This window comes from Crocuta crocuta, unplaced genomic scaffold (assembly GCF_008692635.1).
Source record: "Crocuta crocuta isolate KB4526 unplaced genomic scaffold, BGI_CrCroc_1.0 scaffold433, whole genome shotgun sequence".
Lineage (NCBI taxonomy): Eukaryota > Metazoa > Chordata > Mammalia > Carnivora > Hyaenidae > Crocuta > Crocuta crocuta.
The window spans coordinates 1,138,529-1,210,617 of NW_027530001.1; the positions used below are offsets into that span (position 1 = coordinate 1,138,529).

Genomic DNA, 72,089 nt, shown 5'->3' on the forward strand with positions numbered 1-72,089 from the left:
ATTTGTTTAAAATGCTCATTGCTGGGCCCACCTTAGAATTCTGTTGGGTCTTTGGGCCTTATTTTGCGAAACACTTCCTTTGACTTATTCTTTTATTTTGGCAGTAGTTATATATTAGAATATTCATGATAAGTTTTGAGAAAAGGGTAGGCAATGAGTTGCTATCTTATCTACAATTTTAAATAAATTTTGAATGACCTCTTCAAGTTAGATCTCTCTTTCCCAAAAATTACCATCCATTTTCTATCAATAATATTACAAACGATGAACACTTTTCTGTGATGAGGTTTTAACCATTATTCAGGGTGGTCTTTTGTGTTTAAAATTTTTTTTTTAACTAATAACATTTACTGTGTATATTTTATACAGAATTGCATTACAAATATGTTTTTAACTGTGTTCTGTTTTTTGTAGTTTTTAAGTGCCATGCCAATTCTTTTTATATTATAGAGAAGTTCTCTCAAAATACTCAGCGGGAATAAGGCAGTTGGCAGAATGGTTGGAATTTTGGTGTTCTAAGAAAAAATTTATTTTGCATAAGCATGTATGTGGTCAGATCATTTTATGTGAATGCAGCCTGAATTGGATATCAGGTATTATACTTGTTCAGTACCTGTACATTTACTTTTTAAACTCTGTTTTGTTTTGCTTTTTGTCATACAGAATACTGCCTTGGTCATCATAACATAATCTGTATTTGTGTACCCTTTTTTTACTTTAAAATCTTTAAATAAAATGTTTAATACTCATCAAGATTGGAACATGTTTAATATGTAGCATATCAAATTTGTGTAAGAACAGGGTGTATCAAAATTGGTTCAAGGAGAAAAGTAAAAATTTTAGAGTGTGGAATTTTGCTGTACTTACAGCAGCATTCTAGTAGTACTAATGCTGTATTACAGACATGTGTGCATAAAATATTGTTCAGTGTGTTTTCAAGCTTGCCCTTCTATGCATCCCTTCTATTAGAAGACAAAGTGGTAAAAACTCAGCCAAACAGAGCATTTTAACTAGTTTTAAGATGGAAGCAAATTTAAACAGGTTCAGAGCAGATTATTCCCAAATTATATTGTACAGTGATCTAAAGTTCCAGGACTTCTTTCTGCATTGTAGCTGGTGTCCATATATAACATGCATGAGCCTGGCACTCCACACTTACAAACCTCTTTACCGTAACTTCATGTCTTCTTACCTTCATGAGAAGAATGAAATTTTAAGAGCCTTGACTTTTTTCTCAGTACACTTGTCAAAGAGCTAGGGCCTGTATATGAAAACCACCAAAGACTGACCTCTGTCTTATCATTATATTTTATTAAAGATTTTTAAATGTTTATTTATTTTGAGAGAGAGAGAGAGAGAATCCCAAACAGACTCTGTGCTGTCAGTGCAGAGCCCCACATGGGGCTTGATCTCAAGAACCATGAGGTCACAACCTGAGCCGAAATCAAGAGTCAGATGCTTAACAGACTGAGTTACCCAGGTGCCCCTTAAAGATTTTAAGGAAAACCAAAACTGGAGGCATCACAGTCCCAGACTTCAAGATGTATTACAAAGTTGTAATCATCAAGACAGTATGGTACTGGCACAAAAACAGACACTCAGATCAAGGGAGCAAAATAGAAAACCCAGAAACGGACCCACAAATGCATGGCCAACTAATCTTTGACAAAGCAGAAAAGAATATTCAATGGAATAAAGACAGTCTCTTCAGCAAATGGTGCTGGGAAAACTGGCAGCGACATGCATAAAAATGAACCGGGACCACTTTCTTACACCATACACAAAAATAAACTCCAAATGGATGAAAGATCTAAATGTAAGACGGGAAGCTATCAAAATCCTAGAGGAGAAAGCAGGCAAAAACCTCTTTGACCTCAGCCTCAGCAACTTCTTACTCAACACGACTCTGGAGGCAAGGGAAACAAAAGCAAAAATGAACTATTGGGACCTCATCAAAATAAAAAGCTTCTGCACAGGAAAGGAAACAATCAGCAAAACTAAAAGGCAACCGATGGAATGGGAGAAGATATTTGTAAATGACATAGATAAAAGATTAATACCCAAAATTTATAAAGAACTCATCAAACTCAACACCCAAAAAGCAAATAATCCAGTGAAGAAATGGGCAAAAGACATGAATAGACACTTCTCCAAAGAAGACATTCAGATGGCCAACAGACACATGAAAAAATGCCCAACATCACTCATCATCAGGGAAATACAAACCAAAACCACAATCAGATACCACCTTACGTGTGTCACAATGGCTAACAGTAACAACTCAGGTAACGACAGAAATAGAGAACTATCCTATGACCCAGCAATTGCACTACTAGGTATTTATCCAAGGGATACAGGTGTGCTGTTTTGAAGGGACACCTGCACCCCAATGTTGATAGCGGTGCTATTGACAATCACTCACCAAAGTATGGAAAGAGCCCAAGTGTCCATCAACAGATGAATGGATAAAGAAGGTGTGGTATATATATACAATGGAGTATTACTCAGCAATCAAAAAGAATGAAGTCTTGCCATTTTCAACTATGTGGATGGAACTAGGCAGTATGATGCTAAGCAAAATTAGAGAAAGACAAATATCGTATGACTTCACTCCTATGAGGAATTTAAATACAAAACTGATGAACATGAAGGGAAGCAAAAATAATACAAAAACGGGGGGGAGGGGGGACAAAACATGGGAGACTCTTAAATACAGAGAACAAACAGAGGGTTGCTGGAGAGATTGTGGAATGGGGGGATGGGCTAAATGGGTAAGAGGCATTAAGCAATCTACTGAAATCATTGTTGCACTATATGCTAACTAACTTGGATATAAAATTTAAAAATAATTAAAAACAAAACCCAAATTAAAAAATTTTACTTTAATCTCTACACCCAACATGGGGCTCAAATTTACAATCCTGAAATAAAAGAGTTGCATGCTCTACCAGCTGTGCTAGACTGGCTCCCCCTAGTCTTATTATTTTATCCTAATTTCAATTGCTTAAAATGGAGTTATAGACAATATCAACAAAGGTCCATTCGAGGTAACCCCTGTACCAAATCACACATTTGGTTGTTTTCTTTGAGTTAGCAAAATCCTGAAACAGAGTCCAAAGAGGAGCTTGAAGCTTTAGGGAAATGCAGTAAGGCAGTCACGAGGGCAACCAGTTTCTTCCTGAAAGGCAAAGCCAATCTCCAATCGGTAAAAATTCAGCAACTTGGTTTCTGAACACCCAATACTGAGTCATTTGGTCTATCAATGGCCTAGCTCCCTTCGTAGATTAGTCCTCCTCTGCCTTAGCCCTTAAGGGATCAGTTAAGGCAGATAGTCTGAGTAGTTTGTATCCATAGTTTAACGTTCCAGAATATACTGAATTTGTTATGCATGGTGCTAAATAGGACAATCTCTGCCCTTGACCTTCAAGACACAGAATGAACATACTGAGAAAGATGTTCATATGTAGAGCAAATAGTCCAGTTATAGGACCCAAATAAATGCAGTAAAATATACATTATGTAGTCATGATAGTTTATCAGCTTCATCAATGAAACTTGTATGAGTTTTACTTGACATTCATATGTAATTTATGCTAGATATTTTTCAGATTTATGGTAGGTAGAGCTTTCAGAATTCATATATACACAGTAAGAATTCATACATACACATACATTCTTTTGTATATTTATATTTGATTGTTTTTGGCTTTTGTGCCCAGAAATATGAATGGGAATGGGAGAGAAAATTGTTAGATGCTTCTGCTTAGATTAGATTTTGTACAATTCATCTCTGAAATTTATGGTTAAAATGAATCCAGCTCAGAATTTGAGAGTGATTTTTGCAGTACGGTTTACCTTCACGTAGCAATATGTGCCTTACTGGCATTAACACTATTTTCACTGTAATTACTATTCCTGATGTATTTATTGAATACAATTAAATTATAATTTTTCCAAGAGTTAAGTGTTTGGTGTGATCTTTTATAGGATGTCTGAAAGTTAAAACCCATGCCAGATGGGTTTGAGAATTTGAGAGAGCTTTATCTTGTCATTGACAATTTAGCTTATCAGAAGCAAATTCTGATTGTGTAGGAAAACCCATTAGAAAAGAGAGAAGAAAGAGCCAGTTGAAAAGCTCTAGCAAAATCCTTGAAAAATTAGATGCTTTGTTTTTCCCATAAAAGGTAAGCTCTGGGTTTCTAGAGGTAGTGCTGCGTAACAAGATTTAAAACTTACATGATATAAACTATCTGCTATGTGGGTGGTTTTACTTGGTGACTTTTTACATTATTCATAATATATTTAGGGGAAAATCAGGTAAAGGTAGAGTTAAGTACAAGAACCTATTTTAACTCACATTTTATGGCCTTTTACAGAACATTTTCTTTTCTAAGTAAAATTTGTTTCTAGGCTCTCTAGATTTTTAATTAAAAGTCAGGTTTTAAAATTTAAGGATCATGAAAGGATGTGCATTTGTGAACAATTTGAAAGTTTAGCCAGTTTGAAACAATATTTTAGTGAGGAAATCTAAATCTCTGTGGCAAATACCTGACGCTTTGCTAAATTATTCTACTTTCTTGACGTTTAAATTTTTAATTCTATTTATTGGAGGCATTACAACGTGTCGAGCACTCTACCAATTCTTCAGGATTTAGAAACATTTTATTATAAGGAATTTGTGACATAAAGAATAAATTCATTCCAGAAAAGCTGGCTTAAACTGAAAAGAAAATTCTGTGTGTATGTTATCCCTTTAGGTTGGGGATATCTCCTATGATTAAAATAAAAATTAATATTCTTCCCCAGGTAGTGAGGTCTGAAGCATGGAAATGGGAGACGGCGCTATATCCCTTCTCTGAATGGTGATCCTATCCACTTTACCACCACCAGGGGCCAGTCTCTTGCTGTAATGAAGGTCAGAGTTACCAGCACCTTAGCCCTCTGAAAGAGGCAGTCTATTCACTACAGGCTAGTTAACAACAGATTCCAGGATTTCATCAGCGCTAAATACGTGTAGTTCAATTTTACAGAACTATCAGAAATCAACATTTGAATTGCCTTTCTGGAGGAAATCTCAAATATGTTATATGTGGGAGTCTGGCAAGTTTTCATAGAACTGCTCTGCCTTCTGGGTGTTAGAACTTTTATACTTATTAAACACAAATGAGGACCTACTATGTGCCAGGCACTGGAGATATATCAAGAAAGAATTTAGTCATATATTTATTGCTATCTGCACATTTTTCCATCTATGGAGGATACCTTTAGCTGAAAAGAAAATCAAGACTGTTTTTGGTCATTTAAATGCTGAGAAATTCAGTGAAAACAAATTGCAAGAAATTGTTCACTTTCTTTCATTTGTGGAACTCTAAATCAAGTATTGCATGGCATCACAGATTTAACCCATGAATATTGGTAGACGTTCAGATTGTCCATCAAAATCATGATTTCAGAAGAATTTTGACTATGTTGCTATTTCACAAATACTGAATACTCTTGTACTGGAGGTAAATAGCTGAAAGCATCAATTTGCCAAGAAAAGAGATATTCCTGTTAATCCTGCTGAAAATTTCCACCGTGCCTCAATTCCAGGCAGTTATTTACTTCAATGCCCAAAATAACCAATTGTACAAGATGCCTTAAGTTGCATTCAACAACTTCACACCTTCTCCTTCACGGGTTTTTCATCAACAACTTTTTTAGATTGTTGTTGACACCACTTTATAGCCTGCACATTGTAACGTGGTAGCAAGAGTAACTAGGAAGCATGATGGTTGTCCACTTGCAAAGTATTCTTGAAAGGGTAAGAGTTCCTCTCTTTCTTTCTTTCTTTCTTTCTTTTTTTTTAATAGAGGGGAGGTGCGACCTGGCTGGCTCAGTCAGTTAAGCCACTGACTCTTGATTTCTCTTTAGGTCACAATCTCAAGATTCGTTAAGTTCAAGCCTTGCATCGGTGCTTGGGATTCTCTGTCTCTCCCTCTGCACCACCACCCCCCCCCCCCCCCCCCCCCCAAAAGACAAAAACGGAAGAGAANTTGTACTTTATAACGAGGCTTGGTATTTTGTTTTGGTTTGGTTTGGTTTGGTTTTTACTTCTGTTCGATTTTCAATGATGCCAGAGGAATTTCAGTTTCCCAAAGAAAGTTGCTCCTCGATGTTGGGTCCACCAAAAAAGGAATATTATTTATAGGTTTTAATAACTGACGTGAGCCAGGCATATGCTAAACCTTTAGCAGTAAATCTAAGTAGGAGTGTCTCCACAGATTCAGGATCCCACATCCAACCACACACCACCCCCATCCCTTCTTTCTCATCAGTCTTTTTTCTACCACACCCATTGCCACCTTAGGACCTTAACATGTGCTGTTCCCATGCCTGTAATACACCCCCACACCCTGCGGGTGGGCGCCTTACATCCTTCAGGCATGTGTCTCTTGTACAGAGAGGACAACCTCGGCTACGCCAGCTGGCGGCCCCTCCCCTATTCTTTATTGCACTTCATGCGTTTTTGATGCATTTGCTGGCTTCTTTTATTATCATCTGTCACTTCCACCACTCTGGGAGATGCATGAGGACAGGGGCCATGTCATTTTCACTTACCACTGTAGTCCCTGCACCAAGAGCAATGCTTGGCACATAGACCCTCCAGCAAGAGTTATTAAATGAATGCATAAATGAGCAAATGAACAAACATGAGCTCTGTACTTTGGAAAAAGAAAGCTCCCAGTGGCATCTGATTTCCCCATGAGTAGAGATTGGCAGAGAAACTCTCATAGCTATAGCAGAGTTGGGGCTAAGGAACCAGTACTTGTAACAGACCGTGCAGATGTTTCTTTTGCTTTAATAAAGACTGGAAAACTGAGCTAGGAGAAGGCCTTCACCCACACGCTAAATGCTGACCTAAGCCAAAGAAACTTTTCGCTACAGTTGGGCAGGTGAATCATTCTGGGGTTTTGTGGGATTCCCCAGCACTGATGTAAACGGAACCTTTTAGAGAAGGCCCCAAATTTCTCAGGTAATAAATGGAAATTTGGGGAAAAGCGGGGGCCTTCCAAAATATTGAAGATACTGCAAAGCATAGACTAATTTAGTTGATTGTTACTTTTCTGTTTTGTAGGAAGAATTTAGGAGAGAAGAATTTCAGTTTATAGATTGCCTCTATCGCCTTAACCAAGCAAATCCTAATGAAAATGCATAGTGGAAGCACTTTTCATACTTTGAAGGTGGATTTGATTCTCAGAAATACTCAAAAGCTATTTGGAGTCAAGTCTTATTTGGGCAGCAAACCTGGGAAGTACTGTTCTGGAAATGAGGACCTTAATTCCCCCGCCCCCCCTTCCTACCAGCTGATGGAAGAGCCTCTGCTGGAATGACTTTGAGGTAAATGGGACATTTTGCTCCCTCTCTTTGTCCCTCAGAGAAGGACTTAAATTCTCAGGGAAGAAGAAATGATGACCTAGAGAACATATTTTTTCTCCAGCACAATGATTCCCCAACTCTGTGCCCTTTGTCTCTGCGTCTAGCGCATTGAAAGTACCATAGCTGCTTGCTATGCACCTGAGGGTAGAGAGGGGACACTTCCAAAGGCTCTTCCAAGCCTATATTTGCAGAACCCAGAAGAGTATTTTATTAGTTCCGCACTCCAGGTTACTCATAGTGGGATTTCATAGGGTTGGGGTGTGCAGAGGTAATGAGAGGCCTTGCACCTCTAGTTTAGAATCCTTGTCCCTAGAAGCTCACCCAGGGTTTTAGCCACAGGCCTGTGGGTGTCCTCACATGGGTGCTCTCTATGATCCTAGAGAATGTCCCAACCAGAGCTCCCTTTTCTCTCCCCCCGACTCTCCATCCTAAATCTATCTCCTTTACCACATGAGTAACTGCAATTCTTACCCTACATCCCATCTCTGCTGCAAACAGAGGTAGGGGAAATAGGCATTTCTGGGGTTGGCAGAGGGCAGAAGAGAATTGCATCTGCCTCGCTTTCATTTTCTGTGTTTTTTTCTTTCCTTTGTTTTGTTTTGATATTTGGTCACTTCTAAATTCCTTTTTTTGAAAAATCGGACATCTTGCACTGTGAGGATTAATATCCTGTGGCTACGTTTCCAGGTCTTACAATTAAGATTCATACTCTCTCTGCTAGCATGATTCTTGGGCCTTTGGGAATTAAAAGAGCATCTGTCTCCTTTTAAAACCTGGAGTAACATTACAAAGTCCCTTTCTATTAATGTGAGCTTAACAGAAACCATGTCTGATTTCCTCTTCTCAATTTCCTGTTTTCTTCACCCTCTGACATCAGAGAGAGATGTTATAAATGATGGTGGACTGTATTGAATTATTGCTTTTTGTATTGTAGGTTAAGCAATTGTCGGTAGGTGTTAGGACTCAACTGCCATTTCTAACACCGTCTACATGGGGACGTCTTCTATGTTCCAAATACGAACAGACAAGCAAACTAGTACACCTACTGTTACCGTGGAAACAGTCTCTATGTGTATGCATGGGTGGTCATACACGTAACACACATAAGGGCAATGCTCTGGGACATTCTCTCTGTGACAATCCTTTTGGGGCCTTGGTCAGTCTGTGGCCTGACTATTACTTTAAGATAGGTGGCTGCTCTAACAAATAGACTTGTAAGGTGGTGGAAGTTTATTTCTTCCTCTCTTAACAGTCCAGGATGGATACTCTGGGTCTGTAGCTGGAAGGATGGGGTTCTGTTTCCCATTGACATTCCGGGGCCCAGGCTGCTGATGGCTCTGCCGTCCTCAAACCACAAGAATAGGTAAGGCCTGAAGGTACATACAGGACAGACTATGGCCCAGGCCCCGACATAGCTTGCCTCACTTAGGCTCACATTACTTCTTCTAGGACTCAGTCCTTTGCCCTTTCCTACTGCAAAGGAGGCTGAAGAACGCCAGCCTGCAGTGAGCCCAGGAAGAAGAGGTAACTAGCTATTGGTGGCCTGCCAGGTGCCTCGACGCTCCTGCAGCAGAATTTCTTTCAGACTGAGACACATCAGATGAGAGGCCCTGAACTGATGCTTGGAGGGACATCAGCCTATGTTTCAGACTGAGACAGATCAGGTGGGAAGTCCTAAACTGTGATCAGAGGGTCGCCACCACAACCTCCTCTTGGTACCTGCTGCTATCACCTGCTTCGACTTCCTTCTTCAGTCCCTGGCTCAGCTGGACTTGCAGCCTCTTCCTTTGCCCTCCTCTGGTGCCCTGCTCCCAGTCAGTGTGGCCTCAGGCTCACAGTCTCTCCTTGCTATGCAGGATGTGCCCACTGAGTCTCCAGGTCTCTTAGTCAGCTGTCTGCTGAACTCCTCTGCTTTTGGCTCAAGGGTCTTGTGAGTCCCATTGTATTCCTCCTAATGACAGCAGCTCCCGGGCTCTGAGCCCTGGTCCTGATGCCCCAATGCCCAGGTGGCAGCCCTTTATGGCCTCCCATTGGCTTTGACACTTTGGTCTCTTCCTTTGTTCTCCTCACCTCCATCTGACCTTCCCCCCAAGGCTAGTTGCTGGTTTGGCCTTTTTGAAGTTGTCAATTTCACACCCAAGCACACTCAGCTTGTTTTGCTCTCCCAAGCTGCAGACCGCATCTATGTTGGGGCCTAGGGGCCAAGGCCCAGCTTCTTCCTGTGAGGAGCTCCCTAGCTAGGAAGTCTTCTGTGTCCCAGGCAGTAAGGAAGACATGTTTGACACAAAATAGACTCAGTAAGAATCCTTCATTTGGCACTTCAACAGCCTTGTAACGGTGGGATTATTTTTAAGTAGGTGACCTGCTACCCCTTGCCTATCTAAGTTGGAAACTCTTGATCTATATTTAATGAGTATTTTATAACCTAAATACTGTGGCACATATGTGCTTCTTTGTTTACTCCATGACACCTGGCACACACTAAATGTAATCAATACTAGCTCTTGCCTCATCCATTTACTATTTTAATGGAAATCCCTTTTACTTTTTTTTTTAAGTTTATTCATTTATTTTGAGAGAGACAGAGAAACTGTGAGTGGGGGAGGGGCAGAGAGAGAAGGAGACAGAGAATCCCAAGCAGGCTCCATGCTGTCAGCACAGAGCCCAGCGCGGAGTTTGAACTCGTGAAACCATGGAATCATGACCTGAGCTGAAACCGAAAGTCGGATGCTTAGCCAACTGAGCCACCCAGGTGCCCCAAGAGAAACCCTATTTAAAGTGAAGGTTTAGATGACTTAAGCATTGGCTACTCAGCCCCTAAAATATTACCAAACAAGCAATGACAGAATAGACAACAGAAAAGACTAAATATATAGCCCTCCCGAGGAAAAGTTTATCAAAAACTAAAGAGAAAGGCTGCTTAAAGACTATCTATCCTAGAAAGAAAGATATCCTAAATATCTAGGATCCATAAATATCCTAGATATTTATGTACCATTTGGAAGCTTGCTTTGTCATTGTACCTATAATGTGGTATGGCTGTGCTTTTAACAGCATTATAACTACATTTTGAAATGAGGATCTGTCTTCATAAAAATATGGCAGCTATAAAGAGAAATAACATCTATGCAGGCTACAAGTTGACCTAATCAAGAAATTCTTCAGACCTTCATTTATATCTTTGGACTAGGTGAACCTGGAGAAGGAATTGTAAATTATGAAATCATATTCAAAATTTGAAAAGGGGAATCAGCCAGGTAGGAAATACATTCTCTTTTAAAGAACCCCATTTATTTGGAATGAAGGAAAAAACTGATGGATGGTTTAAAAGGAAATGTTTGACTGCTGTACCCATAGCTACCTGCCCACAAGAATGTGGCTCCCTGGTGACAGCTGCACTAATTATAGAAAAACAAGTTGAGTGGAAGAAGATGAATTATGTAAATTTACATTGACTGAGGATCCTGTTTGAGCATTTAGGAATTTTGATTATTAAAAATAAATCTAAAATGTTCTTACATTGCAAAGGAATTGAACTGAAGGACAATTTGCTAGAGTCTTAGCATGAAATCTGGATCAGCAAAAATAACCTTTATTAACATTACTGTAAATTACTTGCAGGAAACAGCCATTTTGTGGATTTGAGAGGGACTCTAAAGTGGGTTTTAGGCTGTAGGTTTACGTTCTGTTTTTTGTTGGTAAAAAAATGATAGGTACCCCCAAAATCAGTTTTCACAAACTCTTGCCATTAAAATATAAGCCTGAAACTTTCTGTGTTCCGTTTCAAGCAGTTTTCTTATTCTGAAATATAAATCTAGCTTAAAAGCTGGGGATTAGAAAACAATAAAGAATAAAGCCACTCAATCTTCTAAAAGAAAACATTTTTTATTTGTGTTCAAAGTTGGGCCACTGAAATCAATACCTTAATAAGAATGCTGAACAGGATTCTTTACACATTCAGAAATTTGATGAAGTCATGTTTAGTGATGGTGTTCATAAAAGCAAGTGAAACTGGTATTTAAAATTTTTTCTTAGTGAAATATTACTCAACACTTAATTTAATACGCTGTAATTTAAAAAATTTTTAATGTTTATTCATTTTTGAGAGACACAGAGAGAGAGAGAGAGAGAGAGAGAGAGACAGAGCACGAGCAGAGGAGGGGCAGAGAGAGAGAGACACACACAGAATCTGAAGCAGGCTCCTGGCTCCAAGCTGTCAGCACAGAGGCCGACGCAGGGCTAGAATCCACGAACTGTGAGATCATGACCTGAGCCGAAGTCAGACACTTAACCGACCCAGCCACCCAGGTGCCCCTAGTATGCTATAATTTTAAATGACTCTTTTTTCCTACTCAGACACCTTGGAGATGCAGCTAGACTGTTTCAGCCACTCACTCACTGAACCGAAAAAATGACTTATTGCTGGCTACATATCGGGAAGGTGAAGGGTCTGCCACGAAGGCAGCACGGTTCACAAGGAAGGTTCTGTTTTCGTTCACTCCCCACCATCATAGCACTTTGACCAAGTGAGGAAAGCACTGTTACACTGGGGTCAGAAAACTGTCTGAATGCAAATAGCCCTGTGTTTATTGCCACTCTTAGTCCCCAAGTTTATGTGTATTTTAGTAATCTACGCTTCAGAGGAGAATTACCCAAGCCTTTTCCCCATGCAGAGCTTTCACGATTTGTCTTCTACTGAAAACCCCGTGCAGACGGACAAAGGACAGCTTGAGGATACCCGAGTGTTCATATTTAGCACTGACACAGCACTTTCATCTGTAACGTGCCTTACAAACATTCACTAATTAAGAGGAACAACACCCCTGCAAGGTATTTAGCAAGATGCAAAAATGAAAATCTACAAGCAAGACAGACAGGATGCATAAATCATGAAGTGTTAAATCAACAAGACCTGAAAACCAGCAGGGCTCCCTCCCCCTTTTCTTGCCACAACCGTCTTTTGGGGGAAGGCAAGAAGTTAGATTTTATGCCAAACGATAGGGGTGGGGGTGATGTCTGGGTAGGGGCGGCTGTGACTGAGTTCCAAGTATCACATTTCCAAAAGGGAAATGTTCTACTAACCCAGAGGAGGGGCTGCAAGAATATAGCCCTTTTAGAAATACCCCCAGAGAACAGAAAATCAATACAGTGTTTAATTAATCTACTGCAGATTGACTTCACATAAAGGAGCCCCAACCAGAAGAGCACTGCACTAGGAACTCTGACAGTGCACAGTTGTAGAGTCTAAGAGGGCGGGAGAATGGCCTGTGGCATAATTTGCATTTTTTGTTAAGGGGTGGGGGAGGGCATCGCGGCCACGCTCTGGCCCTACTGCAGATTTTGCTCGCTGGCTCTGTGAAAGCGTCTCAACAGCCCACAGCATTACACAACGCTGAGTGGAATCAGTTCAGCAGCTTTTAGGGGGAGGAATGGAGTGTCATTCAGAAGAATCGGCAGTTCCGGGCTTTGGATGAAGAAGGCTGGGATCCTAACGAGTTCGGTGATCCAAGTCTCTGTTTCTTCATTTCACGGGTTTAATAACCTCTATCTCCAACAGGATTCTAGAAAATGAAATGAAATGGGTGGAAAACATGCTTCGGTGCAGAGTAGATACTCCATGAACTGTCGTTCTGCCTCGGGTGAGCTGCCGGCATGAGGCAGGTACACTCCTGTCTTAACCACAGGGGGCCCCCATCTGAGAAGCGGTTCTACAGTCTCCTTGCTTCTCAGATGCCCTTGAATAGCTCTGAGTTGCACTGTCTAATGCGCTGGCCATGAGCCACATGTACTATTGAGCATTAGGCTAGCTCAGATTCAGATGACCTGGCAGTGTGGACTACACACCAGATTTTGAAGACTTAGTAAGAAAAAAAAGTAAACATTGTTATTAATAATTTGTATATTTATGATATGTTGAAATAAGAATACTTTAGACACACCGTGTGTTTGTTTTTAAATGTTTATTTCTTTTTGAGAGAGAGCACAAGCGGGGGAGGGGCAGAGAGAGGGGGACAGCAGTAAGTGCTCCGCACTGACAGCAGTAAGCCTGATGTGGGGCTCTCCAACTCACAAACTGCAAGATCATGACCTGAGCCGAAGTTGGACGCTCAACTGACTGAGTCACCGGGGTGTCCTTGGACATACCGTGCTAAATAAAATATATTACAATTAATTTCACCTCCTTTTACTTTTTTTTTAATGTTTTATTTATTTCTGAGAGAGAGAGAGAGACAGCATGAGCAGGGGAGGGTCAGAGAGAGACACAAGCACAGAATCCGAAACAGCCTCCAGGCTCTGAGCTGGCTGTCAGCCTAGAACCCAACGCGAGGCCCGAACCCAAGAACCGTGAGATCATGACCTAAGCCAGTCAGACGTTTAACCGACTGAGCCACCCAGGCGCCCCTGGGTTAGTTTACTTTTTAAAACTGTGGCTATGGAATACCTAAAGTCACACATGGGACTCACATTTTTGGCTCACGTTATGTTTCTATTGGACGGTGTTGTCCTAGAACATAACTCTGAAATATCTCAGCTCACACAATTCATCAATGAGAAAAAAGTTTGAGAATGCACCCCCCAAAATGTATTATTTTTTTGTTAGAAGTTTACTTTATATACATTAGAAAACACAGAAATAGAAAGCAAACACCTGAATGGAAGTCTTCCCACACCCCAATGATCACCAAGTGTACCCCTGGGATGTAATACAATGCCCCTTTGGACATTGCTACCTTAGTCCTGGCTGGCTCTCGAATGAGGCAAAGGACCTATTTCTTCACACTCCTTTGGGGAGTAGGGGAACCGGGTGCTTATAATCAGAGAGAAACAACATTACAATAAAAATTGTTAACAATACACAGATTACACAAGTACAATCAAAGTCAAGTATAACAAATATTGCACCTTGAGTAAGAAACAAGGCTCTCAAGGGGCTCTCTTCTGTTGGAACTGTAGAAGTTGGTTCAGAGGGGGGCAAATGGAGGAGGGGCCAGAGTCAGTGAGATCCAGACCCCCGAAGCTATCTGTACACAGAGCCTTACCTAGGGACTCCTGGCTGGCTCAGTTGGTAGAGCACAGAGCATGTGACTCATCTCAGGGTTATGAGTTCAATCCCACATTGTGTGTGGCGCTTACTTAAAACAAAACTGAAAAGACAAAAACAGAACGTTACCTCGGATTACAAAATTGTCACAGGTTTGAATCACAGATTAGGGGGTAAGACTAAGGTTCACCCTAGGTTCTGATTGGTATCTTGTCTCCCCTCCTCTGCACCTCACCCCTTGGGTTCTGAGTTTCTAACGCTCATTCAGAAGAGAAAGGATAGAAGAAAGTAGGGAAGGAGCCAGTACTTAACGTTATTAGGTTCTATGAGCAGGGGCCATGGAGTTCTGCTCCACGTAGGGCCCCCAGAGGCGACAAGACCTTTCTGATGAAAAGTGTAGGGAGACACTAAGATTTGAAGGCAGCAGTGAAAGAAAGACTCCTCTGTCCAAGTTTGGACCAAGAACTGAAGAGGTTGTGGGCTTTGACACGGCATGAGAACCTATGTATGCTAGAGACCCGAGGACCTGCCCCCATCCATTCCAGAATACACGAGATCTTCTGGGACTCTTGAATGACCTTAGGGAGAGGAGGATTCCAAATCATGACTGAGATTAATTTTGTGGCGGTAGAATTATTTGAAATAGAAATGTGACAAGTTTTTCATGAAAAATATCTTAATTTATAAATGTACATAGTTACATAATTTGAAACGTCAAATAGAAATGCAAATAAAAGTCCCTCATCCCACCTCCACACTGTAGATTCCTCCTTCCCAGGAACAGCCACCTTCAGCTTTTTTAGCTGTTTCTTCCCACATTTACCTCCATAATTCTAAATAAGGTATTCATACTACTTCTGAAGTTCTTGAGTTTTAGATATTATTTACACTTCTTACTATGGAGGTGAAAGTTCAACTCCTTTACACATACAAACACGTACACACTCGTACACACACACACTTTACCCTCCTTCCTTCCTCTCGATATAGGTATATCACAACTGCACAATTTTGGTTACTTATAGAGGATTTACATTTCTAGGACTAGGCCAGTTTTATTCACATAAATTATGAAATCCTTTCGTGAGTGATTTTTTTTCTCTAGAGTTACCTAAAAAAAACCCCAAAAGTTTGTTTAGTTTTCTCTTTACCCATTTATCACTCATTCGTCTTCAAACTTTCTCACTACATAGTAGGGCTCTCTAAATAGGTTCAAACATTAGGCAATGTATCATTGTCTGTCATTTCTCATTCTTCTGCCCTAACCTGGCCTGGAACATGCTTGTCATCTGGGGGTTCCCTTCCACATCCTTCTCGTCTTTCTGTCCTTTGTCTTCATCTCTGGCATTTTGTTGCTGCTGTTCTTGTTTGTGCTTACTTTATTCATTTACTTCCCTTATTTTTAACTTTATTTATGTTGAGAGAGACAGAGACAGCTCAAGTGGGAAAGAGGGTGAGGTGGAGGCAGAGACAGAATCCCAAGCAGGCTCTGTGCTGTCAGCGCTGAGACTGATGTGAGGATGGAACTCACAAAACCTTGAGACCATGACCTGAGTCGAAAGCAAGAGTCGGACGCTTAACCAACTGAGCCACCCAAGCACCCCTGGGTGCCCCCATTTTAATGAAGGTTCAGAAAGACGTAGATATTATTTTTTCAGGATGGCTGCTTATGGGTTAGTAGAAATGTGACATTCCCCAACCTCAGTTTTATAAAATAAAAGTCATAGTGTCCATGCAGGAGTAACAGCACCTGAAAACCAGGAGCAATCCAATACGAGTGACACACTGAAGAGAAGTTCCCTCTCCCAGTTGGAGCTGACTCCAGACATCTGCATGACAGCTGGACTTCACAGTGGAATGCAGAATCCTCTTGAACTCTAGTCGCACACGGAGTTTCTCTATAAACACCAGATTTAAGTAACTCATAACAAATCCTCTTGTAAGTTTCCAAAAAGTAGCTCTTAGACATATTGGGAAGTAAATGCCAATGTGACTATGGGTCATTCATCTCTAAAAACCAAAGCAGCTCCTGTGGCCAAAAACAAACTGTAATAGATTGAGATACAGACAATACACTAAAATCCATGAGTTCATAAGGACGCAAAGATTGAAGCCTAAAGTATTCCTTGGTTATCTGTGGAGGATGCTTATCATCCTGAAAACCAGTAAATAAAAGGCAAACATCCTGCCTTCCCTGAAAAATAAAAAACAAAAACAAACACACCCTCCTGTACCCCAGGGTAACCAATAGATAATCAGAGAGCGTTCCTTTCAAAATACATCCTAGCTAAGAAATGAGGAAGGAATGGATGCTATTACAACCTCTAATGAAATAACAAATCCAGGCAATGTTCATCAATGGTCTGTTAAATCGTTTGTTGAAAACTGATGAGGAACTTGAGAATAGATGGACCAGGCTGAGAACACCCAATTGGTGGAAAACGCTGATTGATCTTAATATCACAGACAAGAGAGTCAAGCAGACATCATGTGTCTCATGTGATGTAAGTAGGAAGTACACAACACTGCCAATAAAATATTCTTGCCAACAAATCACACAATCAGATCAAGTCTCTAGATTTTACTACCATTATCAAGGAAAAGAGAGGGAGCAGGAACATGAAAAACGGATATTATAGGGATGCAGTCAACAAAATCACCAAAAATCAGAATATGGGAAACTGTACAGGGCAAATGGCAATTTCTTCCACAAATAAATTGCAAGGAAAAAAGCCATACATGTAGATTAAAAGACTCGAGAAACACCCAAGTGTAGTATGTGGATCTTGATTCAAACATATCAACTATAAAAGCAAGCAAAAAAGCCTTTGTCAGACAATAAAAGGAAGTATGAACAGTGACTAGATATTTGATGATACTAAGGAATTACTGTTAATTATTTAAGGTATTGCATCGGTGTGCTGATTGTTTTTAAAAGAATTGTTATTTGGGGGAGCCTGGGTGGCTCAGTTGATTAAGCATCTGACTTCGGCTCAGGTCATGATTTCACATTTCATGGGTTTGAGCCTCATGTCAGACTCTGCTGACAGCTCAGAGTCTGGAACCTACTTCAGATACTGTGTCTCCCTCTATCTTCCCCACTCATGCTCTGTCTCTTTCTCCCCTTTCCCCTCTCACGCTCTGTCTCTCTGTCTCCGTCTCTGTCTCTCTCTCTCTCAAAATTAAACATTAAAAAAAAAACTAAAAGAAATTTGTTGTTTAGAGGTACATAACAGGATAAAGAGAAGCTTATTTTTTTGCCTTCCTGTCCCACCAACTATTATCCCACAGGATTGGCTTTCTTTACAACAGAGTCAGAAAGCTAGTGTAGATGTCCAGGCCCCCTCTGGCTTGTCCCAGAGCCCTTGGAGTTAGTCTGGGTCTCCAGAGACAAGGAAGATACAGTGTAGCTGGTTACTGTGAAAGGTAGTAATTGCTGAGTGTGAAAATGTGTGCCAGGGCCAGTGATAAGAAGGAGTATGGTGAATTGAGAAGCACATGTTCTATCTGAAAGTATTCAAATTCAATGACACATAGAGAGAGAACCCTGGAGACTAAAGAGCACAGGTCTGAGTTATATTCCTTTGTTTTGATATTTATTTGTTTGTTTGTTTGTTTGATTGTTTGTTGAGAGAGCGCACACAAGCAGGGGAGGGCCATAGAGAGAAGGAGACAGAATCCCAAGCAAGCTCTGCCCTGTCAGCACGGAGCCCAATGTGGGGCTCGAACTCACGAACCATGAGATATGACCTGGGCTGAAGTCAGATGCTTAACCGACTGAGCCACCCACGTGCCCCTAGGCCTGAGCTATATATATATATTGTTTAGTCAAATTCAGGATTCCTGCAGCAGACCTAAACCTAAACCTATACTGGAGCTGAAGCTAGACTTTTTTTGGCAGTACATCCCTCTCTTTGATAATCAGTAGAGAACTCTAGGGTCTAATCAGAGTGGATTAAAAAATATTTTGCATATCAAACTGACGAAGCAAGAATGGGGAGGAAATGCACTACCAGGAAAAAGGCCCTCTCGTGGGAGCCTGTCTGTGTTGACCTAATGATAAGAATCAGTACACCAGGGTGTCAGCCAGACAGGAAATCCATCCTGGTAGAGAGTCAGAAGAGCCCCAGTCAGGACTCACTGGCTGTGGCCACATCGATTGGCTCCAAAGGGCATCCTTTATACACACAGGCAAAGGGCATGTCTAGACGTTTCAGTCACCAGAGACTTTCCTGGACTCTATAAGGGAGTAAAGGGCAGTGGGAGGAGGATTAAGGGCCTAGGAAAGAGGCAAGGAACATACTTCTTTCCTCTCTATGATTGGTTGATTTCTATTCAATTTAAAAATAATTCTGAGGTTCTCCCTCATTATTATCGAAATATCTGTGGTCAGAAACTGTTACAAAAAACCCAGGATTTTGGGTATGTTTCAGGATCTTGCTGTTAGGATTATTAACTTACGTGGTGGGTTAGTAGGAAGGCTGACTGTATCAATTTCTGCATTGTAAAGAACAAATACTAAGAGTACCATGGAAAGGAACCATACCAAATCCCACGGGAGATGTGGACGTGAATAAGCAGTTCCTGCCCCACCAGATCTTTTAATACAGATGATGATCTAAGATCATAAAATTACATTTTTATACATAATGTGAATATCAGCCTTTCCTGAAAGGTTGAGGATAGATAGGCAAAGCCTTACATAAGATCTGGGAATTCACTCTAGCTTTGAAGGGTGACCCAAATTTTAGTAGGTGTTAAGGGGAGAGAGAGCTCTCTTCCTATCTAATTCTTTCATGGTGTACTTGATGTTTCTAGTGCCTGCTTGTTTGCATTCCCTCTAAAGAAGCTGTCTTGTGGGGTGCCTGGGTGGCTCAGTTGGTTAAACGTCCGACTTCAGCTCAGGTCGTGATCTCATGGTTTGCTGGTTTGAGCCCCGCATTGGGGCTCTGTACTGACATCTAGTTCAGGGCTTGGAGCTTGTCTTCAGATTCTGTGACTCCCTGTCTCTCTGACCCTCCCCTGCTCATGCTGTCTCTCTCTCTCTCTCTCAAAAATAAATAAAACATTTTTTAAAAATTAAAAAAAAAAATCTGTCTTGCTCAAAGCTTATTCTGGGCCATCATGTTTTAATACCCATGACTCCTGTTCTAGCAAGGTAGGTAAAAGATGGTTACATGACTCACAGAATGTCACTCCCAGGTGTGGCCTGATCAGCAAAGCCCAGCTAAGAAAGACATTCTGAGCCCATAAGAGTCTCCTTCTTTAACAGTTTAAAGGTAGAGACATGAAAAGAGCTCAAATGAAAGGATGCCATTGTGTAAGTCAATTATGATGATATTAAGGTGGTCCCAGGCTACCAAAGAGCCTGAAGACTTTCTGGTTTCAGTTATGGGTGTCTTTATAATCTTCTACCTCTAAGTGACTAGAAGTAAATGGAATGGATATCTATTCAATCAAATTATCCAATTAAATTATAGGGACAAGATAAATGGAAATATTAACTCTTTGGCCTCTGTCTCAGCTTTGAGAATCTCTTGATACAAATACCTTGAAAGTCATCTTACTATTTATAAAGTAGACATTGCTCTTACATTTGCATGTGACAGGAACTGATAAATGGCATAAGTTAACCAGAACTTCCAGTTTCTCTTTCTCTTACTTCCAACTTCTCTCTCTCCCTCCCTCCTTTTTTGTCTCATGGATGAAATGAGAAAAAGGAGAAATTGAAGGTGGGAAATAAAATCAAACAAGATATACAGCTGGACATTGTCTACGGATCTGATTTTGAGCTTGTAAGGAGCCGGGGGGAAACCTGGTTAAGTTTTTGTAAGACAGAAGTAAAGCAGTTGAGGCCCAGCAGAAATATCTCTCATGGGTCCTCATGAAGGAAACACCACATCATCCTCAACCAGTAAGTGACAGGTGGCTCTTTCCTAGAATATCCATTATACAGATGAAGGGCATAATCCCAAATCCTACTAAGGACGGGAACTCTTCTTTGTTTTAAGTATGAACATTGATGGTTTGATTTGAACCCAGGAAAAAAGTCTAAGGGGGAAAAATATAACATGTCTGGAGGAGTGGATAACCTTCCAGTCCTCCAAGAAATGTTTGATGAATAGCATTCCTCACAACTGTGCTTTGATAATTAAAGAGCAGAGAGATTATATCCTGAAGGGCAGAAACTGGACACAACTGATTAAGAGTAGTTGCATATTTCTGACATTTTGATATGTGCAAAACCAACGGAGCCGGCGTTACAGCTGGCATCATTTTCTGGAAACAAAGAGACAAACCTGGAGAGGTGATACCAGAAGACCTTCTAGTTTAGGTAAAGGTCTCAACAGAACATCTGTGCAGACGTGGGGTTGGTAGAATCGTAGAGGCCTGTGGGAGACGGGACTCATTTCCTACGTACTATAAGCCACCATGGTCTCTGCAGCGTGTATTTCATGGAGTGCCTTAGAAGTTGACTTCGGTATGGGTGATTGTTTACAACGAAAGAATTTTGTAATGTTTATTGGCAGGTTGTTCTCCATTCGCCTGAAATTATGGTAGTGGAGTATTTATTTTATCTATTTTTAAATGTGTAAAACATACTGAATGCCTGGCACTTGTCCATCCAAGAGAAAGTGACTAAAGCATACGAGGAAATTATTATATAGAGCTTTATTTGACAAGCTGATTTATTTAAAAATCAACAAGGTGGCTAATGGAACTTCAGGGTAGTAATTTCACATTTATATTAACCTTTAATGAGCCCATGTGGTTTCTTTAAAATCTATATTACCTGTGTAAAGAAAACCTATTCATTAGAAATCCAGTCTCTGATTTTGGTAACAGAGCCAATATTCATATCCCACTGAGGCCAATTCTAGTGAGCTTTAAAATCCAAGATATTTAACTTTGTGAATGTAAGAGTTTTTTTGTCAACACTGATTTCCCATGCTGTCAATTGAAAGAATATGTTGACCACCTACTGTAACTAATTTAACTGGAAAATGGTTGAGACATTAATGGATAAAACAACAGTGTTGTTAATATTTTCTAATGAAAATGACTTCTATACTTATACGAGGCATATTTGCAAATAATCGTTTTCTTGCCTGAGGTTTTAATATATAACTTTATAATTTATTTATATAAAGAAAAATGTATATGTCAATTCTAATCGCTGGTTCTATATTTTTCTGTGAAATTGTAAAAGGAGAAAATCTAATTGGCCTATTAATTAGTATCAACCCCTCCAGGCCAGGCCTTTTGGGTCAGGCTACGTCTAAGTTGTTGGCCAGCCTATGATTCAGGTCCACACTCCTGATCCATTCAGCGACTGCCCTTTGCTCAAGGAATAGTCTAACGGCCACGGCAAAAGACTATGAGCGGGTGGGTTCTGTTACAAGAGCATGAAGAGGTTGCTGGCATCATGATCGATGAGTTTCATATCAGAAGTTTACAATCTTCTTTTTTTTTTTTAAGTTTATTTATTTTTGAGAGGGAGAGTGAGCAAGTGCGTAAGAGTGGGGAAAGGGCAGAGGGGGAGGGAGAGAGGGAATCCCAAGCAGGCCCCACAGTCAGCATGGAGCCTAACTCAGGGCTCAATCCCATGACTGTGAGATCATGACCTGAACTTATATCAGGAGTAGGATGCTCAACTGACTGAGCTACCCAGGTGCGCAACCAAGCTTTCTTTATTGTAAATAACACTGATGTACCTCCTTGTTTTATATCTTTTCGCGCTTGTCCATTACCCTGTTAGAATAAATTTCTAGATGAGTAGCTATTTACTTTTTTTGTTTATTTTTGAGAGAGAGTTAGAGCAGGCAGAGGAAGGGCAGAGAGATAGAGACACAGAACCTGAAGCAGGCTGCAGGCTCTGAGCTGTCAGCACAAAGCCCATTGCAGGGCTCGAACCCACAAACCATCAGATCGTGACCTGAGCCGAAGTCCTTTGCTTAACCGACTGAACCACCCAGCTGCCCCCAAGGATATGAACATTTTTAATTTTGCTACTTATCCTGTTTAATCTCTTGCTATTTCACTTACTGAACACCAAGAATATAACAATCCTTTTCCTGTGTGTAAACATATAGGAAATAAAAGTTTTACTTCTGTAATCAGCTCACAAAAATCATTGAGCCTTATCACTTTTTTCTATTTCTTGTTTTTCTGCAAATCTGTAATGAAAGAATTTTAATGTTATATTTTGAGAAATGTTCATATCTCTAGAATTTTCTTTTTGACTTCAAGAAAAGGTTGGAGCAGCTTGCCTAGTGCTAGGGAGGCTAGAATCCAAGAGAGAGAAAAAGAGAAAATTCCAGGTGCTCTCTTTCACTTAACTTTGCAAATTTTGTAAAAGATTAAAAAAACAGCAACCCAAACCAAAAACCAACGTGCTTTCAGGGTGGTGGGACAGCTGACAGAGACTGGAAAGTGGCCTGGCTGTTGTCTCCGGACAGGCTGCACTTGTATTGTCCTGTCTGCCCAAGTGGCTGGTCTGGATGCGTCTGCCCCCACAGCTGTCGCTGTCACATTTCAGGTAGAAGTCTTCTCTCTGCCTTTCCTGTCTACTTCCCTTGGGGTGCAGCTCCTCAGACTGAAGACGGCAGAGCTGTGCCTGGACGTGTATTCAAAGTAACGATTCCTGCACTCCAACCCCTGAGATTCTATTTTGGCCGTTCTGGGGCCCGAGAGTCTAGATTCTTAACAAGTTCCTCAGATGACTCTGGGGCAGGTGCTTGGTAAACCCCACTTTGAGAAAAATTGCTGTAGGGATTTAATGGGTACTTTTTGGGTACCCAAAATAAAAAGTTTTCTATTTAACAAAATTTTCCTATAAAAAATGTTTATGCTCTCTGTTTCAGTAAGTCAGATCTCGATGCATTTTTTTTTAAGATTTTATTTTTAAGTAATCTCTCCACCCAATGTAGGGCTTGAACCCACACACCCCCAAGATCAAGAGTTCCATGCTTCACTGACTGAGCCAGCCAGGCACCCCAGATTTGGACACATCTTTTTTCTTTTTTCATGTTTATTCATTTTTGAGAGAGAGAGAGACAGAGTGCGAGCAGGTGGGTGGAGGCAGAGAGAGAGAGAGGGAGACACAGAATCTGAGCAGGCTCCAGGCTCCGAGCTGTCAGCACAGAACTTGATGCAGGGCTCGAATCCACGAACCATGAGATCATGACCTGAAGTCATGCTTAACCTACTGAGCCATCAGACACCCCTGGACACATCTTCTAAATTTTTTTTAATGTTTTATTTATTTCTGAAAGAGAGAGAGACAGCGTGAGCAGGGGAAGGTCAGAGAGAGAGGGAGGTAGAGAATTTGAAACAGGCTCCAGGCTATGAGCTAGCTGTCATCACAGAGCCCTGATGTGGGGCTTGAAACCACAAACCACAAGATCATGACCAGAGCTGAAGTCAGATGCTTACCCAACTGAGCCACCCAGGCGCCCCATGGACACATCTTAAAGAAGAAATAGGACTCTGTTTCCCCAGTACTTTCTGAACAAGAATGCTGCTGGCCCTTGCTTTCTCTTACTATCCATCCTTTTAAATTAACTTATGCGTCTCATGGTCTTCCATTCATAATCCCTGTGGTACTCCTGTTCTTACCGGCCTATGCCAGAATTCACTGAGGCACTCTAGAATTTTTTCTGACTCTACTTTAGGAATTAATATTTTGAGGACAAGTTCCTGGGACAGGTCAGGTATTGCGTGGGGAGGCCATTTGGCTGTCTGCCAGGTACAGACCTGACTGACATCTGGGTTAATTAGAACCTGGTTCTTTGCCTTGAAGCTTCAGAGGCTTGATTTTGTCAACAAACAAGATTGGATCTGGTCTGCGAATAGGTTCACTTTAGTTAAACTCACAGCACTTGGCACACACAATCAGCATGGAATACATTTGTTTACAGTTAGAAAGGAACTGGACATTTGCATCGACATGGACCTCTCTCCACAGGACAGTGGTTTGGGAAGCTCAATTATAACTAGAAGTTTGCTTCATGGGTAAGAAATCAGAATAAGGAAGGTTAAATACACAATTTGCTTTCTGGATACCTTGAGGCTGATGCATTCATTCCTACCGTGGAGATAGCCTTGCTAATCTTTCTGACCGGTTATGACTTCTGAGGGATACGTTTATTTTGTAGCTTTGTTAATGCAATCAGGTAAAAAAAAATTTTTTTTAATGATTTTATTTTTAAGTAATCTCTCTACCCAATGTGGGGCTCAAACTCGCAACCTCAAGATGGAGAATCACATGCTCTACCAGTTAAGCCCTCCAGGCACCCCTGCAATTTTACCCTGACCAGAGAACCATTTTATGTCTTCAAAGCTTTTTGTCCCTCTCTGCTTTCCTTCTTCCTTCCTTCCCTCCTTTGTTCTTTTCTTTCTTTTTGTTTGTTTTACAAGTAATTCTTATTAGCTTTTTCTGCCTTAATCTTGATCAGGAGGGAGGGATACAGTTTACGATGACTGGGTCAGGCGCTTCACGGTTGTTCCCCAGTGTTTCCGCACCACTCTCAGGTTTCTATTGATTCTCATCTTGACACTGCAAACAACCTCACTTTTGGTGTCTTGTCTCTCCCAGGGAGTTAGGCCATCCATTATGATAGTCACTAGCTACATATGGTGGCTATTTAAACTTAAATTTATTAAAATTAAAATGTTCTGTTTCTTCGCTGCATTAGCCACATTTTTAGTGCCCAACAGCCACATGAAGCTATGGGCTTCTTATCGGACAATGTAGATACAGAACATATCCATCATTGCAGACATTTCTATTGGACAACACTGGCCTAGAGATCCTGCGTTTAAAAGAAGCAAGAAGTTCTTTAAATATTTTACATGCCAAAGGCAAAAAAGATGGGGTGTTTTAATTGATTTTTCCTTCTTCCTTTCTTCCTTCTTTCCTCCCTTCCTTCCTCCCTTCCTTCCTTCCTTCCTCCCTTCCTCCCTTCCTTCTTTCCTTCCCTCCTTCCTTCCCTCCTTCCCTCCCTTCCTCCCTTTCTTCCTTGAGAAATCTAAGTCTGGTGCAATGCGGCAGTTAAAACTAAGTCCAGTGAAATGTAAAACTGAAATGGGCAGCTCTTTCTGCCGCTGCTCCATCTTTCCACTTCTTTCTGACTCTTTTGGTTGCAAGTAACACAAACCTACTCTGATGAGCTCAAGCGAAGAAAAGGGGATTCAGTCCAAGTTTGTAGGAGCATCCAAGGACAGGAGTACAGCTCAGCATGGGAACAAACCGGAATCTAAGACTTGAGTCTTATCAACACTCTATCTGCTCTTCTCTTTACACCTGCCTCATTTTGGTTTCTTCTGGCAGATTGGCTTACACTTCGTTTCCACTCCGTGGTACAAGTATGACCACCAAAAGCTCCAGAGGTTATATTTCCTCCATTCAATACACCAGCCCGGCTGAGGCTAGACTCATTTCAGTGCTCATGGCAAACACCTCTGGGAAGATGTTCATTGGCCTAGGTGTCTGTTCCTGGTCCAATTGGCTATGATTGTGGGGAAGGTCACCGGTAGCTTCACGAAGACCTGCTGTTGTGACCATGTGGTTCAGAGAGTGGGACATGAGCCAGGAAAAGACACAGAGCTGGGCGGCCAACCCCATGGGAGGCCACTATAATTCTCAATCTACCATTTGGTGGCCCAGAGCTCCCTGCTTTGGTCCTTTACCTGAGCTTTCCTCCCTGAGCTATACCATAAATACATTCTATTTCTACATCCTCCTCTAATCAAAGTTTTCTTATCTTGTATACCGTTATAATGGGATTCTGCTAGGTGACCAATGAGTCCGATAGAGACAGCAAACCATAGCAAAGATTTCAGATAAACACAGTGTCCGTTTTCTCATCTGATAAGTGCGGGTAATATTGCCTAACTTGAGAACGTTGTTGTGGGATTAATTATATAATAATAATAATTAGAGATCAATAATAATCATGTTTATTCTCTTCCATGTAATATGTTTTCAGTTTAACCGGGATAGTAATGAAAATAATATATCATGGGAACCACAAACACTGTCAGAAAGGCAGTGGGGGTGATAGAACCTTTAGTAACCCTCAAATCATGTAACATAAACCTTAATCCTATTTTTTACACCCAGATTGATCTTACATAAGACACAGAGTTGAAAATCATGTATAATTTTTTTCACAATTTGAAGGGAAAGATTTACCTAGCTGTATGATCTTGAACACAACTCTGTGCTAGTTTTTTCATCTGTAAGATGGGGATAATAACAGCCATAAGTTTGTTTTCAAGATTAAATGAGCTATACGTAAAATGCTTAGAACAGAGCCTAGCAGTAGTAAATACTATATAAATGTTAACATTGATTATTATTCTTTAATGCATTGTTTCTTAAACTGCATGTTGCATGCATTAGTAGTGAGTGGAAATAAAAAGAAACAGAACAGAAGAGAATATACTATCAGAGACTGTTGCCCATAGTAAGGTAAGTGTAATTGTGGGTTGTGATAAATATTCCCCAATGCTTGGTACGTTACTACCTATCCTGTAGCTTTCAATATTTACTCTTTTTTTGGCTAATTTGAATAGGTCCTTGAATAGGACCTTGAATAGGTCCTATGAGAGGGAGCATCAAGAAGAGTGAGATAATGAAGAATGGAAACCCCACTGATGTGTATCACATGCATTTTGTTCTAACCCCTGTTCTGCCACTGATCAGCGAAGTGGTTTGGCTCATAACCTAAACTCTGCCTCAACTTCTCTTTTGTTAAAAAGAGCATTTCTTGTATGTATCTCATAGTAAAATGTGAAGCACTTTGAGCTACTTATGGTCCAGCACTACAATTAGACAACACCTCTCACCTTGCAGTTTTCGAATCATAGCTTGGCAATATCATAGGGCTCACTATGACTTTTTCTTGATGAAAAGAGAAAAGGTCTCTGATTTGTAGTAAGTCAAACTTTGCCAAACTTTCTAAACACTCATGAAATTCCTAGAATTGGCAATGAAATATACTTAATGTGTCTGTTACATTGATTTTAGAGATTGTTGCAATTTAAACACTGAACATTTCAAACATTTCTAACATGATCTTTCTTTTTTTAAAAAAATTTTCAATGTTTTATTTATTTCTGAGAGAGAGAGACAGCATGAGCAGGGGAGGGCCAGAGAGAGAGGGAGACACAGAATCTGAAACAGGCTCCAAGCTCTGAGCTGGCTATCAGCACAGGGCCCGATGCAGGACTTGAACCCATGAACTGTGAGATCATGACCTGAGCTGAAGTCAGACACTTAACCGACTGAGCCACCCAGGCACCCCTAACATGATCTTTCTGTTTTTACCCTTTCTGACTATTCCTGTTTGCATTTCTCCTCTTACTTCTCTTCCAATTTCACAGAGCCCAAGTTAAAACCTGAAAAAAAGTGCCGTGTAAGACTCTGCAGGAAGAAGAGGTTAATAGCTTTTTAAGTGTCTGATTCTCATCTTATTTAAGACATGAAAATGGGGATTAGGATCTTGAAGCTACAGTATTGATTTGGCAGATAGGAGGAGAAAGGAGCTGGGAGGAGAAAACCCAGTTAATGACTGGGAAGAACTTTGCACCAGCAGGGACAGTAGCATTAAACTAATATGGGGCTTAAAGTGCACAGAGGGGTGTGGGGTAGGGTAGGTAGGAAAAAGATTCGAGTGCTGGGAGGAAGTTACAGAGCATCATCATCATCACAATTCAGACAAGTAGAAATAAGTGAAAAGCTACATAAAAAGTGAGATGAAAAGGAAATAGTCGATATTCTTTTGTAAAACTGAAGGGACTTGTAGCATCTAATTTGCTGCTAAAAAATATTTCAAACAAGTGTTTTTGTTGTTGTTGTAAATCAAGGAAGAGGGGAGAAGAGGCACCAGAACCATCAAGCTACAACTGGTTTTTCTTTCTTGGAAAAGAGCATTCGGGAGTATAAACAAAAACATAAACCTGCATTTGTGCGCCTGACGAACATTTATTTGACCTCTCCTGCCCCTTCTTCATAAAAGTAAAATTCATTTACATTGAGTGTTTGCACTTTACCCTATCCTTTTCCTTTTTATATTCTTCATAATTAATATTGTTAGGTCATTACCAATAGATGGGTAAATGGAGACAGGAGGAAGGCATTTGCCCCAAACCATTTATCAGGTCACAGGTCAGAACTAGTCTGAATTTATAACCCCTAAATTCTTGATTTCTATTTTTACCAAAGGGCCATAACTAATGAAGAAGAAATTCCAGACCATCTGGTACCAGTTAGTTTGGATCTTCTAGCTGTACTGCTTGATGGAAGATGAGACAATGGGTAGGCTCCTCCTCCCCTCTGATCATTTGGAATTCTTACATGCACACAGGCACACACTCTCACAGTGGTCTTGCTCAGCTCCTGCTGGTAGCCAACAAGATGAAGTAGGAGGCCATTCAAAACCTGCCTAACAGCTAGTTACTAACCAATACTTGGGATGACTTTTCAACACTGATGAAGACCATCAGTACGCGGGAAGTACGATATTCATTGCCTTACAGTGCTTAGTTTTTCTAAGGATTGTATTCTCTGTGTCCATTGAATTCTGTTTCTGACATAAAGAACCATCCTCGCTGGCTTCAGTGGGGTTTTTTTTCATGTTATGCAATCAATTTTACTGATAATTTCTGAACATCTTTAAGTAGGCCTGCAAAAATCTGGTTTAGAATGAGCCTCCCCATCTGCATCATGTAAATGTACTCTGCTTAGTTTCACTTGTGTTCGTACCTGTACCTCTGAGGCTGAGACCTTGGGAATTCAAGGGCAAAGTGAATTTTAATTTGATACGTTTTGTACTTTGATGAATAATGGGGGGAAATGCCATTAAAGGTTGATTGGTTGTAGCCACATTTGCCTGTCACTATTTCTCACACCATTGTACATAAAATAACAGGCACAAAAGATACTTCCCTCAAAAAACAGATTAAGAACAGTGGACGGGATAATGCGTTTGATTTCTCAAAAGTCTATTTACTGTCCAATTTATTTTGGTTCTTAGGTCTTTGGACATGCTAGCAAGCAATTATTTTTATGGCTGATAAAACGAGTATAAAACATGTGTCATTAATTGCAGTTTGGAATCACTTTTTAAGAAATCTGTCATTTTGGTTTCCAAAAATTGTTTCTTCTGGAGAGACACGAGCCAGGTGCCAAGGGTTGACGCGACGCCAAGTCTCAGGACTGTCCAGTCCTCCACATTAGATCTGCAGCCGGGCCTTCTAAATATTCTCCCGGTTAGAAAATCTCTCCCCCAGACTCACAGATGCCGTTTTCCCCCCACTGGCTCTGCACAGAACATCATTATCTTTGTCGAGCTTCTGTCTCTATGGCAATAACAGATGGGAAGTGCTGCGGAATTATTCATGTTCAGCAAAGGAGGCAGTCAAGAAGGAGGGGAAGATGGGGGGGTGGGCGAGAGGGCACGACCCGGAGCACGACGATGGGGGCGTCAGGACGCGAACTTGGGAGTGTGGGGGATAAGAGGCTTGTGAAGCTTTGGTAGGCCTTCTTGCGAGGCAAAGAGTGGGAAAAAAAAAATCTAGGAGCACAGGACTCTTCCCAGTCGGCCACCTCCAAATGTGGACCCCCGTAGGGGTGACCTCCAAGCAGTAAAACCAGGATAAACTGGACAAAAATGGGCGAAGAGACCCCCCCCAAAAAAAAAACACCGAGATGAAGCTCCAGCCCTCTAAATTTTGTGCAGTGCGATTCGGAGGTTGATTTCAGTTCCTGATCTAGCGCTGGGGTGGAGAAAAGGGGATTTCTTGGTGTTTCGAAATATGACGGAGCAACTCGGCCGAGTTCAATATGCTAATTGGCTGTCCTGGGAACACTGACCAGGAAGACCACTCTGCTCGCCCCTGAGGGTCAAAGCCGAACGCTCGTGCGTCGTACCTTTCCTCGTCTCCTCTCGTGTTCCCCGCTAAAACACAAACCAAATAATTAAAAACCCTCAGCAAACACTGTAGAAACCTGTAATTTCTAGCTCCCTTTTGGAACCGAGGGAGCAGCCCAGTGGGGAGAAAGGGGGGGAGGAGAGAGGCTGAGAAGTGGGGACAAAAATGTTTTCTGTCGGTTTTGCCGGAACTTTGGCCAGCCCTCCAGCCCGGCCGGATGGCGGATGGAGGTCAGCCCGGGGAAGGCGTCTGGGCGGAGGCCGCCCCGGCAAGGCGGGGGCCGCCGAGGTGGGGCGGGGCCCAGGCAGCTGGCNCAGCCGCCAGTCTGCACTCCTCGGGGATGCCCCGAGCGTCTGTCGGCGCCCAGCGGCCCGGGGATCCCGGCTCGGCGCCCCACCCGCCCGCAGACCCTTCTCCTTTCTGGCCCCGAGCAGGCGGGGGAGGTGCAGCCTTAGGGGTGCTGGGGTAACACCCGAGAACTTCCTGGGGAGAGGGTAGGGGGGGATTTCCACAGTCCTCCCCGCGGCCCCCGCAGTGGGGCAGTGTTGGGAGGGTACTTGGGGTTGTCCCAAGACCGTGGGTGGGGGGTGGGGGACTCCTCTTTTTCCACTTCCCATTCGCCCCTTGCACAGCCCAGGGCGTCCCGGCTCCCGTGTCCGCCACTCCACCGTCCCCCTCGGGTTTGTGATGAGTGGGTGGATTTGCGTGGGCGATGATTTCGGAGTCGGGGGAGGGATCCCCCCATTGTAGGTCATGCCTCCTGCCCTCTTACTTGGCCTGCGTTGACTGAGGTGTACCTGTGGTGGGCGAAAGTCAGAACATTGGCTAGTGGTCTGGGTCCGTAACCCTTTGGGTTTTTTCAAGGTAAACTGCTGAGAGTTTAAAAGGCATACCTTTTTATTTATTGGATTTCTTTTGGATTTGCGCTCAAGAAGGAAGTGGAAGAAGAATCTTTTCTTTTTCCCTCTTCCTCCATTTGCATTCTTTGTGAGGTCTAGTCTGCCTTGTGTTTTTTGTACGGAATTAGTCTTGTTAAGGACGGAGATTCCCAGGAGTGGAGTCTATAGCTTTTGGCTTCCATTAAACAAATTCGCTAACCTTTTAAAGGAAAAGTTAATTTTTGCCTACAGTCATTCCAGAAAAAATAGCATACACTGACTAGGTGAATGCCCGTATTACAATTGTAACTTAGGTACATATGGCAGATACGTTAACTCGTATCTGATTTTTTTTGGATGAAACTGGTATTTCTTAAAATTAAGAGATGAAGTAATGGATTATTATAGTTAGAATGGCAAAACTGGGAAAGATTCTGGTACTTAGTTTTAGGTGAGATGATCTATTTAAGGTTTTTCTAATTCCCTTTTGAGAGATGTTTTTGTTCCCTTTACCCATTCTACAAATTACTGTTTAAATGAAGTTCTTCTAGTTAACTGGTGTTAGATTTAAAGAAGTCGCTCAAGTGTCACCTTTGGTAAAGTGAACTCAGTATTAAGATTAAGAAACTAGTTGCACACTGACCCTTTGGTCTTTGGAGCAAATTCAAATATAACTCTGCCTCACTGCTCTTCTCTTCCAGATTAATTAAAAGAAGAATGAACAGTAATCCATGAAGATAACTGGGCAGTTTTTCTTTAGATATAATTTTTAATTGTAGAAGTTCAAGTGGAGTCAGAGGTTCTTCTTACTGTAAGGAGGATTTCTACAAGCCTTCAGTTTGTCAACGCAGACCAACAGATCATTACTTTTAGAGAAGATACTGTTTTCTTTTCCTTTTTTGGTGTCCTTGGTGCCAAAAACTAAATTTGGGTGCAACATTTTGATTTGTATTTGTTTCTAGGTTTTATGACACAAGTAATTGCATAAACTTTTCACATGTTTTGCTTCAAACCAAACCAAATCAAACCATTGCATTGAATCTGGACATCCCGAATTGAGAGAATTGATAAGTTTATTTTAATACATATATTTGAAGAGTTCAGAAAAAAAGGCTTCCTCGGAGGTGTGCCTCTCAAAATTGTATTCTTTATAATTAGAGACAAAATAAGAAATTTTATAGCACTAGCAGTGAAAGTGTATTAGAGTATAAGGAGAACCAAATAAAGTTGCAAAATCTCTTGAGTAATTTAGGGAGATTTCTCTTTGGAAATTTAAATTTTCTGTGAGAGTAGTTACTACATGTATTGATATACATTGTTCTATCTTGGAATGAGTGACTAAATAACAATGCCAATCTCAGACTTACTTATTTAACGCCACAGTTTTAGCAATGGAAAACCTACAGACCAATTTTTCCTTGGTTCAGGGCTCAAATAAAAAACTGAATGGGATGGGAGATGATGGCGGCCCTCCAGTGAAAAAAATTATGACGGACAGTCCTGCAAATGGAAAAATGATGATAAACAAGATGCCAACAGTAAAGAAGGAACACTTGGAGGACTATGAAGTGCCAATGGAAACTGATGGGGAGCATGTCAAGCGAACTTGTGCTTCTGTGCCAGAACCTTTACATTTAAATCCCAGTTTGAAACACACTTTGGCACAATTCCATTTAAGTAGTCAGAGCTCTCTGGGTGGACCAGCGGCATTTTCTGCTCGGTATTCCCAAGAAAGCATGTCACCTACTGTATTTCTGCCTCTTCCATCTCCTCAGGTTCTGCCTGGTCCACTGTTCATCCCTTCTGATAGCTCCACAGAACTCACACAGACTGTGTTGGAAGGGGAGTCTATTTCTTGTTTTCAGGTTGGAGGAGAAAAGAGACTCTGCTTGCCTCAAGTCTTAAATTCTGTTTTACGAGAATTTTCACTCCAGCAAATAAATACAGTGTGTGACGAATTGTACATCTATTGTTCACGGTGTACTTCAGACCAGCTTCATATCTTAAAGGTCCTGGGAATACTTCCGTTCAATGCCCCATCCTGTGGGCTGATCACATTAACTGATGCACAAAGACTATGTAATGCTTTATTGCGGCCACGCACTTTTCCTCAAAATGGTAGTGTACTTCCTGCTAAAAACTCATTGGCCCAGTTAAAGGAAACTGGCAGTGCCTTTGAAGTGGAACATGAATGCTTGGGCAAATGTCAGGGTCTGTTTGCACCCCAGTTTTATGTTCAGCCTGATGCTCCATGTATCCAGTGTCTGGAGTGCTGTGGAATGTTTGCACCCCAGACGTTTGTGATGCATTCTCACAGATCACCTGACAAAAGGACTTGCCACTGGGGCTTTGAGTCCGCCAAATGGCATTGCTATCTTCATGTGAACCAGAAATACTTAGGGACACCCGAAGAAAAGAAACTGAAGATAATTTTAGAAGAAATGAAGGAGAAATTTAGCATGAGAAATGGAAAAAGGACCCAAGCCAAGGCAAGTTTTTTTTAAAATAGTAATTTTAAATAATGGCAGTGGTTTACTTTGAAATCAAAAGCCTATATTTAGACTATTAAGCTGTGTGTTAAGAAACTGTTACGGCTCATGCAACAACAAAAAATACTGGTCTTTGTAATGTGTTATGTTCGTATCACACGTTTTAGGCTATAAAGTGCTTTCCTGTGTGTGTGCTCATTTGATCTTTCAAACAACCCAGTGCAAGAAGTAAGATTATTCCCATTCTACAGATAAAGAGAACGAGGCTCAAATCAAGTTGTTTTCCTGAGATTTTATAGACAGGGAGTGGAGGATTTGGGGCTTCTTTGTCAAGTCATGATCTCTTTCTTTTTCACACATTCTGCTTTTTGATGACTAGATCTGTTGTTCTAGGACTCCAGATAATTTACACTTTGGTGTTATTTCCATTTGCAAACGGTATAATAGCTAGCCAAAACAATTCTGGTTGTGGGCTTCAAACAGCATTTTGTAAAGATAGATCTAGGATTTCTGACATTGTTTCGAGATCTGGATATTCAGGCTTGATCAATATTGGAAATAAATGGAAAAGACAGGTTTATCGGAAGAATTTGTGATTCTTGTAAGAGAGATTTTTTTTAAAAGAAAGAAATAATTTTAAAAAATTGTGACAGCTAGAATAAAAGGATTATTTTAGGCTAAATAAATATTAATATAAAAACCTGTCAGCAAAGAGATCTTGAACATTAATTTTCCCATTGCATTATCTGGTAGGCTTAGCGAAGGTCTTACATTAAGAGTTTGAATGCTCGGGTAATAAACAACATTTGGGTTCTTAAATACGCAGTTTGTTGATTTGGTTTTTAAATGTATTTTTACTTGATTAAAATTAGTATAATAGCACTATTTAACACTGTGGCAAGCATCTTTCTTGAGCAGTTTTACATGTATAATTTTATTTGGTTTGTACAATGAAAGATTGGCCATGTTTCATCTTAAGAATCTAAGTTTTTCACTATTAGTTTTTATTCTTGAAATAACCTCTACCTTTTCTACTTGACAGAAGAAATGAACGAAGTGTCTTAAATGACCTTAGCTTATTCACAGCAACATTAGAGCTTGGGCTAGAATCTAAGATTGGTGTCATGTGCTTTATTATGGTACCTTTGAGGTTTTGAGGGAGATTTAGTTACAGTTGAGTTTTAAAACTGTGATTTGTTTCTGAAGTTCAAGAAGATAATTTTAGACTCTTAATTCAGGGTAGTTTTCTACGTGCTGCTCCCAAAGGGTCAGTACTTTGAAATTCCTTGCCTGTGGCTACTTAGATAAGTTTATATTGTTCATGGGCAGTTATTGACTGATTTTGAAGAAGGATGGACTTCAAGCCACTTCTCAAATTACAGGACTTGCTTGCAGCTGGATTGGTCCCATGCTGAAGCTTGTGTTTGGAGATGATCTATATTCTCAAAATGTGGAATGCCCCTTTTGATAGTTTATGATATTTTGCCCTATGCTAATGAGGTCTCTACCCTTACATGTCCATAGGTGACCACATTATTTGCCAAACATTCTTACTCCAATCTTCATTGCTCTGACTTTAGCATTTTTGGGATAAACTTCTTTGCCTGATGTTCCTGCTCTGTATTTGTGAGCAAAAACATCTGAGAACCATGGTAAAGATTAAAAGGAAAAAGGTGATGAATTTACTTAACTGAAACTGTATGTGCTAGGGTTTGGGTAAAATTGAAACCATTCTTCATCTGAATGTAGTCCTTTATTGTCTTAGAAATGATTAATTTGAATCATTTTTTTAATAGGGGAAGGTGTGAGATTTTTTCTCCCCAACTTTTGGCTGTTATCTTTTTGCAAGATTTACTATAGTGTTTTTGGTTTCATTTTGGTATTCTTTTCAATTTTATGTGAATTGTAAGCAATTTAAGGGAACTTAGGAAAATTTCTAGCAATGAAATCTTAAAGAACACTTTTGGGTTCATGTGTAATACAGACTTGTGTGGTTGTTTTATTATGCTTACCACTCCATATTTTGAACATTTACTCCTGAAAACTTTGTGAGGTAGTTCTTTTTTGAAGGTCTGTGAGCAAGGTTTCTCAGATGAGAAGCCAGTCCCAGATGGGTCACATGTTCCTGGTTGTATAACTGGTGGGTGGTTATGAGGAGCTGAATGCAGTTGAGGAGCTGAATGCAGTTCTCCTGACTTGAAGTCTAGTAATTTTCACTGCTTTTCCCTAAAGCAAACTTAGTAGTAGAAACTACTACTGAATTTTGAGAAACATTAACTTTTCTTACCAATTTGATTTAGTATAATGGTTCGTAAACTCTGTGTTAACTTGAATTTTATACCAAGGTCTTTAATTGGGAGGGGGTGCTAAGAGATATATCCTTGACTGGGGAACATTTTTTATTATCTCCTGTGAGTCAGTGATTTGGTTGCCAAACAAACCAAATAGACCCAGAGGAAGCTCATTTGAAGAAGTCAATATAGGCTTTCTTCTTTTTTTTTTTTTAATAGAAGAGTAAACTCAATATATTAATTTCTTATGTAAAGAGCCTTATGTTTAGTGTGAATACTAATGTAGTTCAATATGTTTATATAGTTAATTTATTGTTTTAGATTAAAAAACAAAAATTATGAAACTCAAAAGGCAGTTGTTTGAAATGTAGCTGTTAAGTTATTTCCAAGGATGGAAATGAAATTAGGAATGATCACCTATTTGCATAACTAATAGCTCCACTTAATTTGCATAGTTAGTAGCTATATTTAGGTGGGAGAAATAAGTGGTATAAGGTCAGTGTTCTAAGTGAAGAACTGGCTCTGTGTAGAAACCAATGGTATATTTTGAAGTCTTTCTTACTCAGGTCAGGACAAGAAATACAACTGATTTTAGATCTGCCTAGCTGGCTTTGTGAAATGATGTTCTTAAGCAATTTATTTCTTCGTATCACCTGAGCTTTTGGTGCTTTTTGTTAGAAATGCGGTTGTTGTATTATTTATTTGATGTAATTCTGATTTAGTTGATCATCCGTTTTTGTCTATGGAAAAAAGAAAAAAGGCTGCTAAGCAAATTGGTCATTTGTAAGTAAAATTTGAAGCGTGATATTTAAGATTATTTTCAAGCACGTTAGAAAAGCCCACTTGTAGTCATAGGTGGTTCTTTACTCCTACAATTTGTAGCAGAAAATCTTTAAGTTAAAGATGGTTATGCCCTTATATTTTTTAAAAAAACTTAAAATTCAGATTTCTAACATTCAGACTTGACTACTCTTAGGTAAGTAAAATAATATGGTATATATTTTGCTTAGGAATAAAATAGATTATCTAGGATGCACATAAATGACCTAAAGATATCAATTTAAGCTTTTTTTAAAGCCTATTAAACATTTACTATTTTTAGTTTTGCATTTTCCTTCCATTTCATCATTTCTGCAGAGGTCATTGGAATAATAATAGTACAAAAAAATTTTTTCTCATCTTGTAAACTGCCTTTTTCTGTGTAGGAAGTGCATTTCTTAGTCCAAACCTAAGTAAGGTAAGGAGATACGCTACAGAAAGTGGGTGACTACATAAGGTAGTGTTGAGACAAAATGTGTTTCAGTAAGAGTTGTGGCCGATTTGGTGGTAATTTGTTACATCCGTGGTATCGTTTGCATTTTGTGATTAGCATAAATTTTGATCAAGTAGGGATAAGGTTAGAATTGGATGAAGTATTTGTGCTCATATGCACAACTAGTATGAATATTTTTGACTAATTTTCTAAAATTAATAATTGACTTCTTGAGTTTAGAGACTCTTTTTCCTGTTTTCCAAAACATAGTTTTAAGTGCTTGGCACATCAGAGGCAATCAGTGAAATCTTTTTTTAATCTGAATACAATTTTGAAGAACAGTACACTGTATTATATTTTAGAATATTTGGAGTTTTTTCGAAAAATAATGGTTTGATCTGTAAATAAAAAATGTAATTTGCAAATAAACTGTTGAATGAGATAACTGATCAAATGAGAGAATGGAAGTGAAAGCATTTTGGAAGTTAAGAGGCTGGAAATGTAGGATGATACTTCAAACTGTTATTGAAATATTTACTAATATGTGTTTGGGGACCTTTCCTTTCCCCAAACATCTTACCTTATCTGGAATTATGTGAAGACCTCTCTAACACAAATAAGATAACTGAGTAACGGGTTCAAATGTATCCCACTCTTAGTTATTTGTACACAGTTATTGTACTAGTTGGATATTTTATTTAATTATTAAAATGAAGTATGCAAGAAGAAAGTGCAAAACAAGTCTCTTATAAGAATTATGTTATAAAGAGGATTCAGTGAAATCTTTAGAATGGCTTTGGGAATAGTGCCCCCTTATGGTTTAGGAAATATAGAGCCTGTATTCATTTTTTACCATTAAAAAGAGGTAAAACATTTATAAATGTTAACATTTTTTAAAAGGCTGGTGATAAAAAAACTTACAAGTTTATTCTTTTTGGTCTAAGAAATGGGAAACAATTAAGAAACTTCAAGGAAGAAGAAAAAGGGTACACCTGAATCAGTGTGTAGGCAGCCAGTAGTGTTCTCATAGCTATGCATACATTATAATTTATGCCACTGAGAGAACAAGGAAGTAATCAAGAATTGGGTTAATTTCAATCCCTTTAGTATTCTGGGAGAGGAAAGTGTGGAGGAAAACTCATTTTGTTCAAGTAAAGAAGTAGAACTCGTTTGGGAATAGCTTTAGTAATGACTGAACTTGTATTTTGTCCACATGCAGAAATTTTGGTCTAATGAGGGTTCGTATACTTAAAATAATTTAAGGATTTTTTTAGACTATGAAAAGCAAAAAAGATATATAATTAAATTCTAAGCCTTTTCTTAAGGTGAGACTTGCTTTATTCATTAATTAAAGTATTACAGTACCATGCTAGACAGAAAAAGGAATGAATAGGAAAGATATAAATTACTTTAAAACTAACATTGATTTCTAAACTTAGAAGTGGGTCACAGAAATATGTACATAAAGACTAAATGGGGGCCCCTTAGAGCAGGACTTTATCTTCTAGTTTCTGAATCTAGAATGTGTAGATGTTTAATAAAGTTTGAGTAACTGAATAAAAAGTCTTACTAGCCCTATAGTTGCCAGTTGTTTTTGAGGAGAAAAACAGGCTTAGTTTTAAAGCAAAGAAGCACTTTGTTTTTATTTGCGGTATTGAATTTGTTTTGAGATTTCAAATAGCACTAAAAGTATGTATTTTGTTTATCTAACGGGGACAAGGACTATGAAAGTTTAGGAAACTCTCTTAAGATCATTTTGGTAACACTAGGGCTTTTATTCAGTGTTAAAAACTTTTTTTGATGTGGTTATGAAAGCAATATAGGTCCATTGTAAATCCTAAACAAGTGAAAAGAAGAAAACAAAATTTCATAATTCATAATTTCACATTCGTAATAGTGATAATTATCACTGGAGTTCATTCTTTTACACATGTAATGCTTTGTAAATCTGTGCAAAAGCACCTGCACAATGCACAAATGTTATTAATACAAGACTAGTTGTTGAAATAATACGTTTGGACCAATTTTAGGATGGTTCACTTAGAGCAAGGTTTTTCAAATTGCAATTTGTCACTCTTGCAGCCCTTTTCATCTGGGGTTCTAGAGAGGAGATTTAAGGCCCTACAGAAGACGATCCGAGTGATGATTCCATCACTTCTCCCAAAGATGGTACATAACTGCCATTCTAAATGCTTTGGAGTAAGTTAATTCATTGCATACAGTGGATGCCTTGGGGCATTTGGGCTTGTCTTTTGAGAACCCCAGTTGAGAAGGGCCAGGAAGTTTACGAAATCAATTTAGTGGGTCAACCAGCATTAAAAAAATGAAATAGAGCAAAATAAAAAATAAACTACATTGCTAATGGTAAAATTAATTCTATATTAAAAACTTAATCTTCATTTTGATATTGTCAGTATACATTAATTGAAGGCCAAAATAATCTGAAATAATAATCTTTTATTTTTATTTTTTTTAATATTTATTTTTTGAGAGAGAAAGAGACAGGCGAGGCAGAGAGAGGGAGACCGAATCTGAAGCAGGTCCCAGGCTCTGAGCTATCAGCACAGAGCCTGATGCCAGGCTGGAATCCATGAACTGTGGGATCATGACCTGAGCCAACGTCGGACGCTTAACCAACATCCAGGCACCCCAGAGATCATAATTAAAAAGAAAAGTTTTTAAATGTTTGTTTATTTTTGAGTGACAGAGAGACGGAGCATGAGTGGGGGAAGAGCAGAAAGAGAGAGGGAGACACAGAACCTGAGGCAGGCTCCAAGCTGTCAGCACACAGAGCGCAACACTCAAACCCATGAACCGTGAGATCATTACCTGAGCCAAAGTTGGATGCTTAACCAACCTAGCCACCCAGGTACCCTATCATAATTTTTTAAAAAGCATGTATGCTGGGGGACACTTGGGTGGCTCAGTAGGTGGAGTGTCCAACTTCGGCCCAGGTCATGATTTCATGATTTGTGAGTTCTTCAGGCCCTGCATTGTTCTCACTGCTGTCAGCATGGAGCCTGCTTTGGATCCTCTGTCCCCTTCTCTCTCTGCCCTGCCCCCACTCATATTCTCTCTCCCTCCCACCCTCTCAAAAATAAACATTTTGTTTTAAAAAAGCTTATATGCTGAAATGGGCTGGCAAAGCAAAACCTTAGATTTATACAGGTTTTTAAAAAAATATTTTTTAATGTTTTATTTCTGAGAAAGAGAAGACAGCGTGAGCAGGGGGCGGTCAGAGAGAGAGGGAGATACAGAATCTGAAAGAGGCTCCAGGCTCTGAACTAGCTCTCAGCACAGAGCCCGATGCAGGGCTCAAACCCACAAACCGTGAGGAGATGACCTGAGCCGAAGTCAGACACTTAACTGACTGAGCCACTCAGGTGCCCCCATACAGATATTTTAGTGAAAAGATGTACATGACATGTAGATTGCTAAGTTATTGTAATATTAAATGGATTGGACACTAGAATTCCAGTATAAAAATTTTTATTTTTAGGGGCACCTGGCTGGCTCAAATCAGAGGAACATGTGACTCTTTTGATCTCAGGGTCGTGCGTTCACACCCGACATTGGGTGTAGAGATTACGTACATAAATTAACTTAATTGTTTTTTTAATTTTTAAAAGTGCCAGGAATTGAACAGGACTTCTAGCAGTTTGCTCCTTTTCCTTTACATTGTGAAGGGAGTGATCCCATACTACTAACTTCACATGGCTTTATTTCCATAAGGGATTTAAGATAATAGTTGCACATTATAAAAATGTGAGCCTTTGCTTTTCCTGTGAGTGTCTTTGAGCGCTTTAAACTTAAAATTGGCTTTGTGAAATAGGTGGATCTTTCAGTGTGGGGGAGCAGCAGACCTTGCTCTAACTCCAGAAGATCTACCTGGTTCTGGTAATTTAGTGGAGGTTCTTAGATCATATTGTTTCAGTTTTGCATTAGCTTCATTCATTCTAATAATTACAATGAAGTGAGGCACAAGATTAAGCCTTAAAATCTCTTAAGTAGCTATTTGCTACCTTGTAACCCTATTCCTCTTTCAGTTGTTGAAACACTCATTCACAACATGTTGGAAGTACTAAGGAAACTTGATCCTTCAGTAAGAGATTCAGTTTCTTTCAGTAAGAGTTGTTGTCAGCTGTGTGGTAGGGCGTCTTTGTGTCCTTCTGAAATCATTTATTGACAACTTGAATGCCTTAGTATTATAATAACACAGCAAAAAGACCCTGACAGGGGTCTTCACTTTATCCCTAAGGAGTTATTGCTTAACTATATATTCAGTCATGTGTTTAGTAAGATTGCTAATGATTTATGTTGGGCTTGTACAAAGTAATGTATATTTAATATACATTATCTTTTATTTCTTGTGTAAGCACAGCATTAGGATAGTCTGTTAAATTTACCAATCTGCTAGTTCTTTGTATGCATACTGTCTTAGGAATAAATACCACAATGTAAAAATTTACCTTTTATAGCTCTTTCTAAATTCTGTTTTTAAAAATAAATTTTCCACATATTTAAAACAATTTAAATCTAAGTTTTGGGGAGATTTTGGAAATCCTACCAATATATGTTGAGGTATTACCTGGGTTTCTTTAGTTCATCAATATTTGTCACTCGGATTTAATTAAAAGGTCACAATATTAATCTGATACTATAATTAAAAACTAGAGTATCACCTAAAAGCAAAGTGTATTATTGGGGATAAGTCTAGGAATTATAAAGGGTGTTGTCTTTTCTTTTTTTTTCTCAGTACAAATGGTAATGTTTATATATGAATAAGTGCCGAGTGGGTAGCATTGCTTTTGTATCCAGAAAGTGGTGACTAAAATGTTTATTGGGTTTTTTTTTTTTTGTAAATGAAATCAGGTTCTCTTAATTACTTGCCATTGTGAGACTAACAAGCATTGTACTACCAAAACACAATAGTTCTTTATTAGGAAGTCTGATTATTGAAGGATCATGTGTAATATAACACAGTAAATTGAAATTTAGAGAAACTCTTATAAAACATTTCCTAATTTTTACTTACTTAAAATGTACTCTTCTGTACATTTTGGGATTGTTTTAATTTTGCTTTCATAGATGTTATTTGTTTTATGACTTAGAGAAAGAATGAAATAATATGTCTGAAAATTTTCCTGTGTTTCAGAGGAGAAGATGCCATCTGTTCATTTTGTGGTAGATAATGGTGGGGAAGTTGGTGATAAAAGCATTTAAAAATGTTTAAGGCTCTAACTTAAGATACTAAGTGATCTACTTCTCTCCTTTGCCAAGTAATGTAATGAATTCTCTTCTAATGTTTAAAAACACAGAGTAGTAAATTATTCCCACCTTGAAAAGTAAGATAAGAGGCAGTCAATGTTCATATCTTGGTATCTAATTTTTATCCGTGATCAGTAGTAGCAGTACTGCTGTGCCATTTAATTATATTGTTCTTTTTTTGAGGACCTAATTTGTATGTTGACAAATGCAGAATAGATGAGAAAATCTGGCATGCCTGTGAATGTTCTGTTGTATAATACGTGCTTTTCTTAATTGTTTTTAACACACAGTTAGGATAAGTTGTTATAAATGTGTTTATGGCTTACCGCATGTTAGATAAAATTAAATCCCAACATTCTATCATGGTTAGTGTTGTATATTTCTCCATTATTTATATTATTTAATTTGTAGATCTGATTTCTAAATATACACCCCAGAGACTGCTGGTACTTCGGTACTTCATGGAGTAGAAGGATATTGAATGTGAAAGAGACTTATCTTCTTTCTCAGTTTCATGGTAGCAGAGTAACCTGATAAAAGTCCACCCTGGGAATTAATGAGCTAAGCTGTCATTCAGGATTCATTCAACAAATATTTATTAGTTCCTTCTACGTGTCAGGCATGGTGCTAGGTACTGAAAATACATAAAAGTAAGGAAGATGGCCCTTGACCTAAAGCTGTTGTACAGGCAGAGGCTGGATAGCCACTTGTCAGGGACTTTGAATAGGGAATTCAGACATAGGCTAGGGGACTGCACTAGGTGATCTTTGAAGAGGTTTCTTTAAAATCTCTAGACTGTGATTCTGTAGTTGGATTGTGTGAGATTAGAAAATAAAGGACAAAAATTAAAGAGGGATGGATATTTAAAATGATAGTAATTCTTTATGGCGTTAACTGAAGTTCAGAGATACAGAAATATGCACTGGCTTTGGGTCATGAATAAAAATAGTAAAACTTATATAGATCAAGCTGTAGAGTTTTGAAATGAACTTGATCAAAATTAAGTCAGATTTCAAGTAAAGATAAGAAGTTTTGACCTTGCCTTTCTGGAGATTTGAGATTCCAGATATCTATAATAGAAAAAACTTTGGGAACACCTGGGTGGCTCAGTTGGTTAAGCGCCTGACTTTGGCTCAGGTCATGATCTCATGGTTTGTGAGTTCGAGCTCTGCACCGGGCTCTGTGCTGACAACTCAGAACCTGGAGCCTGCTTCAGGTTCTGTGTCTCCTTGTCTCTCTGCCCTACCCCTGCTCATTCTGTCTCTCTCAAAAATGAATAAACATTAAACATTTTTTTCAAGAAAAAGCTTTTGAAAATGTCTTAATTTTGGTAATTTTAATTAAAAGAATTGAAGTAATTGATATCTTGGGCAGTACATCCAGAATTATTTGGGATATACAACTGGTTTAAAGTGGAGCTTTCTTTATTTTCTAAATATTGAGTTTAACAAGTGACTTCTAGGAAAGAAATTCCAATTTAATTCAAGCTGATCTCTCTCTTTTTTTTTTAACATTTATTTTGAGAGAGGGAGAATACTTTTGCACAAGTAGGTGTGGGGTGGGGAAAGAGAGAGAGAGGGAGAGATCAGGAGAGAGAATCCCAAGCAGGCTCCACCCTTAGCACAGAGCCTGATACCAGGCTTGATCTCACAACCATGAGCTCATACCTGAGCTGAAATCGAATTGGACTTTTAACCCACTGAGCCACCCAGGCACCCTAGCTGATCTTACATTTCATTGATTTGTTATAGTGAGCTTATCCATGCTTATTAACACCTCTTGTCATACAGTGTTCGGATGAAAAATGTTCTAAGTGAGTTTTCTGGATGATGAAGCTACTCTTTTCAGCACTGTGTTTTTTACAACTTTATCCGTTTTCCTGAATTCTAAAATGTCTTAAATAGTTTTCAGTCTTTCTAAGTGGTAGGTATATATGTATACAGTGTACTATTTATGTCTGGTATGTAATAGAATATAATTTAACTATGTCATGTTAACTCAAGACTTCTTAAACATCAGTTTCTGTACTCTGTTGTAGTGAAGGTAGGGGACAAGTGAGATATATTAAATTATTTGCCCTGGTCTATGGTAAAGTCCTCATATTGTCTTGCTTTTTGAATCAGTTTTTGTGTTTGCATGTTGTAATTGTCCTCTCCTTAGGCTGTCACTTGCCACCTGGCATCTATTATTTAGTATTACTGTTACCAGCAACATCCTTTCTAATTTACTTGTAGAACTAAGTTATAGACTGAGAAACTATGTAAACAAGTGATTGGCTTATTTTATAAATAAGGATTTGATTTTTCAGATTCTGAACTTTGGAATTGATCAAGATTGTGAGTTTGTTTCTTAAGTGTACTCTTACGTATAGCCTAGGGGCCCTCACTGAATACTCTTTTTTTTTTTTTCAAATTATTTACTGAACATCTTAAAAAAAATTTTTTTTTAATGTTTTATTAATTTCTGAGAGTAAAAGAGACAGCATGAGCAGGGGAGGGTCAGAGAGAGAGGGAGATACAGAATCTGAAACAGGCTCCAGGCTCTGAGCTAGCTGTCAGCACAGAGCCCGACGCAGGGCTCAAACCCATGAACCGCGAGATCGTGACCTGAGCCAAAGTCCGACGCTCAACTGACTGAGCCACCCAGGCACCCCTGAATACTCAACTCTTAAATCCTTTGAAAATATTTTTATTTTCCCTAATCTTGTGTTCTTGTTAGTTTTTCACATTACTTGTTCATTCTTTTTTTTTTTTTTTTTTAAGGTTTATTTATTTATTTTGAGAGAGAGGACATGCTTGGGTGCTTGCAAGCAGGGGAGGGAAAGAGAGCACGGAAGGCTGGAGAATCCCAAGTAGCCTCTGTGCTGCTAGCAGGGCTTGAACTCACTAACCGTGAGATCATGACCTAAGTGAAGCTCGATCTCACAAACCATTAGATCATGCATGAGCTGAAGTCAAGAGTCAGATGCTCAACTGACTGAGCCCTGCAGGTGCCCTCCTTGTTCGTTCTTAACCAAAATTTTGACCTCCCACAAATAGAAGTTACCATATTTTTATTTTTGTAGATTAAAAAAAGTTTTTAATGTTTACTTATTTTTGAGAGAGACAGAGTGTGAGCAGGGGAGGGGCAGAGAGAGAGGGAGACACAGAATCCAAAGCAGACCCCAGGCTCCCAGCTGCCAGCAAAGAGCCCATTGGGGGTTTGAATCCATGAACCGTGAGATCAAGACCTGGGCCAAAGCTGGCCGCTTAACTGACTAAGCCACCTAGGTGCCCCATCTGTATTTTTATTCTTGTCTTTTAATTGGCCTTAAATTACCTCCTAATTGATCAAGTTGTGTAGTGTTTGCTCCAAAAGCTGTTTTCCTCTTCATTTTCGGCCCATTTTGTTGGGGCAGTAGGTTGCCAGGTTTCTCCTGAGTTTCTTCCTCCTCATTGTTTTCCTCCATTAGCGGCATCTCCCCAGTTGAACCACGGGCACTTTATGGATTAATTTTGCTTTAATCACAACTGCTTAGCATCTAGAGATCTGTTTCTCTTCTATTTTGTGTAGTTTCTTGGTTCTGAACTGGAATATTGAGACATTAGGCAAAATAGTTTTCCTGATTTCTTGGTATTTAGTGGCCGTCCTCCGGGTGCTGTGTTTATGAATTTTTGGATGATGGCATCCTTTCCCACACACTTTGCCTAGTTGCATAAGTGAATGGAGACTCTCCGAGGCAGTGTCAGAAGAATATGAAGCTCTCCTTTTTGTCTCATCCTTCCCTTACCTCCTTCTTAATCCCGTTCTCTCGTACTCCACTGGGTTTGTCTGTTAATCTCCAGTTTTTGTTCCTCACCCAGACCTTGCCTCCTTGCAGCTCCTGCCTCTACCAAGTGAGTCTTGTTCTCCCTTTAAGATACTCTTTTTCCTAAAAGAGCAGCATAATTACTGTACTTTGAAATACAGAAGGTGGTGGTGGTGGTGGTAGTGGGGAGGCCGCCTAAACAAAGCAGATAAGGGAGAAGTTAGTAGTTCCAGGTTATTCTTTTCTTAGTTTTTTTCTTTTTTTTTTTTAATGTTTAACGTTTATTTTTGAGAGACAGAGAGAGACAGATCATGAATAGGGGAAGGGGAGAGAGAGAGAGGGAGACATAGAATCCAAAGCAGGTTCCAGGCTCTGAGCTGTCAGCACAGAGCTTGACACAGGGCTTGAACCCACAAACCGTGAGGTCATGACCTGAGCCAAAGTTGGATGCTTAACCAACTGAGCCACCTAGGCGCCCCATCTTTCTCAGTTTCTGAACCTCACTTTTCTAATCTGTAAAATGGAGTTCATGCTACCTACTTAATGTAAGTTATTGTTAGAATTAACTAGGGTGTATAAAGTTCTTATCAGGTAGATGCTGATTAAGTAGCCTGTTACCATCTCCTTTTCCTTTATTTACAGGTACAGTTTATGAGGAAATATGGTTTACTGATAAGTGTTGGGCAAAGTAGTTTAGCCTGGCAAACTTTTGTGGTGTGTGTTTGTTTTTTTTGTGATATTTATTAGACATCAGTCGCCTGTGAAAGGAAGGGAGTGGGAGTAAGACTGGGTAGAGGGAAGGTGAAAATATGCAGTGCAGTCCCATCAGTGTTTCAGCCAGGTCGGCAGGGAGCTGTGGAGTGATAATGCTCGTTTGAGTTGTGTCATACATATTAGGATAAAATGCCTGCTTCTTTGGACTTCTACCTCCCTGACATTGGTCACCATATTAGCTGCCCAAAGAAAGTCATGACCCAGCTTTGAGAAGTTTCCTCACAAGCATGTGCTGCTCAGGTACTATGCCGAATTCTTGAGGTAAACCCTCCACAGATCTGTAGAGTTCTCTCTGGGCACCTTTCTCTGTCCTGCACACTTGATTTGCCTTGGTCTTTCTGGACATTCTACTTCTCTACTCAGGTTACTTTGTGAGGCTCTGCCTGGTTTCCCTTGTCTTAAAAAAAATTTTTTTTAAACATTTCGCTATACTTCTTTTATTATATATCTACCTATTCATCCCTCTATCAATGCACTTTTCTTCCCCTCCAGTTTTATTGAGAAATATTCGATATATATCACTGTCTAAGTATAAGGCATTCTGCATGATAGTTTGATTTACATATATTGTGAAGTAATTACCACAATAGGTTCAGCTAACATTCAGCCTTGTAATAAAGTCTGTCTTGGTGTCTGAGGTGCATTGGGGTGCCTCAGCCTCACCATCCCCATCCCCTGTGTTATAGCATTGTCTCAGTGGTGTCTTGTTTAAAGATGATAGTTGTTTTTCTTGGGGGCGAGGCAAAGTCAGGAGCGACCTATGTTGCCAAATACTTAGGGAAAATACCCTGGCAAAATACTTATTGCTATAGTATGTTGTCTAATTCATTAACAAATACTGTAGGAACGGGTATATTCTAGCTGGTTGTAGCAGCAAGAAGAATCGCAGAACTTACCAATGGTGTACATTTGCAAGGTGCTATTTAAAATGGATTTAAAACATAGATTCCAGGGGCACCTGGGTGACTCAGTAGGTTAGGGGTCGGACTCTTGATTTCAGCTCAGGTCATGATCTCATGATTGTGAGGGATTCTGCTTGGGATTCTCTTTCCTCTCCCTCTGTCCCTCCCTCCGTTGTGTGCTCTCTTGCTCTTCTCAAATAAACATTAAAAAAAAAAAATAGAGGTGCCTAGATGGCTTAGTCGGTTAAGTGTTCAACTTCGGCTCAGGTCATGATCTTATGGTTCGTGGACTTGAGACACATGTCTGGCTCTCTGCTGATAGCTCAGAGCCTGGAGCCTCAGATTCTGTGTCTCCCTCTCTCTTTGCCCCTCCCTGCTCACACTCTGTCAAAAAATAAACATTAAAAAATTTTTTAAAAACATTAAAAAATAGATTCCATGCGTATGAAATTTTATGAAACCATTTTTGATAATCCATGTTAGACATGCATGCTGAAACTATTTCTGTGATGGGATAATTGATGTTGTTTTGAGTGAGTAGATTTGGTACTTTAAGGAAAGACTGCCTTGTTAGAAGATGACTCTTAAATAATGTAATTTTTATTAGTCAGAGTTCTCTGGAGACATCCAATGGCCCTGTCTCATTGACACATGAAATTAACCACCATATCTTCCCTCAGTGAACCTTTTCCCTTCTACATTTTTCTACAGATAGATACATCATCAGGAATGGAATTACAGTCATGGTACCCTGTTATAAAGCAGGAAGGTGACCATGTTTCTCAGACACATTCATTTTTACACCCCAGGTGAGTGAGTATTGGCTGGTTCCGTCCTTCCTTCCTTCCTTCTTCCTCCCTCCCTCCCTTCCACATCTATACGTCAGGTACTGTTCTAGACTGTATCAATTCATTATTTAGTTTTGAGCTTGTTAATGAAATGAATTTTAAATTATGTTGAATATTTGAGGTAACCTTTTCTGGTGTTTATGTTCTTTCTAGGAATTTATCATTTCCTTTTCACCCTGGAGTAAACATTGAAAAATATCCTTTAATTTCCTTCCCTTTAAGAAGAACCAAACTCTTCAAGAGTTTGGTATGCAACTTTGGTATTTTACAAAGAAGTTTGTTTTTTTTTTTTTTTGAAATGTACAAGTTTTGATAGTAACCACATCCCTCAAAAATCCAGTTTTCATATTTTTGATAAAAATCCACCTTAGATTGTAAACTTTTTATTTGTTGATTCCTAGATTTTTACTGATGTAAATATAAATCCCCCCCCCCCCACTGCAAACATGGTGATGAAGAATCTCAGTCTTACTTACATTTGCACAGTTCCTACCATTCCTGTTGTGTTGAAGCAAGTCTTTGGGTATTACTAAACCTATCCATTTTCTTAGCAGAACACTGAGTTTTCATCTGCAGAATTCATGTGATTGGTAAAGAGGAACAATATAGATTACTATGTAGCAAAATCAGATATGAGGAGATCATCATTAGAGTTTAGGGCATGAAGTATTATGTCACTTAAATGGTTGCATCATTTGGCTAAAGGTTATGCAGATTATAGTTAATTATATGGTACTTCAATATCTAGCTCAAATTTGTTCCATAGGTCTCTCAGGTAATCTGCTGAACAATTTTATGTAAGCTTTGAACGAAATTGGTAGTTATCCCTTCAATCTTAGTTTTCTACAACTTACTATCGAATTTTTATCAAATTAGGAAGTACTAAAGTATTTTAGGAAGATTGCTCTGTGGGGTTGGAAAGAAGTTGGACTTGTTGCCCAGTAGCTGGGCAGTATTCAGACGTCTATAGAAGGGCCCTAGGAGCTCCTGATAGGGCTGGCAGCGAATCAGGCCTTAGCCTTTTAGTGTGGAACTGACTCAGCCTGTCTATAACAAAGAGCAAGTATTCCTTGCTTTGGACAGGTGGCAGGCAAGAAAGTGGTTCTCTAAGGAGCATATGTATGGTCTGTTTTCTTTCTAGCATAAGCCTTATCTACTCAGGGCTATTAAACAGCTTTAAAGTGCTTGATGCCTTTAATTCTCAGGTGGTTTTGAGGGAAACAGATGAGACTGATTTTCTTTCCCTGTAAGTATCTCTTATGCTTAGAAATTACTTTTTGCAAAATAACAAAAATTACTCATAGTTTTGCACTTAACTGCCTAAAGTATTGAATTTTTAAAGAATTCTTTTCTGTGACCCTTATTTTCTGAGTTGTTATGTTGTCTTTTAATGTAAAATTTTTAAATGATAGAAATAAATTTAATGTATTTTGCTTTTTTACCCAAGCATAGTATGTGTCTTATTTTGCCTTTCTTTGTTTTTAGCTACTACTTGTACATGTGTGATAAAGTGGTTGCACCAAATGTGTCGCTTACTTCTGCTGGATCCCAGTCTAAAGAGGTCACAAAGACAGAGACAAGTAGGTCCATACCAAGACCATCAGAGAAGCCTCATGGGAGCGGGAAACATCAAAAAGTGGTATCTTATCCAGATGTCTCACTGGAGGAACAGGAGAAAATGGATTTGAAAACAAGTAGAGAATTATGTAGCCGTGTAGGTAAGTATTCAGAAATTATTTAAAATAAAATATCTAGTAAACATGTTTATTCAGCATTTTCTTTCTTTCTTTCTTTTTTTTTTTTTTTTACTTTTTTTTAAATGTTTGTTTATTTTTGAGAGACAGAGAGAGACAGAGAATGAGCAGGGGAGGGGCATAGAGAGGGAGAGACAGGACCCGAAGCAGGCTCCAGGCTCCGAGCTGTTAGCTCAGAGCCTGACATGGGGCTTGAACTCATAGACCGCGAGTTCATGACCTGAGCTGAAGTTGGATGCTTAACCAACTGAGCCATCCAGTTGCCCCTATTTAGCATTTTCAAAGATTTCTATTTAAGAGAATGTTCCAGATAATTGAAGCTTCATCTTAAAGAAAAAGTGTACCTCTCAAAACTCTGAGTTACTCCTTAGAACCTCCATTGCTATGTTTCTTTAGCACAATGATAGCTATAGCGGCTAATGATATAGGTGTGTAGGCCATGTGGTTTCATACTGCAAGTGATTTCTGTATGACTATTTTTTTCCTTTCTTGCCTTTTTTGGTTTTTTTTTTTGCTATCTGTTTTCTTCAGAAGGACCTTTTTAAGTGCTGTGAACCGGGAAACCATTTACTTATGCTAAGAAGTATGTAAGAATAGTGAGGTGTAGGACTCAGGGAAACGTCGTCATGGGATAAGCAAAGGAGTGAGAAGTCATGGCTGTGAGTGAGTGAGAGCCAGCAGAGGGCGTAAAAGCAGAATGCTGGCTAGACATTTGAAAAAGATAGAAAAGCTGCCTCTTTCCAATGGCTTTTAAAGTACCATGGACCAGGGCACCTGGGTGGCTCAGTCAGTTAAGCGTCCAACTTCGGCTTAGGCCATGATCTCAGTTTGTGAGTTTGAGGCCCATGTCAGGCTCTGTGCCGACAGCTCAGAACCTGGATCCTGCTTCTCATTCTGTGTTTCTTTCTGTCGCTGCCCCTTCCTTCACTCACACTCTTTCTCTCTCTCTCCCTCTCAAAAATACATAAACATGGGGCGCCTGAGTGGCTTAGTCAGTTAAGCGTCCGACTTTCGCTTAGGTCATGATCTCGCGGTTTGTGGGTTCGAGCCCCACGTCGGGCTCTGTGCTGACTGCCAGCTCAGAGCCTGGAGCCTGTTTCAGTCTGTGACTCCCTCTCTCTCTGACCCTTCCCTGCTCACGCTGTCTCTCTCTCTCTCCTAGAAATAAATAAAGCATTACAAAAAATACATAAACATTAAAAAGATTTAAAAAAAAAAAAGTACCGTGGACCACACAAGACATGTCTGCACAAATGCTGCCTCTTTAACCCTCTTTACAGCAGTAGGGCTTTGCTTATAGCTTAAGCAAGTGTGACAATTGTCTCAGCTTTCTTGGAGTAGTTGAAGATTCTTGGGGTCAGGGGGGTTTCTGTACTTTAATTTTGAGATTTTTAAAATTCAACTTTGGATTTAAATGAAGTAAATAATAATCAGTAACATACTATTAAGTCCTCTTTGCATTCTATTTCCCAAACTNTAAACATTAAAAAGATTTAAAAAAAAAAAGTACCGTGGACCACACAAGACATGTCTGCACAAATGCTGCCTCTTTAACCCTCTTTACAGCAGTAGGGCTTTGCTTATAGCTTAAGCAAGTGTGACAATTGTCTCAGCTTTCTTGGAGTAGTTGAAGATTCTTGGGGTCAGGGGGGTTTCTGTACTTTAATTTTGAGATTTTTAAAATTCAACTTTGGATTTAAATGAAGTAAATAATAATCAGTAACATACTATTAAGTCCTCTTTGCATTCTATTTCCCAAACTAATTCTAGTGACTTAAAAAATTGTTGGGGTATAGTTCATAAACCATAAAATACACCCTTTTAAAGTATACAGTTTTGTAACTTTCAGTAAATTCATAAAGTTGTTCAACAATACAACTATTTAATTTCAGGACATTTTTCTCACCCCAAAAGGAAACCGTGTAATCCATTAGAAGTTACTCCCCATTCTCCTCTTTCTCCAGCCTCTATTTATTTTCTTTTTTTTTATAGATTTGCCTATTCTGGACATATCATATAAAAGATATCATATAATATGAGACCTTTTATTGTCTGTCTTTTCACTTGGTATAATATTTTCTTAGTTGTAGGATATTTTAGTACTTGTTACCTTTTAATGGTTTAATAATACTCTGTTGTATAGATAAATATATCACATTTTGTCTGTCTACTCATCAGTTGATGGACATTGAATTGTGTCCACTTCTTTTTTTTAAGATAGGCTCCATGCACAACATGGGGCTTGAACTCATGACCCTGAGATTAAGTCTCGTGCCCTACTGAGTGAGACTGCCAGGCACCCCAAATTGTGTTCACTTTTTGGCTGTAATGAATAATACTGCTGTGAGTGCTTATGCACACATTTTAATGTAGATATGTTTTTTCATTTCTCTTGGGTATATTTTTAGGAGTGAAATTACCAGATCATATTTAATATCTTGAGGGACTGCCAAACTGTTTTTCAAAGCAGCTGTACCATTTTCCTTCTCACCAGCAGGTTATGAGGGTTCCATTTTCTGCACATCTTTGTCAACACTTGTTATTATTGTCTTTTGATTATAGCCATCCTGTTGATTGTAAAGTGGAATATATTGGTTTTGATTTGCAGTTCTCCAATGACTAACGCTATTGAGTGCCTTCCCATGTTTTATTGAATCTCTTTAGATCCTTTGCCTATTTTTACTTTGTGTTATTTGTCTCTTTACTGTTGGCTTGTAAGCATTCTTTACATATTGGGGATAGTAGACCCATATCAGATATATGATTTGCCATTCTATCAGTCATCTTTACATTTTATTGTTGGTATTTTTTGAAGCACAAAAGTTTTAAGTTCTGATGAAGTCCAATTTATTTTTTCTTTCATTGCTTATGTAGATGTTATGTCTAAGAAACCATTGCCAAAATCAGGGTCATAAATATGTGCATATAAAAGTTTTAGCTCTTCCATTTAGGTCTTCAGTCCATATTCAGTTCAGTTTTACATAGTGTGAGGTTCAGCCTCACTTTTTGTATATGAATACAGTTGTCCCAACACTATTTGTTGAAATGACTCTTCTCTCTGATTGGATGGTTTTGGTGCCCTTGTTGAATACCAGTGGCCCATAAAAGTATGGGTTTATTTCTGGACTCAGTGTTTATGCCAGTACTACACACAGTCTTGCTTTCTGTAGCTTTGTAATAAGCTTTGAAATTGGGCATTGTGAATTCTACACATTTGTTATTCTTTTTCAAAATTGTTTTGACTATTTTGGATACCTTGCATTTTCATATGAGTTTCTGAATCAGCTTGTCAATTCCTGCCATAAAGCCAGGTGGGATTTTGATAGGAATTGCACTGAAAAAGTAGATCCCTTTGGGGAATATTACCATCTATCTTAGTCTTTTCGGACTGCTATAACAAAAATACCATAGACTGGGTGGCTTACACCGGAAACATTTATTTTTTACAGTTCTGGAGCCTGGGAAGTCCAAATCAGGGCATCAGCAGATTTAGAGTCTGGCAGAGGCCTGCTTCCTGGTTCATAAATGTCTGTGTTCTCAGACACATGATGGAAGTCCTCACATGATGGAAAAGGCAGGAGAAATCTCTGGAGTCTGTTTTATGAGGGCATAGATTCCATCATAGGTCTTATGACCTAATTATCTCCCAAAGCCCCCACCTCCTAATACCATCACTGGGCATTACTATTTCAAACATATGAATTTTGTGGTCACTAACATTTAGTTCATGACCCTATCTTAACTGTATTAAGTCTTATAATCCATGAGCATGGGATACCTTTTCATTTACTTAGGTCTTCAATTTCTTTCAGTGATGTTTTATTGTATAGTTTTCATTGTACAAGTCTTGTACTACTTTTCTTAAATTTATTAAGTATTTTATTATTTTTCATTTTATTTGTAAATGAATTTTTTTTTCATTTCTGGGTTCTAGTGACTTTTTAACAGTGATGCTCATTTTTTGTTACTTCATTTTTGCCTCTTAAAGATCCATCAATCTCAAATAATTCGACAAGTAAAAAGAAACCTGAGTCTACCACTTGCAATTTCATCAGAGATGCAAGCAAGGCAGGAATTGACCATGATATTGCAGCTTCATCTCCACTTCTTGTCAAAGATATCATTTGTGAGGATGATAAGGGGAAAATCATGGAAGAAGTAATGAGAACTTATGTAAAACAACAGGAAAAACTGAACTCAATTTTGCAGAAGAAGCAACAACTTCAGATGGTAAAATCTAAATGATAGTCTATTATGAAAAGATACTTTTGCATATCTTTAAGAAAAAAGAGATACTGTAAATATGTTTAAGATTGTTTAGAGTTTTATACTCATAAGCAATTTTCTTTTACATTTTTAGAGCGTTTTTCAAGATAATTACTTCTATATAAAACTGATATGACAGCTGAATTTTAGATGTTTTCTGACCTATTTTTTTCCTGAATTGAAATTTTTAGCATGATGGAAATAAAATAAAAATTGTATTCTAATTTTTTATGTTACAGGAAGTTGAAATGTTGAGTAGTTCAAAAGCTATGAAGGAACTCACTGAAGAACAGCAGAATTTACAGAAAGAGCTTGAATCTTTGCAGAATGAACATGCGCAGAGAATGGAAGAATTTTATATTGAACAGAAAGACTTAGAGAAAAAATTAGAGCAGGTAATGAAGCAAAAGTGTACCTGTGATTCAAACTTAGAAAAAGACAAAGAGGCTGAATATGCAGCACAGGTAAGAATTACTCAGTTTGTATAATGTTGCCCTTCCAGTGTGGAAATTGAAGTTGTTACGTTCTCTATTAAAAAAATTACTTTTTGTCAAGTTCATTTCACTGGGAAAGATTTAAAAATAGGTAATTCTGATAAACACAAGTTTCAGCTGTATCATCCAAGATGATTTTTCTATTTTGATGGCTTTATTAAACTTTCATTAGGTTTCTGTAATTTAGTTGCCCAAATTGCTAGTCTCCAGCTCTCTGAATATCAAATGTTATATTATCTTAATGTATAACACGGGCTTTCACATCTACAGATAACAGACGTGAACTGTTGCCCACTATGTTCAAAAGCACTTGAGCAAAAATGAATAGTAGCTCACTGGGGAAGATGAACAGATAACCCTTAACATGAACAGGCTCTGTGAGAGCCATACCACAGTGTAGGGCATAATGAAAGTGCTCTAGGTGTTAGTTCTCTTGACCCTTTGTTTTTCTTTCAATTCAGTGTTATGTCAAAGTCAGACAAATAGTATTATTCAAGAGGTTGTAATATGCATGAAATAGTTCATTTTGTAAAAAGTAAATTGAAAGTAGGTCTTTGCCATGATCTGAGAATTAATGGAAAAACAAAACTGAGTGAAGACTGACGTCTTTTAAATCCCACAGTTGGCAGAACTGAGACAGAGACTGGACCACGCTGAGGCTGATAGGCAAGAACTCCAGGATGAACTCAGACAGGAACGGGAGGCAAGACAGAAGTTAGAGATGATGATAAAAGAGCTGAAGTTGCAAATTTTGAAATCATCAAAGACTGCTAAAGAATAGGAACCTTTAAAGAGATTCACCTGTGTATTCCCAACAGGGTTTATTTTTGTTTTTGTTTGTTTGCTTTGGTTATTGAATTCTGAATAACTTGTCTGCATGAAGATAACTAGGCATTCTATCCATTTGTAGATCAAAGTGAAGAGATTCTATATTAGTACATAAATTTTTACATTTTCCAAATGAATGAAAATGTATGTTTCTTTGTACATTTTTTTCATTTGGCTTCATAACAGTAGTACATGGTTTCAGCTATTAGATAATCTGCCTAGATTTCTATTGCAAATGTAGCAGTTGTACACTTTTTAGAAGCTTCATTGTGTGATGGATAGTTGTGGTCAGTTTTGTTATCCATATTTCACACTCAATCTTACATACATTGGTGACTTCATATTTCACATATATAGAGCTATTAAAGGAATTTCCATTTTTTATTAACACAATATCCTTTCTAAATTGATATAGTTTACTCATTATTATATCTAAAATTTGCTTTTATTTGCTTCATATTGGTGAAATTTCTACTAGTTCTCTTCTTTTTAATGTCTCCTAAGAGACATTTTGTCAGAAGAGGAATTTCATTGATGAGGTTATAGCACACCCCATAGACATAATGAGGAAGGATAAATACTTTGTTATACGCTGCTGTTAAAACACAAGAAGTGGTTGTAATTTGTTTTTTGTTTTTTTGGTTAAGTGTGGTTGTATTTAGAATTTTTTTATGTAGCAACTTTAGAAGAGGGAATAAAATGTAATAATTTTTGAACTTTATGTTGTTAATAGAGGTGTGAAAATATTAATGTTCTTGAGAAAAACTGATACCATTGATGTATATCAGTTTGTATACAATCCATAATCCTCCTGTACAGTTTTTATATGTAGTTATGGGTCTTACCGAAATTTATATAATAGATTTGTTTTCCTTAATGGGTTTGTTTTTCCTTAAATTGTAAAACATTAAATACCTTGAAGGTTATTTTGGATTTTTGTATGTTTTAATGTTAAGTCTTACCAATATTTGCACGAATGGACCATTTTCAATTACTACTTAATATCAAAATCAGGAATTTACAGTCACCTGATAGTATATGATAGGTTAATTTAGGGAAGTTTAGTTACCTGCTACTAAAAGGTTTTTAGATAATTTTTAGAAGACAAAGAAATTCCATAGTTTGGGGGAAGGGCAAATCTTCTGCACTTTTTTTTTGCACAGAAAAGTCTGTCATTCTTTAATGGCAAATTTCATATTTAATTCTTGGCTTAAAAAAATACTAGGTAGAATTCTTAGTATGCATTTTTTAAAGGAAGTTTCCTGAAGCTACCATTTACTGACATTACTATTCCAGGAATTTTATGTTTATGTTCTCATGTAGGGTACTGTATGAAATTACTTGAGAGCTAAATTTATTTTTAAAATAAATCAGCTAGAGTTAAGGTTATATACTATTTCCAGTATAGACGACAGATTCTCTACTGATATAGAACTTCAAAATTAGTAGGTTATCATTCAGCCAATTATTTTCATATTTTGCTTAATGGTACTTACATATCCTAAAGGAATTTTTGTACTTCTCAAAGTATAGTTTCTTTACTAGAGTGTGATCTAAATGTGTATTTTCTATTTTCCATTTAAATTTTACTATATTAACCCTGCAACTTAATTTGTTGATTCTTGGAGTCTCCTTAAGGAGGAACAAATGAAAAATGACATACAGGAGCAAATGTTAAAAATGATATAACCTCCTAATACCTTTTATTTGGATCTGGAGAAAGAAAAATCATGAAGACATTTTATGATAAAGTTCATTTCAGTTGTGTCACAGTTAAGCTTTTTGGGAGATGAACTCAAGCCCCTATAATTTCATTTTTCTAATTGACTAAAATTCTTTGTGCTTATGTTACCTAATAAATGACAGGCTTACTTAAGTTTTAACCCAAAACTTCTAAAATAAATTGCGATTTGAAATATTTTAAAATTCTAATCAGTGCTTAAACACCTTTAAATTATCATAAACTCTTGATTTAGAGTTGAGTAAAGAAATATTTTTTCTAGTCCTTTGCATAAGGAAAACTTGCCACATGAAATTGTATAGTCTTCATTTTCCAGAAGATACTTTGATGTGCCATAGGTTTGTGTCTAACTTCCTTGAAAATAGAGCTTTTTAGTCAATTGTAAATATTATACCAATCTAGTTCAAAGTAATTTTAAGTTAAACTGTACCACATAGCTTGAAAATAGAGAGATTTTGTAATACTTTAAAAGTGGCCTCTGCTGAAATACCTTATCCATATAAAATTATTCTTCTATACTTTGCATGCTCATTTTGTGTGTTGGTTGCTAGCTTAAAGTTTGTTTTGGTGTTAGCTTTTGTGTGCCAATTCATTAGGCAAACAGGTTTTTCCTCAGTCTTTGTAATATTATTCTTTTTAGGAAAAATAGAAAAATATTTACTTTAAAAAGCTGCATTAAAGGAACGGCCTAGCAAAAGTGCTAGAGATCTTAAGAAGGATGAAAAGATAGAATATTAGCATACTGGGTGATGGATGATGTTTAATTTGGGTGATGATAGTTTCTGTACTTTAAACGTTATGAATAAAAGGTACCAAATCTATAAAGGTAGTAAATGTAAAACCTGCTGTCATTGAAGAAGCTCTAAACAACCCTGATTTCACAAATGCAACTTGTAACACTATCAAAGGATTTGACCAACCACGTTAAGTTTGGCTTGTGCTTTAGTTTTGTAAAGCATATTCTTTTGCTTGAATTTCTGTGTCCATGAGAGTCAGGATGTTTTATGCTTCTTGAACTAATTTTATAACATTTAATATATTACCAATTGAGATATGAAATCATTTGTACATACTGAATTAAAAACCAGTTGCGAAAGTAGGTGAAAAAGATTGAGTACAGTGATATTCGCAGGTTATCCATATGTTTCAGAAGTCATGACAGAACAACCAATTTCTTTGCACATCTGTGGCTTCTGTTTGAAGGAACGTAGAGTATAAGGAAACGCGAGTAATAGAAAATGTATTCAGGGTATTTCCCTAAAATTAGTCGCAAAGTTGATGCTGAAGGTTTTTGATCAGCTTCTAAAATTTTCTTCTCAATGACTTACGTTTTGATAGCATAGGGGAAAATCCACATTTTCATTTGCTCTTATGCATTTAATCTGCACGACAGGACATTAAAAATCAATGTAATGAAAAGTTGTGCTCATACTGTACATCTATTTCTGTGCTTAGAACTACTTGTTTTTATTGAAGCTGTCAGCAATAAGAGACACATTACTGCTGTATTATACATTGTGGGATTGAATAAACAGCTTAAAAAATTTTTTCTATTATAGGATGCTGAAGCATTTACATTATTGGAAGAAATTTGGGTATTCCGTGTTGCGTCTTTTAAAAAGGACAGTTTTTTTTCTTTCTTTAATTTTTTTGTAAAATCTTTCCATTTTAGATGGCTTCTAACCTGCATAATGCAACCTGGAGCCTGTTTCTTTAGTAATAGACTTAAGTGTCTTCTGTAGCGCTACTGTTTTTGAATTAGTCATCAAATGTGAAAACTGAAATTTAAAAATTAAGCCCAGAAAACAAAATAGCGTATTAAGTTAGTTGAATGTCAAAGAAATTTATAAGATTTTTTTCTTCAATATAGATACCTCACTTGAAAATAAAGCACAGCGTACTTACAGTAGTTCTAGTAAAAATGTCCTGCTAGAAGAATTGCTTAATCTAGGACAACTCTGGGGGGAGTTATAGTTTGGGAAACATAAAATACACTTGCTTTTAACCATCCTGTTAGAAGTATTTGCTTATCCTGATGATTTTAAGCCAACACAGTAGTTAAATTATTTCTGAATTTCTAACCTGTGAAGGCAGTAAGTGAAATACCTGTTCTGCAACTATTGAAACAAGTTGTTGACTATACTGACCATAATTCAGTTTAAAATTTTGCCAATGATGTACAGTTTTATGGTTAAAATTGCTGTGGTTGGTTGCATCACATGACACAAAACTGTCCTCTACCTCACGTGAAATAAATATTTTATATGGTTTTACTATAAAACAAGACTCATCTATCTGGTCACTTAGTTTACAAATTTTGAATTATATTTATTGAAACATGACATACTGTGCTCTCAGCTTATACCTCAATCGTATTTTGTGCTGTTTTCCATTTTCATGCCTTGTAAATAACTTGTATAGATTGTGGATTAAATTCTGAATAAAAACTTTTAATGCCACTGAAAGTGATTCAAGCCATTTTAATGTCCTGTGTGAGCTCCACTTTCTTGTCTCTTAAGATTGGCATTTCCTCCTTCTTTTCCTTTAAAGTCTATTATTTGTGACACTAAATGAGAAATCTTTTTAAAATTATAAGACATTTAAATTTTTTTTAATGTTTATTTTTGAGAGAGAAAGAGTGCAGGGGAGGGGCAGAGAGAGACAATCCGAAACAGGCTCCAGGCTCTGAGCTATCAGCACAGAGTCTGACATGGGGCCTGAACTCATGAGCGGTGAGACCATGAGATCATGACCTGAGCCGAAGTCGGATGCTTAACTGACTAAGACACCCAGGTGCCCCTAAAATAAGACATTTTATGCAGTATATCAGGTGCAGAATATACCAACATTTTGTGATTATTTTCTTCCACGATATGTTCTCTTGCTTTCACATCTTTCCCTTATTCCTGTACCCCCACCTCTGGTATTAGTGATTTATGACAGCATAACAAATTACTCCCAAAATTAGTTGCTGAAAATAACATTTCGCACAATATCTGAGAGTCAGAAACCCAAAGGCAGGTTAGCAGGGTGTGATGGTTCAGGACCTCTTTGAAGTGTGCAGTTACTATGTTATGTAGCGCTGAAGTCATTTGGGAGCTCGACAGCTCGAGGATCTGCTTTCAAGTTTATTCATATGGCTATTGATGGGTGTTCAGTTCCCTACTGTATGGACTTGTCCACAGAGCTTTCCACAACATGGTAGATGGCTTCCCACAAATGAATCATCCAAAGGAGAGTAAGAATGATGCATTTCTTTTGTTACTTAGACTCTTAAGTGAGTCACAAGTCCAGCCCGTATGCAATTGGAGGAGATTACATGAGAGTATGGAATACCAGAAGGCAGGGACTAATGAGGACCATTCTAGAATCTGGTTACCACAACCTCCCAAACTTTTTGTGACAAAATATACACAACATAAAACTTAACCATTTTGGCTATTTTTAAGAGTGTAATTCAATGGCAATAGGTACGTTCACAATGTTCAGCTATCACCACTATATTCAGACTTTTTCATTAACCCAAACAGAAACTCTGTACCTGTTAACAGTAGCTCCCTTTTCCTACTCCTCCCAGCTCTTGATATCCTCTATTCTACTTTCTGTCTCTATGAAATTTACCTATTGTAGGTATCCTGTATAAGTGGATCATAAAATAAATATTTGTCCTTTAGTGTCTGACTTCATTTAGCAAAATGTTTTCAAGGTACGTCCATGTTGTAGCACGTATTGGAATTTCATTCCTTTTTCTGGCTGAATAATTGTGTGTGTGTGTGTGTGTGTGTGTGTGTGTGTGTGTACGTATATCATACTCTTTATGCATTCATCTGATGATGGACATTTGGGTTGTTTCCACATTTTAGCTATTGTTAATAATGCTGCTATGAACATTGAGTTGCAAGCCTGTTTAAGACCCTGCTCTGGAGTCTTTTAGGTATACACACAAGTGGAATTGCTGGATCACTTGGTAATTCTCCATTTAACTTTTTGAGAGACCGACAAACTTTTACCTAGCAGCTGCATCATTTTGTGTTCCCACCTGGAATGCACGAGGGTTCCAACTTTTTCATATCCTCACCAACACTTGTTATTTTCCATTTTATTGATAATAGCCATCCAAATGGATGTGAAGTGTTATTTCCTTGTGGTTTGATTTGCATTTCCCTAGTGGTTAAGGTGTTAAGCAGCTTTTCATGTGTTTATTGACCATTTATATATCTTTGAAGGAATGTGCACTTAGGTCCTTTGCCCATTTTTAATTTGGGTCATTTGTTTTTGTTGTTGAGTTGTAGTTCTTTATATATTCTGTACTTCAGTCTTTCATCAGACATACGATTTGCAAATATTTTCTCCCATTATGGGTAGTCTTTTCATTCTTAATGTCCTTTGATGCACAAACATTTTAAATTTTGATGAAGTCTAATTTACCTACTTTTCTTTTGTTGTTTGTGCTTTTGATATCCTATCCAAGAAATCATTGCCAAACCCAATGTCACGAAGCTTTCCCTCTATGTTTTCTTCTAAGAGTTTTATATTGTTTTAGCTTTTACACTTAGGTCTTTGATTCACGTTATGTTACTTTTGTATATGATATAAGGTAAGAGCTCAATTTTATTCTTTTGCACATGGGTACCCAGGTCACAGCATCATTTATTGAAAACTGTCCTTCCTCTTGAATGGTTTTGACACTTTTGTCCAAAATCATTGACCACATGTATGAAGGTTTATTTCTGGGCTGTTTCATTCCATTGGTCTATGTATCTGTCCTTATTCCAGTACCACACTATCTTGATTACTGTAGCTTTGTAGTAAGTTTTGAAATGAGGAAGTGTGAGTCTTCCAAATTTGTTCTTTTTCAAGATTGTTTTGCCTTTTTGGGTCCCTTGATATTCCATGTGAATTTTAGGGTGGGTTTTTCTATTTTTACAAAAAACAGCATTGGAATTTTCTTAGGTGTTTCATGGAATCTGGATCACTTTAATGCTTTATTTTTGAGAGAGACAGAGAAAGAGAGAGAGAGAGAGAAGAAAAAACGGGGGAGGGGCAGAGAGAGAGGGAGTCACAGAATCTGAAGCAGGCTCAGAGCCTGACAAGGAGCCTGAACTGACAAACTATGAGATCATGACCTGAGCTGAAGTCTGAGCTTGAAATGACTGAGCCACCCAGGGACCCCAGAATCTAGATCACTTTAGATGGTATTGTCATCTTAAATGATATTAGGTCTTCCAGTCTATGACCATGGGATATCTTTGTATTTATTTAGGTCTTTAATTTCTTTCAGCAATGTTTTGTAGTTTTCAATGGATAAGATTTTCCCCTCAGATTTATTCTTATATTTTGTTCTTTTTGATGCATTGTAAATGGGATTTTCTTAATTTCCATTAAAATTGTTCATTGCTAGTTTGCAGAAAATGCAATTAGTTTTTGTATGTTTATTTTGTATCCTGGAACTTTGCTGAATTTATTTATTAGCTCTAACAATTTTATCATGTATGGAATTTTTAACATGTGAGATCACATCATTTGCAAACAGAGATCATTTTACTTCTTCCTTTTTAATTTGGGTGCTTTTTATTTATTTATTTATTTATTTATTTATTTATTTATTTTGCCTGATTATTCTAGCTAGAACGTCCACTACTGTGTTGAATAGAAGTGGTGAAAGCAGGCATCCTTGTTTACTTCTTGATCTTGGAGAGAAAGCTTTTAGTCTTTCATCACTGAGTGTAAAGTCAGCTGTGGATTTTTCGTATATGGCTTACTTATGTTGAGAAAATTCCATCTATATCTAGCTTATTGAGTGTTTTTATCATGAAAAGGTGTTGAATTTTGTCAAATGCTTTTTCTGCAACACTTGAGATGATCTTGTGCTTTTTTTCCCCCTTCTATTTTTGTGATGTATTACATTACTTGGTTTTTGTCAGTTGAATTATCTTTTGCATTCCAAGAATAAATTCCATTGCACATGTTGAATAATGCTTTTAATATGCTGTTATTTATTTAAGTGAAATATATTTGACATACAGTGTGTAAATTTAAAGTACGTCATGTTAATTTTATGCATTTATTTATTGTTTAATATGTTGAATTCAGTTTGCTAGCATTTTGTTGAGGGTCTTTGCATCAATACTCATAAAAGATATTGGTCTGTAGGGTTTTGTTTTGTTTTGTTTTCTGTAGTGTCAGTGGTCCTAGTGTTAGGATAATCCTGGCCTCACAGAATGACTTAGGAAGTGTTCTCTGTGCTTTGATATTTTTCTTAAGATTCATTTTATTTTTATTTATTTTTTTAAGAGAGAGAGAGAGAGTGAAAGCACAAGAGCATGGGGGAGAGGCAGAAGGAGAAAGAATCTTTAAAAAATTTTTTTTGAAGTTATTTATTTATTTTTAGAGAGAGGGAGAAAGTCNCAGGCTCTGCACAGCTAGCTTGGAGCCCCATGTGGGGCTTGATCCCACAAACCATGAGATTGTGACCTGATTCAAAATCAAGAGTTGGATGCTTAACCAACAGCCATCAAGGTGCCCAACATCCCCTTTCTTTCTAGAAGAGTTTTGCCTAACTTCCTTCCCCTCCTGAAATCTCTACCAACCATCCAGCCAACACATACTCTCATGACCCCGACATCAAGACATATTCCACTCACTGAGCTAGGCAGGTGCCCCAGCATCTTTGCTTCTTAACTGAAGATTTAATTGAAATGTAAATTGAAAAACTTAATTGAATACTTCTATAATGATTTTCTTAGGTAGGCTGTTAAACCGTGGATCAAAGAATATCCATATTTAAGTCCTTTATATATTGCTGAATTATTTTGAAAAAAGGTATATCATTTGTGTTATTGGTATTTTGTAATGTTCATTCTTTGTGTTGGTTATTTTTATTGAATCACTTTTATATAGGGTTAATGAGAGGCTGTGAGAGCCCTCCAGTGGCCAAGCTAATTTCTGCAAAAATATTATCATGAGTGGAATTAAAAAGGAACTGTATCTAATTGCTGAATCTTACTGGCAAAAAGAGGGACGTGCTAGAAATATATTGGCTGTTAAAAAGGACTTATCCTTTAGTTAGGGAAGAGATGCCATTTGCTTTCTTTTCAAAATCTTGTTCATCTGCTACCAGATTATGAAATGTTTTGAATTTCACTGCTATGTAATGTGAAGATTATGCTGGTTTCAAACAGGTTTAAAACCAACTGATTACTTATCAAAGCTAATGTTTTGGGTGTTTCTATGTGTTAGGCACTGCTCCAGGCTTTTTACATATGGTAATGCATTTAATTCTCATGGCTATTATAACATGATTACTATTTTCAATACCATTTTACTGGCAGGAAATAGAATATTCGTTACTAAATAGAGTGACTTAACTGAAAGGTTAAATAACTTGCCCACAGGCACACAAATCATAAGTGATGGAGCTAGAATTCTAACTAGTGCTCTTAACCACCTGCTCTAATGTCTTCTTTGGATCTTGGTGTCCAAGAGTGTTCTCATTCAGGACAATTCATAACATAGAATCTTTATTTATGTAACAAATGAATGAACAAAGGAAACAATTGGTACAGTTGAGACATAGGCTTCTCTTCTAGTAATTCTTTGGGAACAGTATAGTGTTGATAACATAATTTATGATTTTTTATCATGTGTTGAATGAGTAACAAGAGAACACATGATAGTTTTGATTATTTTATAATTCACACATTTTTCAGGGAAAGAATTTAAGTTGGACATATTGCTCTGTATTTTGATGTCCTAGGTGGATAAGTGGAAACACTTGCTCTTAATTTCTAAGAGAATTTAATAGTGTGGCTTTCTAGTTAATTGCCTTATTTTCCTTCCAGTACTTACATACTTTGCTACTATTCTATTGTTAGAAAATGTGATCTACAGTTTGAACTAAAAATAAGGACTTCTACTGTTCTTCAGGATGTATGATCTTTTTAAAAATTTTTATTTATTTTTATGTTTATTTATTTTGAGAGAGGTAGAGACAGCACATGCACATGTTGGAGAGGGGCAGAGAGAAGGATAGACAGAATCCCAAGCAGACTCTGCATCATCAGCACAAAGCCTGATGCAGGGCCAGAACTCATGAACCATGAGATAATGACCTAGACTGTGATCATAAATTGGATGCTTACCGACTGCACCACCCGGGTGCCCCTAGGATGTATGAACTTATAGGTTGAATTAGGCCTATTATCTAATGTATTCTGAAACTTCTGGTAGAGAAGCAGATAAATGGCTATTTGAAGGCAGAGGAGAAAACATTTTGGAAGGGACTCAAATCTAACAATCCGGGTAGGCTTTTTATTATTTTGCTTTATTGCCAACTAGAATGAAGAGAAATCTGGAATAAAATGGCTCCTGAAGAAATGGTTGGTTTGGTTTTTTTTTTAATGTTATTTATTTTTGAAAGCGAGTACGAGCACATGTGTCCGAGGGGCAGAGAGGATCTGAAGCAGTCTCTGAGCTAACAGCAGAGAGCCTGAGGCAGGGCTCGAACTCACTATGAGATCAATACCTGAGCTGAAGTCAGTGATTCAACCAAATGAGCCAACAAGGTGCCCCTGAAGGATTTTTAAAAAATGTTTATTTACTTATTTTGAGAGAGAGAAACATAGAGAGCGAGTGAAGAAGGGGTTGAGAGAGAGGGAGACAGAGACTCCCAAGCAATCTCCTTACTGTCAGCCAGAGCCCGATATGCGGTTTGAACTTATAAACCGTGAGATCGAGAGTTGAGCTGAAATCAAGAGTCTGACGCTTAACTGACTGAGCCACCCAGGTGCCCCAGGAACTGGTTTTTTAATTGCATCATGCATACCAGGAAATGGGACCTTGAAAAGGTCATTTTTTCCCCAGTAGCTGAAGTAGAAATTTTAGATGGAAGTAATTTGTGAAAGTGCTACTTTGTTCTGCACGGAGATACCTTGACTGAGGCCAGTATCTCTAGGTAATCAGAGACTTTCCTGCTTGAGATCTGAGCAGCACACATTCCTTGTTGGAGAAAGCTCTTCCTTACCAAGGACAGCAAGTGGGTACAGAGACCACATAGAGCCTTCATCACTGCCTCATGCCTATTCCCAGACCAGTTCGAATCCTTATCTCCTGATTTCTTCTTCTTCAGATTCCCATCTGCTATGGACTAAATATTTGTGTCCTCCCACAATTGCTGGTTGAAACCTAAAACTTTGGGAGTGATGAGCTCTATGCTGATCGGCTCTGTGTGTCTCCCTCTCTCTGACCCTCTCCTACCCACAGCCTCTCTCTCTCTCTCAAAAATTAATAGACATTTTTTAAAAAATATTTTATTTCTAGGAGAGAGAGAGACAGCATGAGAAGGGGAGGGTCAGAGAGAGAGGGAGACACAGACTGAAACAGGCTCCAGGCTCTGAGCTGGCAGTCAGCACAGAGCCCAACGCGGGGCTCGAACCCACGAACCGTGAGATCATGACCTAAGCGAAAGTCGGACGCTTAACCGACTAAGCCACCCAGGCGCCCCAATAAATAGACATTTTAAAAAGAGAGAGAGAGACAGAGAGACCCCCAGAGAACTCTCTTAAACTTTCTATCATGTCAGGACACAGCAAAAAGACTGCTGTCTATGAACCCAGAGGAGGGTTCTCAGCAGACACAGAATCTGCTAGTCAGTTCCTCGATCTTCTACTTCTAACCTCCAGAACTGTATGTAGAAGTCAGTTTCTGTTCTCTATAAACCACCCGGTCTATTCTTTTTTAGCAGCCTGGATAGACTGAGACAGCATCCCAGTGAAACTTGGAGGCTTGCAAATGCAAGTCTCTCTCTTTTGGGGGAACATTTCCATTCAACAGATAGGTACAGGATGCCTTCATGTCTGCCAGACACTGTGCCACACTCAGATTTCAGCGATCAATAAAATAGACAAAACCCCCAAAGTCACCGGGCACTTCATCCTTGCCTGCACTATGAGTTTATACTACATATTTCTTTTCTTTCTTTTTTAATGTTTGTTTATTTTTGAGAGAGTGGGTCAGAGTGTGAGTGGGGGAGGTGTAGAGAGAGGGAGAATCTGAAGCAGGCTCCAGGTTCCAGGCTGTCAGCACAGAGTCTGACACGGGGCTTGAACCCACGAGCCATGAGATCATGACCTGAGCTGAAGTCAGACGCTTAACTAACTGAGCCACGCAGGTACCCCTATATGACAATATTTCTAAATGTGTATGTGTATTTGGAATTTTGTGTCACCAAATATTAAAATTCACAAGAGGAATTTATCCGTAAAAGAGGTGCTATTAAAAGTATTTAAATTATTTTTTTTAAGTAAGCTCTATGCAGTGCTTGAACTCACTACCCCGAGAACAAGAGTCACATGCTTTACTGACTGAGCCTGCCAGGAACCCCAAAAGTATTTTAATTTTTAAGTGAATAATCTCACCTAAGTAGTATATGTCCTATCTTTTCACATTTTCTAAAGAAATGCATGTTTCTTAATATAGGAGGAAAGCCTTTTTTTTTAAAATTTTATTTTTAAGTGACGTCTGTATCCAACGTGCGGCTTAAACTTAGAACCCTGAGATGAAGAGTCACGTGCTCTTCTGACTGAATGCCTCTGTGAGGAAAGCTTTCTACATAGATGTGTACATTCCATTTGGGGCTAATGATCACACATTTAGAATGCGGAAAGTCGCTGTTAATCATGTTTCTCTGCAAGCCATAGGCCCCTTTACACAGAAAATGTTTTCACCAGCTATGCAATGATAAAAGACACCATTAGTAGTCGCTGTAAGCCCACTCCTTTGGCCCAAGTTTTGCTTTCTACGTGGGCTTTTGCTGCTTGTCAGCAAACACACTTTTGTCAATGCCTAGCGCATTAGTGTTCTAACTGAATCACAGGCTGTGACTGACATTATTTCAGTGTAAATGGTAGAAGAACAGTTAACTACTCCCACTCCTTTGTTCAGTACATATCTGGGGTTTAAGTCATCAACTGTCTTTCTAATGCTCTCCTTTATACATTTTGGAATAAGATTAAGGAAGGAAAGACCTTACATTTTCCGTCATGGAAAGAATATTGGACTTAGGGTTGGAAGAGCTGGAATCAGATTTCAGCTTTACCTTACTCATTCTGTTATATACCGTAGAAATGTGAAGAGATGGCAAGGCGTTTTCTGAGAGAAAATTAATTGGAAAGACCTTGTCTGGGAGGACTGGGAACCCACGGTTGACTGGGGTGATTGGACTCTGAGAAACTGCCTTTCACAACTAAAATAGTACCCAGTGCTGTGGTCGACCTGGAATGTCACTTAATTAAGTTATGCCATGTGGGAAGTCATTTTCTAATCACAAGGAAGCCTTGGGGAGTAGAGTCACCACAGGAGTGTGGATGATTTTAGGATAGGTCCCTCAGCTAAAATAGCTTCAGGGACTTCCCACTATCCAGGGAAACTTGCCAAAGGGACAACGTTCTTGGTGTCGGTGGCTTCACTATACCAACTCCTGTGGATAGTGGAGGGTTCTTATGGCCCCTTGGCTCTCAGTTCCCTGTGCTTCCATAGCAGCCAACTTCCTTTCCAACTTTCCTTTCCTTCCTTTCCATGTTCTCTCTCTCTTTTTATGGCTAATTTATTCAAATAAGTTGCAATTTGCAGATCTTCTTCCAATTGCCTTTTGTACAGCTGTGTTGTGATTGTTTCGATATTCATCTTGGGATTTCTCTTCTGTATAACCTTATTATTTTAGTTTTAGTCTCTATCAAAAACAACTAATATTTTTAATTGATCCACTTTGCCTATGGATAATACTAATGGTATCTAACATTCACGAGTGCCCATTTGTAAGATATATGTGTGTATGTATATGCAAATAAAGCACATATAGAAATATTTAACTTTGCATGCGTTATCTCACTTAACCCAAACAATAACCCCATGGGGCATCTACAATTCTCACTTTATAGATCAAGAACCTGAGAGTTACATAGGGACAGTCCAAGTGATAAAGTTGGAATATAAACTCAGAAGATTCCATTCCAAGATCTTAACAACCTGACAACCTTTCTACTATTTAATGTCTGAGTTCTAAAATCTGGCTTTACAAATACTTCTGTGTGCGTGACCCGTGGGTGACCTGAGCATTGTTGAATTCAGACTGGTTGAGTTTTTATTGCTGGAATGTCAAATGCTAATAGAGTCACAAGAATGCAGATTTCATAATTGCTTTTTCAAGGAACTGGTGTTGCATGGGTTTTATAGTTTTTAATAGATATATTAATATATATGCTTTCATTTTTATTTTAAGTAGGCTCCATACCCAAGGTGGGTCTTAAACTCATGACCCTGAGATCAAGAGTCACATGCTCTACTGACTGAGCCAGCCAGGCAACCCAGGTTTTATAGTCCATATTGTACTTAACACAAAAGCTCTTTAAAAAAATGTTATGAGGATGTATCTGAAAACATCCAGGTCAATAGATCCTGGTGATGAAATACCCCCAAACACAATGGCTCCTTCACAACAGAGACAAATTCCTACAGCTGTTTCTATAAGCCAAACTTGTATGAATGCAGGGAGGACATAAGAGTGAAAAGCTAGAGCTCTGAACCATTATTCAGGTTGACTGAGCACTTACTTTGTATCGGATATTGTTTTAAGCTCTATATGTATATTAACTCATGTAACAACCAAGAAACCTATTAAATAGGCACTATTTTCATCCCCATTTTATAAATAAGAAAACTGAGGCCCTGAGAGATGAAGCAGCGTGGTCCCAAGCTAGCAAGTGGTGGAGCCAGGATTTGAAGTCAGGCAGCCAGGCGTGCAGTGTTAACCACTGTGCTCTCCCCAGTGACTGTTGTGTGCTCTTGTCTTTGACACTCTGTCATCTATTTGTAGAGCCTCTTCTGTCTGTGCACTTGATTTTTTTTGGGGTTTCCTCAAGCCTAACCTTCCCTAGAAGATATGGTGATTTGCCCTGACACCCAGCATAGATATGGAAGTCTTAGTAGCTGTGATTTATGATCCGTATCTTAGATTTAGATTTAGAGTATTGAATAGGAAGTTTCGTGTTTGTTCAAGTCCTCGTCTTTAAATCTCATGGTTGTTGATAGAGGGATATAATAAGATAAGCCAAAGGCATCAGAGGGAATTGAAACTGTTTAATGTAAGTAGAATCCAAGGAGGACTTGTCTACGGGATAAAAAAGTGCATATAATGGGTCCTATTTGAATGCAAGGAGAGAAGGCTTAATGATGATGATGATAGTGTGTACTTGTAGAGTACTCACTTTAGGCTACCCAGAGGTCTCATTGGAGTACAGATATTAGCTTAGCGGGGGCCAGAGCAGTCAGCCTAGTTATTAATGTGTCAAAACAGGGACCTCGAGTCCTTTAGGAATTTCCAGAGAGTGACCATCAGGAGAGGTTCCCAGGAATGGTTAATGAGCCCAGGGACTCTCCTCCTACCTAGCTGTGTGACCTTGAGCAATTTAACCTCTCATGCTGTTTCTTCATGCTTATTACACCTAAGCAATGATCCCTATCACAGAAGGTTGTTATGAGAATTAAATAATACATAAATACAAATGCATGCACATAGTACATGACAGTACAGTTAGATAAATGTGAGTTGCTATTGCTGTTGTCACCATTAATATGGTCCTGTCCACCTCTGATGATTTTCAACCACAGGAAAGGGTCGTTTTCTTTCCACTAGTAACTGTGGTATGCTGGGTGCTTCGCCTCTGTTGCTCAGGGCAGCTCTCCGCTCATCCGTTGTTACTACCGCGGGCGGTGGAGGAGCTGTCCCAGCTCTCAGCTGGGAAGAAAGAGCGAGTGGGGAGAATGAGGAGGGATGGAGCACAGCGGAGACCCAGAGACAGAGACGGCAGAGGGGCAGCAAGGAGAGAAACACTTTACAGCAAAACAGACCTGGAGCCTGACGCGGGCCCTCTCACCGCTCTCCATTTCTTGGACCTGGGACGAATTATTTGACTTTCTAACCTGGACCACGCGACGCCGCGCTGGGCGCAGGGGCCCCCGCGCCCCTCCCTTCCCCTGCTCCCTTCCACCCTTCCCCAACTCCGGCCCCCGCCCCGCGATTGGCTGGCTCCACCCGGGCCGTCGCCGATTGGCGCTCGCCG

At 38.7% G+C, this 72,089-nt stretch overlaps 2 protein-coding genes across 3 annotated transcripts in view; both read left to right on the forward strand.

The window, feature by feature from the left end:
• PRKCI (protein kinase C iota) overlaps positions 1 to 749 on the forward strand; it is a 71,820-nt gene extending 71,071 nt beyond the window's left edge. For both annotated transcript variants that reach the window (XM_077763666.1, XM_077763667.1), the window contains exon 18: positions 1 to 749. This exon is cut by the window's left edge and continues 2,087 nt beyond it. The gene's annotated coding sequence lies outside the window, so the exon portion shown is untranslated.
• A 31,234-nt stretch (positions 750 to 31,983) lies between these two features.
• On the forward strand, positions 31,984 to 60,437 carry SKIL (SKI like proto-oncogene). Its single transcript, XM_077763668.1, has 6 exons — positions 31,984 to 33,767; positions 48,753 to 48,850; positions 50,375 to 50,607; positions 54,632 to 54,873; positions 55,149 to 55,373; positions 56,026 to 60,437. Exons 1-6 carry the CDS (start codon positions 32,670 to 32,672, stop codon positions 56,182 to 56,184), a joined length of 2,055 nt encoding a protein of 684 aa, XP_077619794.1. The 5' UTR covers positions 31,984 to 32,669; the 3' UTR covers positions 56,185 to 60,437.
• The last annotated feature ends 11,652 nt before the right edge of the window (positions 60,438 to 72,089 follow it).

Excerpts from the sequence above, each read along its gene's own strand:
- SKIL (XM_077763668.1), top strand. The coding sequence starts at position 32,670 with ATGGAAAACCTACAGACCAATTTTTCCTTGGTTCAGGGCTCAAATAAA. Across the intron at positions 33,768-48,752 it reads GAAAAAGGACCCAAGCCAAG|ATAGATACATCATCAGGAAT; the intron begins GCAAGTTTTTTT and ends ATTTTTCTACAG. Across the intron at positions 54,874-55,148 it reads AGAAGCAACAACTTCAGATG|GAAGTTGAAATGTTGAGTAG; the intron begins GTAAAATCTAAA and ends TTTATGTTACAG.